Here is a 58,125-nt window from a genome sequence, read left to right on the forward strand (position 1 = left end):
CCTCCTTTCCTCCCTCGCTCCCTCCCCTCCCTGGGCGGACCGGAGGCGGCTGCGGGAGCCGCTCCGTCCCCGCTCCGCCGGCGCTCTGTGGTTTAAGATGGCGGCGGGGGCTGCGGGGGCGAGCCCGTGAGCCGCAGCCCGGAGCTCCGCGGGAGCCGCCGGGACCGGCCGCGGGAGGGCCGGGACGCGCCTGCCGGGCCGGCAGCGGCGGAGCGGCGGGATGTGAGCGCGGCCCGCCATGGGGCAGCAGGTGGGCCGCGTCGGGGAGCCGGGCGCGGGGCTCCAGCACCAGCCGCCGCCGCAGCAGCAGCAGCAGCAGCCGCGGGGACTGCGGGGGAGCAGCGCGGCCAGGCCGGCGGGCCGCCGGCGGGAGGCGGCGGGGCGCTCCGCAGAGGGAGGATTCAATGTCTTCACCCAGCACGGTGAGTGGCCGGGGCGAGTGGAAAGGGGCGCGATCGGCCTTCCTCCCCTCCCTCTTTTGTTGTGGTGGGTTTACTGGGGGAGGGGAGGGGCAGACGGGAGGAGCGGGGCGGCCACGGCCCGGGGGATGCTCGCCCCGGCCGCCGCGTCCCGGGGGATGCTCGCCCTCGGAGGAGCTTTTCCCCACCCGCCCGCTGGAGTTGGGGATCGGGACCGCCCGCCAGCCGCAGCTGGAGCGAGGTGGCACCGCCGGGGATCAGGACTTGCGGGGTTCGGTCGCTGTCACCGCGGCGATTCCGAGCTCTGGTTTTGTTTACAAAGGTAAAGGTAACATGTGCCTTGTCTGACTGCCGAGACGTTTGTGACTTGCTGTTCTAAATCTGTGAGACTCTGTATAGCTGCTGACAGAGCAAACAATTTGGTTTTGAAGGGGGAATTAGAGCTGCCATCTGATTCTCAGATGAAGTTTTTGCCTGTCCACTTCTGTTCTTATTGCTGTAAACCGATACCGGAAATGTTTCACGTACATGTTTCTATAACCTCTCTTAGAAGGACCCCCCACAACTTCAAATCTCCCTTTTGTAACTATGTTTCTTTTTTTTTGTTTTTGTACCTCTTCGTGCATTATGTTAAGATGTTGCCAAGTTTTGGAAGGTAAAATCAACTGAAACGTGTCTGCCTTGACAAGCATGTTGAAAGTAGATGTGCGGATGCATCTCAATTCCTAAAGACCTGAATCAGCTCTGGAGAGCTTGACTGGCTTGGCTTTAGGTGGAGAGAGAGATGAGAGTGTTTGTAAAGCCAGGCTGCTTCTGACAATGCACATTTTCTTTTGCTCAATAGAATGAGCTCAGGCAAAAAGATTAGGGAACGTGCAACCAGCAGTCTAAAAGCAAATATCACCTGCTGTGATGTGATGCTGACATGTAAGTATCTATCAAAATAAGAGCACAACACTAAATTTGGTTCTTAAAATTCTCAGCATTATCACAGCTTTTGAGTTCAGGGAGCGGTATCAGCTTTAAAACCAAAACAAAACATGCTTGCTGAGTGCCTGACCCAAAATTAAAACTAAGAATTATTTTATTGCACCTTCACGTTTTGCTCTGTATTTTTGTATGTTAAAAGGCACTTTGGCTTAAACATTCCTATCATAGACTGCACATTCACAGTGTTAGGGAGATCTCAGAAGTTATGCACATACCCCACTTCTTTCAGTGGGGTGTGTCTAAGTCTTTAGTAGCAGAGCAAGAATGCTGTAGAGACTGCTACATACACTCCTGCTAATGTCAAAATGTGTTTTCATGTTTTGGTACCAAGATGACTCTTTGGTTCCTGCTCTCACAAGGCAAGGACAGCAAGGACGTTTGTGGGAAGTGCAGTACAGCATGTGGGAATGTGTAGTGACTTCCCAACAACGCAGTTGACACTGACTCAAGTGCTTCTTTTCGTTATTGCTGCATGTTTTGGTAGTAATTTAGTTCAGCATCCTGAACAAATCCTTCTAGCTCCTCCCCCCACCGTACTAAATTTCAGAGGTAGAAGGTAGGGAGAATTATTTACATGTAGTGGCAGGGAAATGGAGAGGAAAAGCTTTCTGAAGCATGCATGCAGACCAAGAAGACAAATTCTATGCCCTGCCAGCCCTTCTGCTCTGTCTTCCGTAGAACTAGAAACAAGAATGAGCCTGGAAGGCCAACGCACTGAATAAAACTGTTCAGTGCCACATAAAAAGAACATTGCTCTGGGATAAGAGCGATGGTATCTTTCAAAATAATTTCTCTACTGTTTATATTGCTTAGGTTATCTCAGTGGTAAGGTAATGGATGTAGCTTTACTTAGGGTCTTGTTTCTGTTATTTTCTTTGCAGACTGTAAAGGAGGGCGTGTCTTAAAAAACAAGATACAGCTTTTTATTGTTAGATTATGTAGAAAGGGCGGGACTTTTTGGCAACCCAGTTTTTGAGAGTTTCAGAGCAGGCTTCAAACTCCTCTTCCGTCTTGGTGAATGCCTCAGCTGTGTTAAATTGTTCTCCAATTCCATTCACATTTTAGTAGGAATGAGTGAACAAGTCAGTATTAATAATCTGTAGCAAATGCTGGTAAAAGTTGGGTACCTTTTAAAATACTTGTCTTGGGCAAAAACTAAAATGTGTGTAGTGTTCCTGAATCTGGAATTCACTTCCTTTGTCAGAGAAACTGTTTCCTGTGATCCCGACTCTCCTTGTCCAAGGGAATTTTTTACCATCAACTTGTATTCTTATTTTTCATTTAATGACCTTACTCTCCTGTTTTACTTAGCCAGCAGCAAGCCAAGTTTTCTTTAAGTGAGTCATATGCTTCTGCTACTGAGATGCTCTGGTTGCTGGTGGTATTACTTGATCCAGATTCCTCTTTTCTAGTAATTTCTTTCTGAGCTCGACCTTCCATCCTGTTTCTGGGACATGTATTCACAGTGTATGGAAAGTGATGGCAAAAGCACAGGATTGTGGGTTAGCGCTCTTGCACTAGTGGCTAAACCAGCCAGTCACAGGATGAGGCTGGATTATCTCCCTTCCTTGGCTTTCCTTGATGCAGTCATGGATGTGAAGAAGACAGCCTGCTGACTGTGTGAGAGCCTTGCAGGTATAAATCCCTACCTCGTGTTGGCAGCTTTCCTACCACATTTTGCCAGCAGCAAACCTTGCTGAGTACTCATGCCAAAGTTAATTTTGAGGGGTTGCTTCTTCTGTATTTTTTATGAAAAGAGTGGAAATAAACAATGTTTTTGGCCTCAGACCCATTTTGCTGCAGGATTTTGAAGAGCAGTTTGAGTCAAATCGATGAAGTGTAAAACCCTTTTCGCTAAGCTACCAGAAATCTGAGACAAACATTTTCACCCAGCTAACTTGAACCATAGATGTCCTTGAAAAATCCAGAGATTGAGTAGAGCCGGTTTGTCCCATGCTTTGTTCGCACAAAAACCAAGCTTCTGTGGCAGAAGCTCTACAGGAGAAGCATTACGTCAGGATGTACTTTTGGAACAAGCAAGGAATTTGAAGATGTTTTCTGTTTTATGGAAAGAACAAGGAGATCTGTATCGTGGGACCCCAGTATTCCACCATGAGAGCAGACACCCAGACTGCTGGGGCTTTCAGCTCACTGTGGTATTGAGTTCTGTGAGCACTGCTGTGACGTTGAGCAGAGAAGGCTTAAGCAAGCTGATACACTGGTGTGATCCATTAGTTGTGGAGCAGAGTTCTCCAGGATGCAAAAAGATAATAGCGGAATTTGCAGTCTTCTGCAATTAGCCCTCCAAAACGCCCCGTTGTGAGCATCCCTGGCATGTAGTCAGTGACTTCTAAAAGCAGGCAGTGGATCATAAGCATGTTGGTTGCTGTTAGTGTAGTAGAAAGGACGAGTGTGAACACAAGGATTGTTCAAATGCTGGTGTTCCCACGTGTGCTCCATTGGAATTTGCCAGTACCCCAGGGACAACAACTTGACAGGCAAGAGCTGCAGTGAGCGGTAGTTACAGTCAAATTCTTACGGATCAGTGCAACCAGAAAACACAAGAAGTACTTGGAGCCATTCCAGGATGAGCATTCCCTTCCAGAGGAGGAACAGGGGAGAGAAGAGGGAAGTGGGTTATCTCCTGATCCTTTCAGAGATTTGTTTGAGGAAAGGGGCACAAGCAACAACAACCAACAAGTTCCAAGTTGCACAAACTCTACTCGGCTCCTTGTATGACCTTTGAACAGAGGCACTTCTAATTTTCTTTCAGAAGAGCACTGATAACAGCCTACTGTACCAAGATACTCTTTGGAATGGTGTTAGCATGCTTTTCATCTCCAAAAAGACTTGCTGAGTGTTGTAGAGCACATACTGCAGGAAAATCAGATTATTTAAATCCTGGCTGGGAAGCCTTTGCAATACCTGTTTGCAATACTGCTACAGTTGCCTTGGTGATATATTTTGGGGTAGTGGAAGGCTCTGCCACACTTGAGCTTTTGATCCAGCAGGCGCAGGACATTTGTTCCCTGTTTTGTTTTCTAGAGGAGGAGTTTAGCAACCTTTTACTATGTGCATCAAGGTCAGGCAAGATAAGCCTATACTTTTAAAAATAAAATTATCATTAAAGCTCCCCTAAGGCAGTCAGAGTGCTATGACACATGATAAAAACATTCTAAAATAGGAAGAAGCATAAATAACACTGTCCCTTTGAAATTCAGTGAAACTGAAGGGCTGGATGCAGGAAAATGGAAAGAAGGAGAGAAAATAGGGTCAGTTTAACAACTGCACTTTGTGGGCTGTCTAAAATGTTCTTTATTTTTCATCCCAGTGAAATGCAGCAAGCTCGGGCCAGAGCTACTTGCCCACAGACTTTCCTGTCAGTAAATGCCCCGTGCAGATGGAATATAATCACTGTATTCAGTGCGTGGCTTTTTGTACTGTAAATCAGAAATCTTGTGGGGCCACAATGTATAAATAACTCTTAACTAATTATTTGGGGAATAAAGGATAGTTCAGCTGAGTGTCTAGAGGAACATCCCATGTAGAACATGAATTTATAGGCGTGTTCTCTGTTGCATCCTTTTCCATCATACCTAAATTATTCCTGCAGATTCACTGCATTAAATACTGATTTTTATACCTTGTGTTAAGCTGGGATTTTTGCATAATGAATTTTGCAAATGAGAGGAGACTACCAGCTCGATGGAAGGGACAATATAATACTGACTACTGATCTAATTCTTTTCACATAGTCAGGGAACACAGTTTCAAGAAGGTAAGACTGAAATGAAGTTACTTCAAAAGGTTTTACTCGGAACTGACTTAAAAATCAAATTTCAAAGCCCAGACATATCTCCAACTTCTCAGTTCTTCCCATGTAGCAGATGGTGTGGTACAAGTTGTTCTAGCAATATTTCACAAACTTGCTATTGCTTGCAAGTGCAATGTTTTGCGAAAAAAAATTGTGGGATTTTTTTTTGGAATTAAGGACATGGCCAAGTGAACAAATCATTGGGAAATGAACGTGGACATACAAGCAAATTATTACAAGTGGCTTAAACCGTCTTTTTTTAATCTAGCAGGATCAACATAATTAGAGTGGGGAGACCTGGACTATCTCCTGGAGATGCTCTAGCATCTTGGTTGGCTTCAGGAGTGTTTTATGGCTGGTACTGATTACGGATTCTGGGACAGTAAGCTTGAAATCATGTTTTCTCTGGCGTTCAGGAGGAGTGACCTGCTCGGTGACCCACTTCAGCATATATCATGTTTGTTTGTTCCTAAAGCAGGCCAGTCCTTGCTGAAGTCAAACTGTACTTTCTAGATCTTTGTTTTATGGCTAAAGCCAGACGATCGTTAGCATGATTTATTCTAGCTCATTTCTCTTAGTTGTCACAACTTAATGTTTCCAGGATACTTACTATCCATAAACTGCCTTCTAAGTACTGCTGACAGCTGACTAATTTACAGTCTTAAGAAACGATCAAAATCCAGCAAATACAAACCAAGAAACAGCAGTTCGTACTTACTCCAGTGCGGATGCACGTGGAAGTTGTTAAAAGTAATACAGTTGGGTTTTGCTTGGTGACTTGCAGAGCTCGGTTTCACCTGGTTATGTTTCAGAAAGCCAGGCCTGGATGACCACAGACCAAAGCCTCAGGTGCATTCTGTTTCCAGCCTGATCTCCCAAATCGCTGTTTGCCAAACCGTTAGCAGTGCTTTTAACAGCGTGTAATTACGAGTGAGGCAAGGCTTGTCATGCATATGGCCCCAGGACTGGCTTTGCAGGTGATTCTGCAGTGTAGGCAGAAAGTTTCCTTCCTAACAGCATTCAGAGCAGTATTTATCGGTAAAGAAATGTTTCTCGTAGTTGTTTGGGCCACTAGCAGCCTCTTTGCGTCCCCACAGCAGGAAGGAAAAGCTTGTGCTGCGGGGTAACAGCATTGACTTGCTGGGTCTGAGGTCATGGTTTTCTCACCGTTACTGCATCCATCATCCTTCACATTTCTCTGGCTTTGTGGTTACGAAATACTTTATTTTAAAGGCTGATCTTGGTATTACCCATAGAGATTATTCTCTCTAGAATAAGCGACACTTACAAAACCATTGAGGCTTCCTGTTGGTAACGCTGTAAACCACAACAACAAAGCTTAGTTGTATTACCCGTATCTGCTTCGGAAGTTGCCTGTGCTTTGAGGGCTCTCTGTAGAGACATGTGCATCTCCCTGTATGATTGCTTGTCTGCAGCTGGGTATAAATGAACTTCTTAATAGGTGGCTTTCAGTACCAGCTAATTCAGCAGAGGAATTAAAAAAAAAAAAGCCCTAAAATAACTTTGCCTTTTTTGAGGGGCAGACAAAGATGTACAGAAATACTTCACTAAAAATTAAGTTAGTTTTATTTCAATCTTCTGGTGCTCTTTAGAGGTCAGTTAAACATACTTCTTTTAAGACTCACATTTTCAAGAAATTCCCTTCCTCTTCTTTGTCCTTAGGATCTTAATATTACTGAAATACCTCAATTAAAAATAACTACATGTATTAATAAAATTGGAGCTTCACTTACATTAATTTGGAAGTTTTCTATGACAATAGTGATGTAAGAATTGGGACTACAATTATGTAAGAAAAGTAGCCATTAAATGAAGGAACACTCATTTTTCTATAGGACAGCATGCCTCATCCTTTAATTTATAATGCTGCTGGGTTGGATTTTGGTCTCTTTCCTGGTTTGTTTGGTGTTTTCTTGTTTTTATCATTTACTGTTGAAGTGAAATGGAAGTAGCTTCTTGTTATAAGCTATATATGGCAAAAGCATAGGAACCATCTCCTGCTGCTTTGGGTCAAATTAGCAATTGAATTACAGGATAAGAGGATGAGAACATTCTGGATTTGTGACCCTGTACACTTCCCTGTCCACTTCTCCTTTGTTTCTTTTATGATAATCCCAACAACAAAGCATCAGGCATGTCTTGGCTATTCCTATTTGTTGTCATCTCAGCTAAGATCAGCACCATGGCTAATTTGGCAACAGGTATCAGCATGTTTCTGATTGAAAGAATTGTGTGAATAGTGGCTAAATTATATGAATATTATACATATTGTAGCATGTAGCATAGATCATGAAGTGTTCCTGTTTTTCAGATTCTGTGTTCAATTAGACTCATATTTTTTCCAAAAGTTAGCTGCAGAGAGTAGTGTGCCTCAGTAAACACACCAAAACATACAGGAATTGCAAAGTGAAGAGACATTCCCCCATCACAAATCTGTGTACGCTCCAACATGGCCTGGGGTAGGACCTTGTTTAAATATTGTCATTTCCAAGTAGATTGGTATTACCTCCCACATTAACCCTGAATATCAGGGGTCTAAAAGGTGTCTGTGGAGCACAGATCTGTTTTCTAAGACAAAACCCCAAAATATTTGTATGTTCTAATTTCATAGCCCCTGCATTGTGAAGGTAGCCCTTCAAACCCAAGCTGGAGTGTAAATTGATACAATGAGGCCTTCCTTAGCTTGCAGGGTCAGCTCAGTTTGTCGAGATTCTTTCCAAGCCTTTGCTGCTCAGGGTTGGTTTTGCTAACCAGCAGTGTCACAGAGTTAACAAGACTGTTCAGTTCTGCTGCTGCTATTCAAAACCCCGTGGGAGGCTGCAGGGCTGATGAGAATATCAATTTTGTGTTGCTGCTTAGGAAAGCCAAGAGCAGAAGTAGAGACAAGGTACAGCTACACTGGTATTTCTGAAAATTGCTTAATAATAGGAGGAAGCTGGAAAAATTATTTAGATTACCCTTGAAGGGTTTTAAAAAGAAGAAATTTTAAAGTGTTGTTTCCCACCCAGCAATCTGTCAAAACTGGCCAATTAATGAAAGTATAGTGACTGTTTAGCAGTAAAAAAGCCTGTTTATGCAAATCCTTTAAAAACTGATACAAATTGGGTCATCTAGGAAGAAGGAAATGGACTCTAAGAAATCTGAATAACCTTGAAGATGTTCTGAATAGTGACATAGCTTCCTTCCTCCATTAGGTCACTGGGTGCAGCAGAACTCAAGGTTATAACAGGCCTGAGCTGGTTTGCATAAACATAGACTTAATGCTTGTGTTTAATGCAGTTTTTTCTTAAAAGACAGGTTTGAATTGTAAGGCTTTTTCTGTGTTCACCATTCCCTTCAGCACAAGTGAAAAAGAAACCAGCATCCATTGTCTGAGAGCTGATTTGTGGTTCATTTTCTCTTGTAAATTAAGTTTTTTCACCTATAAACTGACAAAAAAATTCAGTCTAATAGGTGGCAGCTCTCAGGCTCAGTTCCTAGATACTAAAGTTAAAATAGCAAGTTTTTAAAACTTGAACTGTAAATTGCTGAGTGTCCTGTGTGTGCTCTTTGGAATACTGTTGATTTTAATAAGTGGGGTTTTGGTAAAGTTGCTCTCACAGTGGCAACCTGATCAAGGCATAAAGGCTGGGGCAGAGGTGAGACCTTGAACAGGTGCTCTGAAAGTGATCTCTTTGATCATTTTGTGATGGTATCACTCAATTTTGGTTTGTTTTCAAGCCTGCTTTTCACTGACTTGGATGGCCATCGAGTACGCCTGATGAGCTTTATCATTTGTGGCAGTAACATATCTAAATAGTGAGAGCCACCTCTCTGCAGGCCCCAGAGGATCCCTGTGCTCTCTCCTGCCTCGGAAGATGAGGGGGGTTTGGGGAGGTTTTGTTATCTCTTTCTGAGGCAGGGAGATGCCTAAGCTTGGGGAGGGATGAACAGAGCTCATGTAATCAATACCAGTGTGAAACCTGTGCTCTGGCCTAATTACTCAGTGAAGCACAGCAAAATACTCTTTCACTAGTCATCAATTGTATGCTCATTGTTTGGGGTTATGTTTGTTGGGTTTACATAATTTTGATTTATGTTGGGTTTTTTGGTTTGTTTTTATTTTTAATCCCAAGAACAAACAGAGAAAGCAGAGGTACTTTATGAGATTAAAAAGGCTTTATCTACAGAAGATCCTTAGAATAAATAGGAAAATGGTAGTGTTTTGTAGTGCTGGTGTTTCAAGTTATATTTAGTCTTTTTTAAAAATTCAAGATCTTAAAAAACCCTGTGGATATAAGGTTTGTAACATAGATGTGGGGAAGGAGCTGATTTTTCATGTTAGAAGAAACTAGGATTTTTTTTTTTTACTAATCTAATAAATTGGATTCTGATATCAAACTACAGAAGAACATCAAGCCCATTTTTCATATTTTTTTTTCTTACAGAGGTGCATTACATGCCTTGGGATTGGTTTGCAAACTCAGTATGTGCACAGATGATGACTGGAGTGGCCTGGTTTGCCATAGCTATCCTGTGAGACAGAAATCTAGCAGGTTTAACCCTTGTTACATCCATTTAGTTAGAGAATGTTCTCACTTCTAGGTCATCACAAATAAATATATTTGAATTCTTTAGGGGTAAAATATATGTAAAGAAGGCATTGTCCTCTAAATCAGACTCACTGTATGTGTGGAAATTCTTGCATTCAGTTAAAAATACAGATGTGCTTTGAAAGGGTGAAATAGGCCACAGGGCTTACATCTGTCAAAGCTGAGGTGGTCTGTAGTCTCGTGCAGAAATTCGAATTCTTATTTTGGTGTGACTATGTCTGTATAGCTTCCATCTACCTTGTTGTCAAAGGGTTAAGCTAAATTTGAACAAGACTCTAGGTAGGTGTCTTTCCATCCACACACAAGCTTGCACCGTGACAGCAGAGGTGCAGTGACTTTTCTGTGTGCCATGTAAGCATTTCTGCTAAATAAAACACCTTTTTCTCATCGAGTGGTTGGTGGCAAAGCCTAGAACTGCTCCTAGGTGCAGCCTGGCTCTGGAATAATGCCCAGCTGGGCTCCCAGTGCCTGCTCCACCCCAGGTGGGGACTCAGCCCTGCGCTTACACTCCCTGTGGGGCTGTGGCACGTGGAATGCTCAAGGCAACATAATAACTGCAGGCTGTGGGGGCTCAGGTGCTGGCCGTGTCCCACCTGAGGGAATGGTGTCCCCAGGCACTGGTCTGGCTGTGTCCCACCTGAGGGAATGGTGTCCCCAGGTGCTGGTCTGGCCGTGTCCCACCTGAGGGAATGGTGTCCCCAGGTGCTGGTCTGACTGTGTCCCACCTGAGGGAATGGTGTCCCCAGGTGCTGGTCTGGCCGTGTCCCACCTGAGGGAATGGTGTCCCCAGGTGCTGGTCTGACTGTGTCCCACCTGAGGGAATGGTGTCCCCAGGTGCTGGCTGTGTCCCACCTGAGGGAATGGGGTCCCCAGGTGCTGGCTGTGTCCCACCTGAGGGAATGGTGTCCCCAGGTGCTGGTCTGGCCGTGTCCCACCTGAGGGAATGATGTCCCCAGGTGCTGGTCTGGCCGTGTCCCACCTGAGGGAATGGTGTCCCCAGGTGCTGGCCGTGTCCCACCTGAGGGAATGGTGTCCCCAGGTGCTGGTCTGGCCGTGTCCCACCTGAGGGAATGGTGTCCCCAGGTGCTGGTCTGGCCGTGTCCCACCTGAGGGAATGGTGTCCCCAGGTGCTGGTCTGACTGTGTCCCACCTGAGGGAATGGTGTCCCCAGGTGCTGGCTGTGTCCCACCTGAGGGAATGGTGTCCCCAGGTGCTGGTCTGACTGTGTCCCACCTGAGGGAATGGTGTCCCCAGGTGCTGGTCTGACTGTGTCCCACCTGAGGGAATGGTGTCCCCAGGTGCTGGCTGTGTCCCACCTGAGGGAATGGTGTCCCCAGGTGCTGGTCTGACTGTGTCCCACCTGAGGGAATGGTGTCCCCAGGTGCTGGTCTGGCTGTGTCCCACCTGAGGGAATGGGGTCCCCAGGTGCTGGCTGTGTCCCACCTGAGGGAATGGTGTCCCCAGGTGCTGGTCTGGCCGTGTCCCACCTGAGGGAATGGTGTCCCCAGGTGCTGGTCTGACTGTGTCCCACCTGAGGGAATGGTGTCCCCAGGTGCTGGCCGTGTCCCACCTGAGGGAATGGTGTCCCCAGGTGCTGGCCGTGTCCCACCTGAGGGAATGGTGTCCCCAGGTGCTGGTCTGACTGTGTCCCACCTGAGGGAATGGTGTCCCCAGGTGCTGGCCGTGTCCCACCTGAGGGAATGGTGTCCCCAGGTGCTGGCCGTGTCCCACCTGAGGGAATGGTGTCCCCAGGTGCTGGTCTGGCCGTGTCCCACCTGAGGGAATGGTGTCCCCAGGTGCTGGTCTGACTGTGTCCCACCTGAGGGAATGGTGTCCCCAGGTGCTGGCTGTGTCCCACCTGAGGGAATGGTGTCCCCAGGTGCTGGCTGTGTCCCACCTGAGGGAATGGTGTCCCCAGGTGCTGGTCTGGCTGTGTCCCACCTGAGGGAATGGTGTCCCCAGGTGCTGGCCGTGTCCCACCTGAGGGAATGGTGTCCCCAGGTGCTGGCCGTGTCCCACCTGAGGGAATGGTGTCCCCAGGTGCTGGTCTGGCCGTGTCCCACCTGAGGGAATGGTGTCCCCAGGTGCTGGTCATTGGGCTGCTTTCTGCTGTGCATCAGCTGCTTCTCAGCTGCGCTGAGGCTGTGCGTGCCACGAGGGCTTTGTTCCTGAGCAGGGGCAGCCCTTGGCCATGAGGAGCCTCTCTCGGCTGCCTTTCCGCTTCGTGCAGCTGCCGCTCTCCGCACAAAGCCCACCTTGTTCTGCTGGGGAGGCCAGCGGGCTCCGCACCCTGCGTGCCCAGCTGGAGAGGGCACCGGTGCTGCCGTGCCTCCGGAGCCTGGGCACTCACGGCCTTCAGCTCATACTTGTAAATAATTTTCAGCTAACAAGGTAAAAGGATCGATTGCAGCTGCTCATGCCGAACACTTGTTTCCAGCCTGCCGCGAGAGGGTGCTCCAATGCCTTCATTTATCCATTGCTAAAAGGTTTTTCCGCTGGGAAAAGTGCCGTGTGTTATTTAACATTACTGTGTTACAGGGCAGTGTTTTAAGTAAGTGTTGGGTTATGAAAGCAGGCAGGAACTACACAGCAAAAGGCAGATGTGGCTGTATTAAGATGTAACAATAGATGTTTATTTTGCTTTTGCCATTAAGAGCTGGACTGCTTCCCTTTTAGTTGTTTTGTTTCTGTTGGGCTTTATCCTAGTTAACTTCATCTGCCAGCAAGGGAAGTTTCCCAACTTGTTTATGTGCAAGTACGCTGACAGCCTTCGTGCATGGAAGGACATTAAATCTGATACTTTTGCTAGGTAATCTGAGCACTCAAATTAAGAGTCACTTCTCATTGCTTCTGTGCACTCCTCATCTGTAAAATTGCAATAATGCTTGCTTGGTTTATGGAGCTATTTAGATTTGATTTTGGCATAAACAAACACAGGAAAGCTGTCTGCAGGCTAAATTAAATGTTCAGTCATACACTCTTGTCTCATCCTGTAGGCTTTGGAGAAATGTGTTTGTTGTGGCTCTAGCCTGTATTTCAAAACACTTGTGGCATGGTAATAGGTCCAAGGGAAGGGTAATGTTTGTGTTAATTGTTGGACTTGAAAAGGAAGCTCAAAGCACTGCTCTTTGCTCAATGTTATCTCTCAAAAATCCATAAAGAGACTGAAGCTACGGTGAATTAACAACAGAGAGAGAACTGTAGAGTAGTGTCTTTGGCTGTTTAGCAGTAGAGCAATACAAAGGGAATTGCAGTAAGCATTCATGCACTTGGGCTGTTGTCTGGGAGACAGGATCTCTGCAGAGAGATCCCAAACCTGGTGTTAAGGGCATGTAATTACCAAAAAATAAGATCACCTGACACTCACACAGTGGAGTTAGCCATTGACTGCTGAGCCGTGGGGTAATTGTTACACTAAATTGGGCTGCATTTGTATTTTTCTAAAAGTCACTTATCATTCCCTTATATACAAGCCAGTGAAAGGCCATGTTGAAAGAAACACATTAATCAGTCCTAAAACAGACTCCTAGAAAGGAGATACGAAAACCTGTTTAAAATACAACCAAGGCAGACTTCTGTCTTGCCTGCTGTCATGCCAAAGCAAAGGGCATGGTGTCTGGTGTGCTGTAGACGTCCTTTTATTCTCCCACAAACTTTCCTGACTTGCTACAGAGTTGAGATCGTAGGTCTCGGTATCTGGTTTGTTACATCCCCCCATCTGTTTCTCCTCTCACAGAAAAACACTCTTCATCACACGGCTACCCCCTGAGCTGCAGGGAGGTGGGCTTGTGATTTTTGAAACCTAATAAAAGTTGTTACACAAACATCATCTCTCTCTGTTTGTTACTAGAGAAGTAGGCTTTAGTACATAGAATTAACTGTTATGGCACTCCAAAGTGAAGGTTGCAACTCCAAGGATTGCTCAGGTGCTTTTAGAAATTAGATAATGGTCCTGTGTGTTGGGAACAATTGTCATTCCGTGGACAATACTGTGTGAAATGAGGGTGTCTGAGGCTTAAGGGGAAACAGAATTGAATGTCAAGGAGTTGGTGCTGGTGACTAAGCAGGAAGAACAATTTCCTTTCCTCAGCTCATTTAGCATTCTCACTCAGCTGGTGTCTTATTTGTCTACATTTGGAGCCATATCTGTTCTGAAAATGAGACAGGTGATGCACAATGTCTTTCCCGCTGACTGTTTGCTCTTAGTTTGTTCCCAAATTCTTTGCCTTTGCTGACAAAGGATGCCAGCTCTAGAACCAGGAATACAGACATGCAGGAATTGGGGAAAACAGTTTTTCCCTGTGGAGGAACCATCTCACATATATATTTTTATATATATATATATAGGCATGAGTAAAAATCCCTGCAGTTAGGAAAACTACTATTTTCCATGGTAGTTAGCTATTTAATCTGATTTTTTTTCTGCACTGGCAGAGTAATAAGTTTATAAAAGGAAGACTGTTTTGTCATACAAATAAGTGAGGCATGAGCACACAAGAGGGTTTATGCTACAGGACTCTAGCAGAGCTGTGGATGAAGCACCCTGTCCACAGGCCCATGCTCTCTTTTCCAAGTTGGACTGTAGAGACTTTCTAGTATGCTTTGCCCTATGAGAGGTGGTTTTTGCCTTTTTTGATGCTTGAACTCAAAGCTGTTTATTTTAATCCTACTTCATTAGCGTAAGAGTAGGAGTTTTTATTCAGAGAGCATCAGTAGTTGGGACAGTAGCTGTTTTCAGAGTCTTGTATGACTTTGATTGAAAGTGTCATTTATTAGATGCTGTGAGAGTTTTGTAATGAAAGCTCTGAGTATTGCGCTTTAGGCAGGATCACTGATCAACACCAGTTTGAGTCCTGTTCTGCCCTAGCTTCCAAATATTTAGGAAATGACTTTTGCTTTTCTTTAGACCTTCTTCATAGCACAAGTTTATCCTACTACTCTGTAGGGCTGTCAAATGAATAAAATACCAAAACTGCAAGACACTCGATACATCAAGTACTACAAAAATATCCTGTGTAGTATCAAGTCATAATATTAGCATGCCCTGACTGAGAATGTTGTGTAGGCTGTGAAATTAATGTGTCTGAGAATAGGCATTTACTGCTGGGTAGAGCATGGTTAGCAGCAGTGAGGGGAGTCACCCACAAGGCAGGTACGTCCTCAGCAGAAGTCTGGGATTTGATACGTCCTCTTGCTCTTCCATCCTTTAATTGCTAATAAAAATTGTGGATCTCACTGTTTAGTTACCTGAGCAGGGGAGATGGTTACCTACTAGAGGGCTTAGAAATAAATCTTACTAGAATTCATATCCTCAGTGGAAAAACATCATTGCCTCTTGTCACGGATCTGGAAAGCAATGATCCAGATTTAGGAAGACCTCACAGTTTGGGACGAAATACTCATGCTGCTGTTTCCTGACTGCCTCTTGACGAAAAGAACAGGCACATCACCGGGTGGCATGTGTGCCATCTCAGCTTTGTATGGTAGCTCTCATGCAACTTTGAATCTGAAAAAAATGTGTCTGCACACCTCATTCCAAAGAGGCAGGCCGAGTCCTTGGAGCGTGCCTCCAGAGACAGCTGCACAGTCAGCACGTGTGTCTGCCAGGGTCTGTGATCCCCACAGTGATCCCCACCCCAGAGCTCCAGACAAAAGCAGGAGATGAATCTCAACAGCTGCAGAGGGTTCCGTTTATGAATCTTAACTAGGGTTAGGAGTTGTTGGAGGTGTTTCTTGTCATAATTCTCTAGTGGTGGTTGTAAGGGCTCCATATCCCAGCTCAGGTTCGCAGGGTAATGCTAATGTCTTTATAGGGGAGGAGTTCTGGTGGTCTGAGCCTGTGTGAGTGCCATATCCCACATCCCTCTAAAAATAAGTAATGCTTATATGGACCATAGTGTTTTTCTGTGCCCTACCAGGGTGCTCTTAGTTCTCTTTCCTCTTTTCCCCTGCCCAAGTTACACGTTTTTGCACACGCTGATTTTTCCAGTTGTATTTTTTCTTTGAGAGGAGGGTACCACCCTTACATAATATACTGCTCTTACAACATTGGCAAAGCTCCCACTAAAACTGGTTTGAGACCTCTACACCCCAACCTGATTATTTTTCCTCGCCAGTTTAAAGGAACAACCTGTATTTTATGTGTTTGTCTTAGATTACAGCAGCCACCTTCACGCACTAAAAACAAAGCCAAGACTGTCGGTGTCCCTGTTATTCTATTTTACCTGTTGTTATGTAGGATGCCCTACCCTTGTTTTTGAAACAGAATCATTAGACTCCATATATTTTGAGTCATTTAGTTTCAGCCCTGCTTCTGCAGCACATATCTCTTGTGTCTAAAGTGATTTCCCCTCAACAAGGCCAACAGTAGCAATACCAGTGGTATGAAATCTGTTATAAATAATCTGCCTGCAGTATTCACAATACATAATTTCCAAAAGATTCACCAGGAGTTTTCAAAGTAAGAATAGTAGCTTTTGGTTTTTGTTGGTTTTTTTTTTTTTTTTTTTTTTTTTGTTTTTGTTTTTGTTTTTGTTTTTTTTTTGTTTTCCCTGTGATGGGGGACAGTTATAAGTTGATCTAGGAAATACCTGATCTTGAAGTAAGCTTTTAGAGGATATAGCCCACTTGTATCCTGGTCATGTGAATGGCAATGCAATAAGGCTGAAGGGATGGAAATTTGTCAAAAGAGGCCCAAAGAGTCTAGTTCTGCCAGTGAATCTCTTAGTCTGTTTTTTTAGTAACTAAGAATGAAGTTCTTACCCTGGTAATCTTTCACTGCATTTTCATTAGACCCAGTTCAGATGTAGAAGTTTTACTGAACAGTCACGTTTGATGTTGTCGGGAAGAGGACAGGCCATCCCAGATTAGTCAGTGCTTCTGAGGGCTGATTCCACTTGCTGTGTTTGATCACAACAATCTGATGTTTGCCATTACTCAGTCTCTGGCGTCAGAACCCGAGGTGTAACCCTGCATGTTTAATTTACTGATCTTTTTAATGGAAAAAAAAAAAAAAATTAAAATCTTGTTCTATGCAGGTTCCTGCTGGATGTTCTCCAGGCTCTCATTTTTTGCATATCAGTCATTGATTTGGGTGCTGTTCAGAGGTTTTCCCTTTTTGGGGCACTATTCATGATGAAGGCATGACCTTAAGGGGTGTTGGTCCCACAACCTCTGCTGATGCATCATGCTGGAACTTCAGCATCCTTGCAGGAGGAACTTAGTGTGCTGGGTGCTTCCAGATTTCAGCTCTTGGGTCAGTTTTTCGGGGACTGACCATACAGGCTTTTAAAAAATTTAACATGGTTATGCATGTGCGGTTTATTTTGGACTTAAAGAGACTTGGGTCTCAAAGCTATAACATGTCCATATTTCCTTGTGTCGCTGTTTTGATGGTTTTGGCACTTGCTCAGTTCTATAACCTATCCAGGAGGTTGTTATTTCTAAGCAGCAGCTCTGGTATATTGACTTTTAAGTGCTTAAAGTAGCTTGAAAGTAGTGAGGAGACTGTTTCTGGCAGTGATTCGGATGAGCAGGAAACATGTCATTAATTCTAAAGACCCTTCAAATAACTTTCAAATATTAATTAGCTCCTGATTCTGTTAAGTCTTTCTAAGCTGAAAACCCATCTGAAACCTCAAGCAGAGCAGCTTTCAGTCAGGAGTTAATGGGATCTGCCTCTGGATGCTCCATGGCTTGCCAAGGAGCAGCTCTTGGGCTGAGGTGTAGTTTGCCTCAAGGGTACTTTTTCCAAAGAAATTTGCAGGTTAACTAACACGTCACAGCAGGATGGAATTCCAAAAGAGAAATGCCCTGAAAGGCAGGTTTAGTTTAGCTTCTCCAGAAGCTGGCAGCAACTGACTGTCTTGTAATAGTGCTAAATAAGAGGTGTCCATAAGGATGGGACAGAGGAGCCCGTGGCTGGAAACAGGATCTACATGGGATGGTAAGTGTTCTGCTTTCTAACTTCTCTACTGAGGAGAACTGTGGTCATTTAAATGTCTTCAAAATACAGGATTGCCATAGGTGACTGCTGTTAATAGTAGAAATGCAACTGAAAGATCTCCCAAGTTGCCAAAAGCTCTGGAGTGCCTTTAATTTCCAGTACCTGGACAAAAGACAGAAGACAGGATCCCTTTGCTGCAAGAGGCTAAGTCAGAACTGAGTACAAGATCACCACGAGTTTTGGTTGCTTGGGTAGCTGGAGTAGGTTTGTACTCTGAGAGGCTCAAGAGAGAGTGTTTTGAGAGGAGCATATGGAGGACTGCCTGTTGTCTTGGGATTTCCAACTCCAAGACAGCACCTGGTGTGCTGCTACAGCCCAGTAGTGAGCCCTGATCCCAAAGGAAGCACTTTGTGTGGCTGGTTCCTGCAGGGATACAATACAGCCCTGTGTAATCCAAGCAGTCAGCTGTCTGACAGCCAATATAGGCCAGCAACAACTGGGAATGTTTTTCTGTGGAGTGGGAGGAAGAAGGAATGAGGTGGAACTCTGTCAAATTAGAAAAAATGAAGTATCTTAATTGAACAAGAGAAAGGGACCTTTCTTGCCCTTTCAGACCAGAAGATGTGGGGATGCTGCAAGCTGGCACAGCCAGACTTGGGTCCCAATTTCAGCTCAAAATTCACATTTCATAAAACAGCACTCCTAGATGAAGCAGTCTTACATAGCTCCCTGGAGCCAGCTGTATGGCACAACTGGCAAAAGTCTTGCCATGAAACAGAATGTAGCAATGTCCTTTTGTCAGAGACCTTACTGGCACTGTGGAAAAGCATCTTGCTGTCCCCAGCAAAATCCACACAAAATGATGTTGCATGCAATTTAGGAACTAACCAGTGCTTTCCAGAGCAAGAGGAAACGAACTGCTGAGTGAGCCGCAATGTTACACCTCCCACTGGGAATTTCCAGCCCTTTCCCTCTTCCTTCCTCCCTCAGAATATATATATATAGTAAATACACTAAATTAAGCACTGGGGGAGGTGGCACCCAAAGGCAGAAGCTGTAGCAGAGGCTGAGTGGCCCTAGTTAAAAGCAGCTGACAATACCCTGACCAATCCTCTGAGCATCCCAGTCATGCCACCCGTACTCGCAGCAGGGAGATGTCTCAGACAGCTATGCTGGTATTGAGTGGGAGGAAGGCTCCTTAAATAGCTACCAGTGGGTCCTATTCCCTGAGTGTGTCAACACTGAGTTGTTGTTTTATTCTCTGAACAGGAAAAATTAGTCAAGTAATTGTGTGGCAAGCAAGTGACAGAAATGAAATAATGTTTTTTGCTTTTTCTAGTTGCTGCATCTGTTTTAGCACACAGCAGATACTTCCCTTGCCATTTTGCATTTCTATTCAAAAACCTCCAAGCAGCAGATGAAAACCAGAACAAAAGAGGAATCGATTTGGCTAAAATCAGGGGAGTAGCATTCTACTGAACTTCATCACTGACTACTCCAAAAGAATACTTACCGAGGTTTTGTGTTTGGAGAACCTTCATTTTGAAGGGGTTAAGGCAGCACTGGTCCCTTCCCCATCACTGTTAATCTTTGCATGTGGTTAAATTACAGTTCATAATCCAGTCTTGAAAAGCCTTGCTCTTAATGTACCTTACACTGTCTGCCTCTTCTTATTCCAGGTGAATAGCAGGTGTTGCGGTGCCAAATCAATAAAATAAGATTTCATTTAGTTAGCATTGCCTCACAGCCCTTTATGATCCTAGATAAATCCAAACAACTGTTTTCCTCTTTCATATTTCCCCAGCACAAGGAGGGGATGTTGGCAGTGGTATGGAAAAACAAACCATTAATATTCAGGTTAGCATTGTATATTGGCAACAGATCTCAGCTCTTTTGGGGATTTGTCTTTTGACAAGTAGTTAGATAAATCTGAAATTGTAACTACCTCCCTTATGATGTATGTTTGTCTATAGACCAGATTCTGTCCTTGCTAGTCAGATCTTTCTAGCCAAATTGAAGGTTAGTCTAAGCATTTTCCATGCTATTTCTGCTTTTTGAAATGGCAATCATGAACCCAGGCAAAAGATGTGGCCTAATGTTTCTGGGGAATTAAGTCACTCATTTCCACACTGCTGTACTTTGTTTGCTTTTCTTTACTGCTCTGAAAACAAATTAGTAGAAAAAACATCATCTGCAGGATGTTTTTGCTCTGTTGGCATCCAGGCAAAGTCAAGTTTTCCTTCTCCTGGGTTATTTCTCCCTAGAGCAAATTCTGCTTTCTTTGACTAGTCTTCTAGTTCAGCAGTCTTCTAGTTTCCTTTGCAAGGTAATTTTTGTCTTTAAGTGCTCCTCACCTTAGGATAGCAATATCTGCTGATTTAACCACACCATACACGACTAACCACTGGTTGTAGTATGTAACTTGTTAGAGGACCTCAATTATTTTTAGTGAATAGGGTCTAGAAATGAAGCAACTCTCAAGCAGGAGTAAAGTTATTTACTCAGCTTTCTAACTTCCCTTCAATTAAACCGTTTGTTTGGGGTTTTTTTTTTAATTAAAAGCAGCTATGACAAATGACGTGAACAAGAAAGTAACTGGCAAGTGGTAAACTTGCTTGCAGGTTGAAGAAGCAGTGCAGGATTCAATGTGAACATGTAGAAGGTGGGACACAGAGGAAAATGGTTCTGCCTTTGCATGTCAGATGTTAAGTTCTGAGCTGCCCCCTGTAACAGTAGGAATCAATCTCTGAGCTGTAATAAGATACATCATGACAACATTTATAGTTACAGTCCAAAAACCAGAGCATTAGGAATAGAAAAATCTGTAGTTCTGCCGCTGTACAAAGCTGTGGTTTGAATCCTGCATGTAATTCTGATCTGCTTGTGGGAAGGGGTGTGTGGTAGAGCTGGAAAAACCCAAAGGAGGAATGTTTAAAGGTGCCCAAAGGCAACAACATCAGACCTGAGAGAAACTCTTCAGCTTGGAGGAGAGGTGGCTGAGGTAGAATGAGATAAGGGCTGATAAAAATCACAAGTAGCAGAGAAAGCACCTACAGGTACTGATCATTTGGGATTTGCCCTGTAGAGACTGAGGACCATCAAGTGAAACTAGGAGGTGTCCTGTCCAGAACCAGCCAGAGCCCGCTCTTTGTTCTGCAAGGTGCTGTGAGCTCTTGGTGCCGTGGCAGCAGGATTTTGTTTATGTCTGAGGTTAGTTTGCAATACTTCGGACAGCAACTGGACAAAATAAGGCCTGTCAGGAAGTTTAACTGCAACAACACGAGCTCTGGCTCAGAAACACCTCAAGCTACAATATGTTGGAGGCTTGGACAGTATTCTGGAATAATATGATGACCCTTTCCCCAGGCAAGATGCTGGGCTGTAAGTGACCCAGGACTGTTGTTGTGTGCCTGAAGAATACCAGTTGTCAGTTGGCTGACTTGCTTTTGACATTCTTAAGTGTTCTGCTAAATCCAAGGGGCAGGACTTGTTTTTCCTATCATACATCCTTTAAATATTCTATAGTTTTGATGTTAATGATCAAAAAGTACTGTACTTCTAAAAGATAATCCCCAACTTTGCTGTAGATGTAAAGCATCTTTAGCAGCAGACAGATGAAATGCACGTTTGTATCTTAGCTGCATAAAATTCCATCAAGTTTAATACATTGGCTAGTCTTACCTCTCTTCAAGTAATTAAAAAAATATATGGTTTCTTCTATTATTCTGTCTTAAAATATCTGATCTACTGAATAATATCCATTACAAACCTACTAAATTATATAAACATTTTCAATCCAGCTCAACTTATTCACAATTTGTCCATTCGCTTGCCATTATATTTCTTTGTAACAAAACTGATTTTATTTCTACATCAGCAAGTCAAACAGTGACCCTTTTGTAGCTTTAAGTACTTTTAGGAGTATTGAACATGCTCGGTTTTAAAGTAGCTTCTTTTCCTTCAAAGCTGTATTAATTCTGCCATAACCCAGAAAGGATTTTCCACAGACATTATTTCAGCGAATACATTCTTGACTTAATACTGAATTCAGACACGCGAGGGCTAAACACTGCAGTTAGATTTGGAAAAGCAAATGTGGTGACACAGCCTGAAAATGCTCCCTCTGGAGAGGCTGGGGCTCGAGTTACCCTGCTCCTGGGCAGCTGTTGGCCGGCGCTGGTGAATGGAGCCCCTTGTCTGCTCACTGGAGCCAATGACAAGGGGCTGCCTTTCGCCAACAGGAAGTGGCTCCGCAACCGGAGCTAAGTTTAGTGCCATGGATTCGTTCCTCTGACTTCACGTTCCCGCTGCCCCCCAAAGGGAATCAGCCCAGAGGGCTGAGAAGGCATAAGACAACTAAACAGGGCTCAGCTGGATGGCAGGGGCTTTCCGCGTTAGGAGTGTTCCCTGGTTCTGAACTTAACAGCACGGCATGCAATTTTGGGGCAAGTATTCATGCTAAAGCTCGGCTTTTCTTGAAGGAAAGGAAACGCTTGTTTGTTTTCTAAGACAAATGTATTTCAAAGGAGGCAAGATCACAAGGGTATTTTAGTCAAATGAAGTAAATATTCTAAAAAGGAGCCCCCTTCTTGAAGAAAATGGCTGTGGATGATGGTTTGAACAGCATATTGGTTGCTGACAAATGAGGTTGACAGTTTTGTGATTTATTTTTAGCTGGAGAATTTTTTTTAAAACAGAAGTACTGTGTAGCCTTGGCAGTTGCTGCATATTCGGTGTGGGTGGATGGAACTGAGAAATCGCGTCTGTGCTAACAAGCGTTTTGGGATTCCATTAAAAAATTAAACTCATGTACTGGAAACTGAAGCTGTATCAGCTCACCTGGGGAGCTCTGCCCTCCGAATATCCTCCACAAGGTAAGCAGTGCTGCCTGTCCAAGGCACTTGCAAAAATGTTTGGGCCTCAAGATGTGACACCAACTCAGATTTGGGCTATTAGATTGCCATTTTCTTTCTCTCCTGAGGTTACTAGTCAGTGAGTTAATCTCTACCCTCTCCTTCCATGTCTTCCCTCTAACTAAAAAGGCTAAAAATAAATTTCAGAAAGGCAGCTGAGAAACAGTTCAATGTAGTCATTGATCCAGGTGCTGGGTCTAAGGAGAGTACCTAGTACTGTAAGGCTTCTAAGAAGATGTAATTATGTCACTGGGAAAGCAGCTTGGACATTTGTATCACGTTAGCTCAAAGGTCTGATCAGTTAGTGCTTTACATCTGCAAAATAAACCTCTCTCCAGCTAGACTTCGTGAGTGTGGGCATTTCTGGCTTCTTCAGGGATGGGCTGAGCCATGATTTCTCAAGTAGCCTTTTTGCGGAAGAGCTCTTACTTCAAATGTTTGTGTTAACACTGTGAGTAAATACCTACCCATGTGATTTGCTTAGAAGTAGATAATATCTGGCTTTGATGTGGCCATTAGTAACGACTCCTCCGGAATTCTGTTGAAGTGTAATCCCCATTAAGCAACTTCTCTCCTAAAGTACCGATTTAAAAAAGTGCTAAATGACTTGCTGTAAGCTGTCATATGTTTGGCCATCCCACCTTTCCTGGAGCAGGACTGGGTGACCTAATCCTCCTCACCCTTCACACTGTGGAGAGGTTTACTGGAACTTGCCAGGACAGAAGAAGAATGTCAAACAGACTTTTGATCTACAGTTTCCCAGTTACCTTCGAAATCTGTGTCCCTTCATAGCCCTCCTTTCCCTAAGGCTGGCATTGTGGGAGTAGTTGCTGTCCACTGTAGGCAGCATTCAGAGGAAGAGAGATTGGAGCTTCAGTACTCAATGGAAAGAGGTATGTGATACAGAGCATTTACAGCTGCTGCTCTCTGCTTGATTCTACACAGTTGCATTTGCAAAGCTGACTGGCTCTGTAGGAGCTGAGCAAATCTTTGGGAATTAAGGGAACAGACTCTTTGATACAGTATTGAGGATTTAGCAAGAGGGTTACATTTGTAATTTTTTTGTTCTAAAAACCTTTTTGTGTTTAATTTTAATTCCATTAAAACCTCTCTTCAGGAAAGTGGTTTTTTCCTTATCTGTTGTGCTGTTGGGTTTTGGTTCCTCACCCAGAGGGCACATTTAAAGAAGTCAGACTTGAGCTGTGACTGGTCCTGTGCTTCTGACCATTCCCAGTACATGTGACGAGATACATCTGTTGTACCTTTTAACAGCTCTTGGGTCCAGCTCTCTTGTGCTCACATGGGTTCCTCACCCTAAAGTGTATTTTAAATGCATTTAAAACCCTGCAGCATTTTGCTGCCTGCACTTGCCAGAATTGCCTTCCTGACAGAGTTCTGTGAAAATCTTAGAGGTAATGAGAGCCAGACTGTTAGGTTAACAGTATTGTACTGAACATGATCAATACTTCATCTACTTGGAAATTCTCTCTTAAAACAGCAAATGCTTCTGTAGATGGCTCAGTCACAGTCTACACTTTGATCTATGAAGAGATTTATGCATCTTGCTTTCAAGGAACGAATGAAGATTTTCAAAGGAAGGCTTGGGAGTTTAAGCTTCATTTATTTCAGACTGGATTCACCAGAAATTAGTTGAGGAAGAAATAGAGAAGCACTGCATTATGTTGACAATGGGAGAAATGTGTCACTGACATCTGAGCAAAGAAATGGGCTGAAGGACACCTCTGTTTGATTGCATTAATAACAAAGGGAGGGGACAACTGGTACCAGGGAAACAGAAGACAGGCAATTTGTCTAAAATCTTAGCACAGCTATCTCCTTGTAATGTTCAGGTAGACAGACAATGTCTTGAATTCTTCATACATTGGTGGAACTGAATCAATTGAGATCAATTTGTCTCTCTCCTTTTACCAGTTAGAATTCAGTGACACCAAAACCCCAAACCTTGTCTTCCCTTGGATTTTTATATCGAGCTAGCCAAGAAGCACCTCTTCTAGGCAAAGACCCACCACTTCAACCCCTGTATCATATCAGCACTTAATCTTGTTGCAAAGTGAATCTGTTTGCGAGAGATGAAGTGTGTGGAGAGCTCTTCCTCCATATGTTTCTCACTCTGAAACCAAAGATCACATTTATCTATGTCCAGTATGTTTTGATAATTGAGGCATGACAGTGCTGCCAGCTTGGCTTGAAGTATTTCCTTTTATGTGATGGGAGCTGTTCATGATGCAATTTTGTCACTGACTGTGAAGTCTCCTCCCTTTTTGTCTCTCCCAGCCTGGTACCATAAATAGAAACCTACTCCTTGCCCATCCCAAGTTCTTGGCTCAGAGCTGTATTTCTTGGCTTTCCTCAGTGGGTTGTTTACAATACTTAAACCTTGCCCCACTCTGTGGGAGGCCCAAGGACTAACTATGGGTCTGTGCTTCTCTCTAGCAAACCACGTTATTAAGAGTCTGGTTGCTTGCAGGAGAGGAACACCTAGGAATGGCATTTAGTTAGTGCCTGCACTTTACCAAAGCCATATGTGAGCTGTCTGACCCCTTTAAACTGGTGCTTTTCATGGCCACATGGATGTCAGCAGAAAGACTAGGTGGTCCATTTAGGTAAAGGCTGCAGTCTGTTACAGGGTAAAGGAAGTTCATAGGTCTGCTTCAATACTGCCACATTATTAGACAGCAGAAACTTGGCCTGTTCACTGGTTGCTTTTTAGTGTGTAGCCTGTCTCGAGTATTTTTGGTTAGCCGGAAGCACTGAGACTTGGCTTCAGAAGCAAAGCTGCTGTAGGACTTGATACTGTTCCAATGGTGTCAGCAAAATAGGAAACCCACTTGCTGCTGTGTTATCAGTTTTGTTTCCTTGTATTCATTAAGGCAGAAATCCTCCCACTAACAAGCCAGTTAGAGATCTGAAGGTCCAGTGGTGTAATATATGTTTTGAAGGTGCAGTGGAAAATACCAATTATACCAGCACTCATTAGGTACTTGATGGTCTACTTTCCATGAGTTAATGACCAATGCCTGTTATTTGTTGGTCTTAAAAGCAAGCAAATAAAATGAGTCTGTCTGTAAAAAAGCGTCATAGTTTAAAGACAGCATATTTAGTTTAATGACTCAAGAGTGAAAATAAAGTGAGATATGTGACATATGCAGGGATCTTGGTGGCCTTGTGTTTGAGTTGTCCCTATGTGAAAAAATACACACAAGTCTACACCCTGTGGGTTTTGTTGTAAAACACCAATATATCAGATTGAGACTGTATGCAATAACCAGTATTTACCCTCTAAACCTTTCCTTGTCTCTCTCCCTTCCATTGACAAACCAGTCACTTTGGCCTGTGGCCAACAACACCAAATCCATTTCAGGGCTGTATTTTCATTAATACATTATTTTCTTTGATTAAGAGACATTAAGAGGCATTGAAATTCAGAGTAGAGCAAATTTTTTAGAAGCTCCCTGACCTACACATTACAAAGTAGCATAGTCAGCAAGATTTCCTTTTATTCAACTTTTCCCCACTGCTGGAAGAACTAGAAAAATGCTTCTAAATGGATGACTTAAGTTGTACAGGAAGGGTAACCACTCTCAGGAAACAGCTTTGAAGGCACCACAGGGAATAGGGTAAAGAGCTGGGAAGAACTGCTGTGCCTGAAAGGTGGATTCTTCCACCGAGGAAGCTGAGTGTACCAGAATTAAGATTTTATGTTGTGCACTTACTGTGAAGGGCACAGGAACAGGATGCAGATGTGGTGGATGCAGATGTCAAGGCCTGCAGTGTAAAATAACTGTCTAGGAAAATAAGTTTTAAGAGAGATAATGCTCATCTAGAAGCCAGAAAGATGCTTGATTTTATTCTGCCTGGGTGCATTTGACAGGACCTTATGAACTGCTGTGCACTCTGGGTCCTTCCCACTGGAGAACACCTTCAGGAGGGTGTCTGGAAAGGGTGCAGGCACAGAATTACTCTGTTGCAGGAGACTTACAGCCAAAATGTTTCTCACCCATAGTGCCAGTGCTGGCAACTACATGATTCCCATCAGGAGCTCTTAACACACCAGCCAGCCATTAGGCTTTGGCTACAGACTGCTGACAGAGGCTAAAATTGATGGGGTAAGGAGGGATATGTGCACGATACATTATTAATCCGACTTAACTTTCTGCTAATCCTTTGTTCCAAATACCAATTATTCATCCATTGTACTTTAACTAAGAAGTAAATGTGTTACTGTAGCTGATATACTGATATATGTAGTAAATATCACAGCTGAGACTAATCTAGCCACAAATCCATACATAGCTTGCCCTTTCCTGGTACCATTTTAGGTAAGGGTGATTGTCAGAAAGCTCATCCAAGTGTGTTTCTGAAGTTGTGCTGTCTTTCACCACAAGTTCTGATTGTTCTTTGTGTATTAACAGATATGCTTAGTACAGAGGGCAGTGTAATTCACAGTACTTAGAGCAAATGCAAGCTGAGAAAACAGTAAACTGCAAGAAGTAAAGAAGGAGGAAAAGAGAGAAAGCCCAGGAGCTCTCAAGTAAAGGTGTCTCAACCTCTGACCACTGGGTAGTATACCGCAGGATTCACTGAGCTTGGTTTTGGAAGAGGAAGAAAAGAGGTCACCCACTTGTCAGAACTTTAAGAACAGCAGTATTCAGGTGTCCTAAGTTAGTTTTCCACAGATGTTAGGTGTTGATCTCAGAGGAAGTAACTCTTGTCAGAAGCCATATGGGAAAGGTGACTCCTCATCATCACAGCATATCCACAGTTCTGTAAACTTTTTGTACATCCACAGCCTTGCAAATCACAAACATTTGGAATAAGCCGGGTTGGCTACCTTCAGTCTGGTTTGAGTCATCATCATCACACAGTGCAGCTGCCCCTCTCAGAATGGTGAAGTTCACAGATTATAGAAGTGCTGCTTTCTTGCCTCACTGGGCTGCAGCAGCTTCTCTCACCCTGCAAAGGCCTTAACCACTGCCTTCCCTTTCCCTGCTCCCTTTTATACCCCTCTGTAGGCCCACCACCCTCCTAGGTGTGAGACTGCCATGGTGAGTGCTGGTTTGTTAACCCTTCCTTGGCCACCTGGCAGGAGGAGCCTGTCCTGTACAAGGCAACTCTACTAGAAAACTAGGGCTTCTAAAGAATTCATCAAACAAATCTGGGGGTTTTGAGAGGTGATTTGATGGGGCCCTTGTGGAAAGCTGTCCTGAGTGTTGCTAAATCAGCAAGTATGCAGCTCAGACTGGGTGCACCGTGCTGGTCTTGCTTTCTGTGTCTTTCTGAATTCCTGACATGTCCAGGAGCGTTCACGTGCTCAGTGTTTGTACCTCTCTGAGATGTGTGTTTTCACTAACATCCTTTCCTGTTGATTCACGTAAGTAGTGCTCCAGCAGTGGTTATGTGGAGTGGAAAAGTGAATCAATCTGGGCGGTCCCCTTAATGGGTGATCTGTTTTGTAATTTGCAGAGGAATTTCTCCAAGGAAACTGTTTGCTTTCTTCCCAAACACTGTGTTACCTAACTCTTAGTGGAACAAAACTCTGTCTCTATAGCTCATCTCAAAGTTGTTTCAACTTGCAGTCCAGTCCCCACATCCTCCGTGTGTTCAGCAGTCCCTGCAAAGCTCCACCCTCCCATCCAGTTAATAACCACGTTAACCCAGGGCCTGATTTTCCCAGTCTCTCCTTCGACCGCCCAGCAGCGCTTCCTTTCCCCTTGGCCCCCGGCCTCGCGAGCAGCGATTGCTGTGTGTGGAGCCTTTGTGCTCAGCCCAGGACTTGTGGTGCCAAGCAGCCTCTTTGCTTGCTGGAAGCACAGCATGAGTGTGGGGACAGTCCTCTTCCAGTCCAGCAGCTATGGCAAGGAGGGCAAACTGCTCTGCTGCCTCGGCGAGGGCACCTCCGAGCCCGGCACGCACTTCACAGGTAGGATGCTCGGGGGTGTAATCCTGTCCTATCCCTTTCCTGGCTTTCTCCAAGTGCTTCAAGGAGGATGGGGTCCTTTCAAGTCTGTCTTTGTCTTGTGGTATGAGACCAGCCACAAGAAGGTGTGAGATTGCCAGCTTTTATTGGGATTTTAGGATTATTGAAATGCTTCTTTTCTACGAGCAGTTACACAGTATTTCATAAATAGAGACCACTTCAGCACTTAATGTGAGTCTAAAATTTAAAATTTAGCATATTCTACCTCCTGCTCTGAGACCAAAGAGATTGGTAATTGGAGTGTTGGCAGCAAGGGTGAGGGACAAAACACCCCTTGCGTGTTGGCTGGATAGGAAAGCATTCGTATCCGGAGAGAAGCAAATTGTATTGTGGGAATAAAGTAAGGAAGGAGATGGATAAAGCGTAACCTCCTTGTGTGACTGTGTATTACTTGTTCACTAAGTGATGATGTGAGTTTTCCATTGCATAGGAAATGAAAGTGATAATATAAGATTTATGGTTAGCCTTGAGAAGGAGCTGATATAAAACATAATTTCCCCGCTCATTTCCTGACTTTTGGTGTGGACAGAGCTTGCAAACTATTCAGCTGGAGGGGCATCATTGGTGACATGCTTTGGCTATCTCTGTGATGATCCTGTTTCACTTACATGATGGTTGGTGTAGATCCCACACCTTATGGAACAGCATGGGCTGTTACGGAAATACAACCTGCAAGAAATACTTTTATATCCTGGTAAAAACCCCTTTAGGTGTTGGGTAACCTTTACAGTTATTTAAGCATTCAAGTCACTCTAACATGAAAGTAAAGGAAGTTAGTGAGACATGAACTCTTAAAAGCATTTGATTTTTAGGTAATGTGATTTTTAGGTAAGCACTGTAGCTAAGTGATTGAAGCTTCTCATCAAACATTAACTTCTGCTGGCTTTTTTGTACATCAAGTGGGTGTTAAGAACATGTGCCAGCCTCCCAGGCGTTCCCAAGAAAGTGGTAGGAGTCCCACATCTGCTTTGCCAGTCCAGCACAGCCCCACACGTGTTTCCATGTGGGCAGAACTCCTGGTGCTGATCAGGTGGCATTTCTGCTGGCTTTGCCTTGCCTGCAGTGGGCTCAGCTGGGCTCAGTGAGACCCAATAGCTTACACTGTGCTTATTTTGGGGGTTTCTTTTTGGTGGCAGGTGAGAACTGCTTGCTGCAGCAGCTCTGGAGCTGGGCTGGCACTGGGCTGCTTCAGGCTGTCTGTGGGTGCATGGATAAACACTTAACCTTGAGCTGTCTGTGGAGCAGGGCTAGGGTGCTCAGTGCATGAGCTTTTCTGGCTGGAGAAAGAAACTTAAAGGATGTTTTGATTTAGAATAATTGTTATCATTTTGTTTAAAGCCTTTCACTGGTTGGCAGATACATAATTGAAAGTAAGAAGGTAGTGAACATCATTAAGGTATTTTGGAGCTGAGAGGTTGGGTATTTTTTGGAAACTGGCTACCTTTGTGTTTGCTCTCTAGCAGAGATGTGAAAGTCAGGGTTCTTGTACAGCACATTTGACTTTGCTTAAGGCATTGAAACACTCATAACACAAGTCACTGTAGGAGCATAAAGAATGTGTTATTTAATTAAGTATGTATTTTTAGTCCATAAAGAGAGCTGGGTTTAGGAACTGGTGTTCTCTCCTGGAGCTTAACAACCGGACATACGTATGCACACATCCAGCCCTAAGAAAATACAGTGGGATGTTGGCAGTAATGTAGGTGGCTGAGCACTGGGATTTCTTATTTTCCACGATAGCATCCAGTCTGATGGGTTAACATCTTGTAAAACTAATTGCAGTTGAGAGTTAGGAATAAGAAGCGTATGTAAATATTGCATCTGCAGGCAGTGCAATCAAGGAACTGACATTTTGGTGGCTTAGTCTGTAGTCTCTTCTTTTTGTGTTAGGAGAACCTTGACAGAAGGCTACTTTTAGGTTATTAAGTAATAGCAAGATGAACAGGTTATGCAAGCAGTAGAACTCTGAAATGCAGTCAAAAGCCACTTAGCTACATGTTTAAAATGGAAACAGAACAAACCTCTACTACTTCCTTTCTCATATGCCTACAATACAGTTAAAAATCATGTTATAGGCTGGAAACGCCCCTTAGTTCTCATTTTCCAGGCTTGAGCTCTGTCCTATGACACAGATTTGGCATATTACTGTGCCTGTTACTTGGCACAGGCTTCTTCCTGTTTTGTGTCTCGCTGACTTCCCAGTTTTCCTGTCCTGTGTTTCATTTGAGCTCTTTGTTCCTTTTTCAAGTGCCTTACAGACCACCTCTTACTAATGAGTGTAAATCTCAGGGTCCTGTGGGGAAGAGGGGAGGTGTAGCCACACACATGTTCTCTGGCAGTGTCTGCTTAAAAACATCCCAAGCCTGACTTCTCAGCCCCTGAGAAATGGGCCAAACCAATGACTGTAAAGCAAAGAAAGCCTCAGATTTTTTAGAGAGAACTTTTTATGTTTAGTGCATTTAATGAAATCTCTTTACAGTGTACATTTCCCTAAGTTCAACAAGAGAATTCAGAAATAGATATTGGGACAGAGATGTAGATCTGTGCCATCAGAGAAAAAGTATATACTGTTACACCTTCATATGTTTTTGCTCCCTTGAGCAGCCCCCATGTATGAAACCACACCATCGCTCTTTTTCTTGTCTTAATATTGAAATTTACTCTACTGCATGTTCCTGGAAAACTTCTCTGTGAATTAGAAAGCCAGCGACGGTCTTGACATAGCACTAGCATGAAATGTTCATACAGTTTTGCGTCTTACTGCAGTTCTTCCTAAAACCCTATGGATTTAGATTGGTTTTAATCATCACAGGAACTGTAGGGACTTCTTTCTTTTGTTTAGAAAACACATCTGATTCCTCCCCCCACTCCCTTGTAGTGACAAGTTTGCATCAGTTGTCTGTTGGAACAGCAAAACAGAAATGCTGCTGCTAAATACCCAGCATCACCTGTACTACCTTCTGTCCCTGTCAGTTTTTCACCTCTGTTTACACAGTCTTGAAATGTATTACAAATCACTGTCATTCCTGTTAATACTAAACAAGTTACCATCCCAACTTACACGTTTCATAATTCAGTCTCACTGAATTATGTAATGCTGGTTTCAGATCCAGGCTGTCTATGTCCACCACAGAAACCATGAGGACAAAACGTAACATTTTGTGATTGAAAGGTTTCCTTCACTACTTCATGTAATTAAAAAAGTTCTTTAATTTTGCACCTATTTTTTTATCTATGAATGCTTAAATAATTTCAAGTAGAGGTGTAGATAAATAAAAGTATATATAATATAATAAATATTAAATAGAAATTTTATATACATAGCTTGCTACTTGGCGTATAGGTAGTTAATCACCTTCTCCAGGAGTTGCACTCGGTGATCCTTGTGGGTTCCTTCCAACTCAGGATATTCCCCGCCTCTATAATTTACAGCTGTACACAAAGTAATTGCCTCTCCTGTCCTTTCCTCAGAGGCCCTGCACCGCCCCTACGGTTGCGAAGTCGAGCCCCAGGCACTGAACGAAGCCATCAGATGGAGCTCCAAGGAGAACCTGCTTGGAGCCACTGAGAGCGATCCCAATCTCTTTGTTGCACTTTACGATTTTGTAGCAAGTGGTGACAACACACTCAGCATCACCAAAGGTAAGGCTGGGAGTGCAGAGCAGCTGTGAGCTTGAAAACTCAGCAGCAGAAATCAGGAAGTGGAATCCTTCCCCGGACAGGAATGGGAACAGTGTCCTTAGGGAAGGTGATTCCCTGCAGTGATGGTGGGAAGCGGATGGTCCGTCCCTGTGGTGCTGGAGGGACACCTGCCGGGCAGTTCTGCTGGGACAGGCACAGTCCAGCCCACTCCTGTGCCAGGCTCCCCGCAGCACTGGCCCTCTGAGACACCTGCTGTAGGAAGGGCGGAGGGAAATGGGTACATCATAGATGGTAAGAGAACTCGGCAGTTTCAGCCGGGGGCAGAACCAAGAATTAAGCATGGCACAGACACTTTCTGATTCTGGTCAGTACATACGTCAGAACTGTTAAATCATGTGCCATTTAAGGCTTCAAGGAAACAAAACTCATCCCTCCAAGAAAATAAAGTCTTCCTAGTCTAATAAACAGGAGTACCAGAAGCTTTTTGAGTTCATCACTCTCACTGCACTAAATCAGTGAACAGTGTCCTAGGTATTCTGTCTGAGCCTTTGCTTCATAAGTACTTTATATGTAGCAGTTTAATTTTAAGATGATTTTAATGTTAAGCTACAAACTCGGGCTCGGCTGATGCTGAGTTTCTCCCTCAGTGAGTCCCAACAGCTTGCACTGTGCTCATTTTGTTTCTTTCTTTCTGGCGACAGGTGAGAAGTTGCGCGTCCTGGGCTACAACCAGAATGGCGAATGGAGCGAGGTACGTTCGAAGAATGGGCAGGGCTGGGTACCAAGCAACTACATCACTCCAGTGAACAGCCTGGAGAAGCACTCGTGGTACCACGGGCCGGTGTCCCGCAGTGCAGCCGAGTACCTGCTGAGCAGCCTCATCAACGGCAGCTTCCTGGTGCGGGAGAGCGAGAGCAGCCCAGGGCAGTTGTCCATCTCGCTCAGGTACGAAGGACGCGTTTACCACTACAGGATCAACACCACCTCGGATGGCAAGGTAAGGACCTCTGGAGAACGCTGTGGGGAGAGGAGGTGAAGATACTCATTAAGAGGTGGTGCAGAATCTCCAGTTGCAGACTGTTAAGGGCGGGGGGGGGGGGGGGGTGTGACTAAACAGGTCCAGTATTTATATAAAAGAGCACGTGTGCCAAGGGTTTGGTGGTAACTCCCCAAACAGCACTTTGGAAGAAGTGCAGACAGTTCTTGTCTGGGCTGAAAGTAGCTGGGTAGCAAGGCAGCTGTGGTTGGAGGTGGTGATAGCCTTCCACTGATCCTCTTAGAATCAGCAGAGCTTTGGTAAGTCAGCATTTTTAACCAAGATCAAGTAGTGGTATGTTGTGTTGAGAGATGCAGAAACAGGCCTTGTGCTTGACTGAGAATTCCAGTTTCTAGTCCTGTAAAGCATGAGGCAGGAGACAGCAGAGCTCTTAAGTGATGGCTTATATGTAGTTGCCTTCTGCAGGTAAAAATCCCACAGATTAATAGTTATTTGCCCAACAGGAAGAGAACACATATTCTAAAGTCCCTGGGTTTTGGTTTTTTAAAAAAACCATTAAAGTGTTTGCACTGTATCTGTTTTCCAATGTTACTGAAAACTTCCAGCTGCCTTCATTTAAGCAGATTCCTGTTCCATGCTGAACAGGTCTATGTGACGGCAGAAAGCCGTTTCAGCACCCTGGCAGAGCTCGTGCACCATCACTCGACGGTGGCAGACGGGCTGGTGACAACTCTGCACTACCCAGCACCCAAGTGCAATAAGCCCACGGTGTACGGAGTGTCCCCCATCCATGACAAGTGGGAGATGGAGCGCACCGACATCACCATGAAGCACAAGCTCGGGGGAGGGCAGTATGGAGAGGTCTACGTGGGGGTCTGGAAGAAATACAATCTCACAGTGGCTGTGAAAACGTTAAAGGTGAGGTTTCAGATTGCAGGCACTGTTGGTTTGGTCACCGTTTATGACACGAGTAAGGAAACTGTAACATTCTCAGCTACACCTAGTGATACGAACATCAGAAAATGGAGTGTGCTGATCTGCATAAAACCCGTGCTTGGGAGCAGCCTTGACCCTATCAAACCTACACCAGTGCACGTGGCTTGGAAACAAATTGAAATTTTGGCCCAGCAGGAGCTGCATGTCCAAGCCAGACCAGTAGAAATGGTTACAAACACAACTTCCCTTCCTCCAAATGAGCTGCGGAGGCTTTAAGAAATCAAAGGTCAGAAAAAACCTTCTATAAGCTGTCCTCCACTCCTGGAAAAATTCAGCTTCTCAGTTTCTCTTTCTTTTCAAAACCTTGGGTTTGTTTCAGCATTAACAGCTGCAATTCTAAGTGTCCCCTGAGTAACTTAATTTTTATAGCTATACAGGGGAACTCAGTCAGTGATCCTGAGAGTCTTCCTCTCACCAGCCACAACAGCTACCAAACGAGCAAGCCTGGCACTGCAGATCAGTCCCTGCAGGACATCCAGGCAGCTGTTCAGGGCTGCTACAGTTTGCTTTGGTAAAAGCCAAAACAGCAGAATGGAGACAAAGATGCCATCATTTATATTCAGCCTGGATGTGTGGTGTTAACCAGACCTTGGTCATGAAGATAAATGTTCTCTTCTTTTGTCTCTCTCTCTATCTAGGAAGATACCATGGAGGTGGAGGAGTTCTTGAAAGAAGCAGCTGTGATGAAAGAGATCAAGCACCCCAATCTAGTGCAGTTGTTAGGTCAGTGAAATGCCTTGTTCTTTCTGTTCTTACTTAGTCATCATTTTGGCAGAAACTTGCCTGGTTTAAATGCAGTGGCAGCTTTTCTGTATTTATATAACTTTATGAATCAGGTCAGGTTATGGGGTGGTATTTTTGACAGCTTTATGTAATATTGGAGCTAAGGGACACTAATTTTAAATAAAACATCAAATACAGTCACTTACATTAGTAGACAACATTGCAGTGGAGGCACGACTGTTACATAAAAGTTTGCAACATCATCCTCCTGCTGGTTTGTGTCCTTGGCCTTAGAAATGCTCCAGGGTTCAGTCATCAGGTTCAGATTCCTTCTCTGCTGTGTTAAATTGGATTTACAAAATCATTTTCCATGACTTATTTTTCTGAGAGAACAGAACAAAATTGTAAGAGAATTCTAAGTGAAAGGAAAAAACTTTTGGAAGCACAACAAATACCATTCTCCAAACTTCTCAAATCAGAGACATTTACAGAAAAGGCTGCACTGAAGAGAACAAATTAGTCTATAATTGAGCAGAAGATACCAGATGGCTGCTGCTGTGAGGGGACTCTGTGTATCACCAAATAAGTACATGAGATCAAACAACTCAGGACTGAAAGAAATCCACAGGCTTTACATCTTGGCTCTGCCCTGTTGTCTCACTGGCAGGTGCATGATATGATGATCATTATTAAATAGTTTGCATAGCTGTTAAATCTACAAGCACAAGGATTCTTAAGGAGACACCCTAAACCTTTACTAGTGTTTAATTGCCTCTGGATTTCTGGTGCTTTCAGGAGCAGAGCTGGCAAGCCAAGCCTAGGATGAAAGAAGAAATGTGAAGAATGTGAAGGCTTTTGCTAATGGCAACTGTTACGTATCCATTTAAAAAAAGGGCACAGATAAAAGTGTGTGCCAGCCCTGTCTGGTTCCAGGAGCCCAGACTTAGAGATTTGTCATCAGAGAGCTGCACTTTTGCTCTTTCTGATGCACAGTGCAGTTGTGCTTTACTCCTGTGTGTGTGTAAGGCCCTCAGCAGAGCTGCAGGGGGGATCCCAGAGCTGTGACAAGAGTATCCTGTTGCTCTCCTCCTCCGCCTTTACATGCTTTGCACGGCGACTGCAGCAAGCAGTCATCCCAGGAATGTGTGAGAATGCTGCTCCAGGAGCAGGTCCCACCGTGCTGATTCCTTACCCAGCACATGGGAGTGCTTCACATGGCTCTGTAGTGACATTTCAGTCTGGAAATCTTGCCAGCTGACAGGTACCTGCTTCCAGTTGGCCACTCTTCAGCTTTATGAAGGCAGGGAGGGGAAGAAAAGCAAATTGTGTGTTCAAAGTTCTCTTCTTTCATTCTGTAACCTTTCAAAGAACAGAACTACTGCTTCATGTATATTATATAGGAACAGTAGTGCTTTCATAGAGGTGTTTCTCTCTACATGAAGTGGATGGACAGAAAAACAGACAGAAGCCCTGAATTTTAAGTTGTGCTGCACTGACCTGGGTCTTGTACATGGAAGTCTTCATTTTCCCAGAGAAACACTCACTGGTACAAAATGCACTAAATGGCTGTTAACTCAGGAATGGAGGTGAGAAAGGAAAGCTTTATTCACATGCTGCCTTTTTGCCTGGCAGGTGTGTGCACCCTGGAGCCCCCCTTCTACATTGTGACGGAGTACATGCCCTACGGGAACCTGCTCGACTACCTGCGGGAGTGCAACCGCGAGGAGGTCAGTGCTGTCGTGCTGCTCTACATGGCCACCCAGATCTCCTCTGCCATGGAATACCTGGAGAAGAAGAACTTCATTCACAGGTGGGTGAAGTCATGTGGAGTTGGTACAATTTCAGATTGCAGTGATAAACAGGCCACCAGCATGGTGGGCCAGGAATTCCAGCTTTTGGGGAGGTTTCTTCCGGAGTTAGATTCACGCTGGCTTACCCATTGGCTGTGTTGGCTTCAGTACTGTCTTGCAATACCTTCTCCCAAGGACTTTAATAGCAATCTTGTGCCCAACTGCCTGGCAACAGCTGGTGTTGACCTGTACCCCCTGTGTGCAGACAGTGTCCACCCAAAGTCCTGTTTAAATCCAGATAAAGCCGTGCCATAAACCTGTTACCAGTGTGTGATGAGCTGCTGATCCCATCCTCAAGAAACATAAACTTGGTGCTGTAACAGCCATCATTGCTGAAAACTTAATAGAATTTAAAGAGTTAGTCCTAATCCTGATTTACCTCATTGCTCCTAAGAATAAGTCCACTCAGTTTCTGTTCAGGGCAAAGCTCACCTTGCCTTTACCTGCTGCATACAGAGAGCGCTTCCCGGTCCAGGAGAGTGGGGCCGCAAAACTGCATTCAAAAGCCCTGCTCCTGCTGCAGTGGTGTCCTTTTTTCCTGTGTACAGGGACCTGGCAGCACGGAACTGCTTAGTTGGAGAAAACCATGTGGTGAAGGTGGCTGACTTTGGCTTAAGTCGACTCATGACGGGTGATACCTACACAGCCCATGCTGGGGCCAAGTTCCCAATCAAATGGACAGCTCCCGAGAGCCTGGCCTACAACACCTTTTCAATCAAATCAGATGTGTGGGGTAAGAAAACTCACCTTCAGTGTCCTTTTCTTGTTCATTTTGGTTTTTTCTGCCAGTCCACACAATAACTTGCTTTCTGGCCTGGGCAGAAACCTTTGTGAAGACGGTCCATGCCAGGTCACAGCTTCATGAACCAATAGCATTTCTAGCATGAAATAGACTGGCCTGAAATATCTGCAAGGAAACAATGCTGCCTCAAGCTGCAGTGAAGGCCACAGAGGAATGAACAACACAAGGGCAGACTTATGACAGGAGTTTTGTTTCCCTGCTTTTGCAGCCTTTGGGGTGCTGTTATGGGAAATTGCTACCTATGGGATGTCACCGTACCCAGGCATTGACCTCTCTCAGGTGTATGATCTGCTGGAAAAGGGCTATCGGATGGAGCAGCCAGAGGGGTGCCCTCCCAAGGTGTATGAACTGATGAGGGCATGTGAGTATCTTCTTCCAGTTTCGGGGACAAAGCCTGGGAAGGTGGGAGGAATCTGTGATAAGAGCCCATCAGTCTCCAGCAATACCTGATCCCCAGCACGTCAAAGTCAGGGCGGGCTTCGGTTATGAAACGAAGAAGGTGGGGAATGATGAGGGATATTACTGCTTAAAAAACCTTCAGGAAGCTGACAAAAGCCCAAAAGCTGGGAATTCATGTGATCCTGATGCAAAACAAAGAGACTGCCAGTCACTTTCCAGACCCTGTGGTGATACCAGCAGACAGTGCTTCCAGAATACATTCCTCTAGTGCAGATTTCTAACTACAGAAATTACACTTTCCATCATGATACTCTTCTGTAACTTTCCAAGCTCCATCTAGGATCAAGGCACTCTCCTCATCTTTCCCCCACAGCGTACACACATCCTTCTTTTGGAAGGGTCTGCCTGAATTTCAATGTTAAGAGCATGTGAGCAGGATGTTGCCTGGAGCTTTACATGCCCAGTTATTTCTGACTGGGCTAGATGTGTTCAGTCCAAGCAGCCAGGGTAGCAAATAGGGAATTGTCCTTTGTCCAAAAAAATCAGAAAGGGGGGGATAGGGAGATCAGAAAAAGCTGTAGAGTTGGCAGAGAGCGAGGATTTTCAGAATTGGTTCCTTCTTCTCAAGATTTGTTTGCTAGGATACAGTAGGGTGACTGACTGCTGCCATGAATCAGTACCTGTGAATGATTCTAAAGCCTGTTTAACAGTAGGTCAGAGTCTGACTACTTTCTGTCTTCTTGGACAGCAGAAAAATGAATCTCCTCGTTTCAGGTACTGAGACTTAACTCTGCTTTCTGACATTGCAGGCTGGAAGTGGAACCCACCAGACCGACCTTCCTTTGCTGAGACCCACCAGGCTTTTGAAACCATGTTCCATGACTCGAGCATCTCAGAGGGTGAGAGCTGCTGTTGTTTTGTTCCTGAAACAGCACTGGAGGTTATCCCCAGAGTGCTGTGGCTCATGGATGGGCCCTTAGGGCTCATCTGCTGGCAGTGGGGTTGAGATGGAGCTCCATCCCTTACTTATTCTTTTAGCCATAATTGGGGTAAATACGTTCTCTTACTTGCTGCACAAATACTGAATAAACTTCAGACACATTCCAGTGCAGGGGACAGTGTCATTTCATTTGACACTAAGATGCCCAAGAGCCGATTTAAAGAATATTGTCTCTTCTATCAGAGGAAAACTCATGTTTTCCAGGCTGAGGAGTGAGGAATAATGAGTGATGGAGAGAGAGAAAGATGTATGCTTATCACAGTCCCTTGCTGACTGCAGCAATTAGGTCATGAAATATTATTCTACCAGCCTTCACTTTTTAAAAAGCGTGCTTTAATCTCTGGATTTTCTGCTTAGCTCCTTCTAGGAGCAAATCTGTGCAGCTCAAGTCTGAAATATAATCTACCAGGAGGTAAATACTGGTGAGGAATGTGACACTATTCATCAGACAAGCAGAAATGTCAGAGCATTCTGCTCAGTTTTTAAATTAAATATGCAACTGATCCACCAACTTCCCTACTACAGAAAAGACACACCAGATGGAATTTTATCAGTGAGGATCTATAACAGGCACATCCAGCGGCCACACAGATGCCAAGCTGGGTGTGGCCAGGAGCTTGTGGGGTTTTTCTGTGTTTTCTTTTTCCTTCTGGTGACCTATCGTTGACATGCAGTCTTCATTTCTAATAGGGGGACGCAGTACTTTGCATCAAGCAAAGCAGCTTAGATCCAGATAGGAACCAACTTTGGGGGTGCATCAGTAGGAGGCACCTTGATTAAAAACAGGCAAATGCATCCAGTGCTGCCTTTAGCTCTTGAGCAGCCCTTAACAGACCCCCCTGCACAGATCATCCTACCACTGGTTTTTTTTTTTTTTTTTTGGCTGAATTTATAAAGATGTAAATGAGTTTGAAATCATTATGAAAAACATCTGACCCTGAATACCTCTAGACTTGAACAAAGACTAAATCCATAAATTATGTATTTCTCAGTCATGGATCTCTTCCTGCCAGTCTGTGTTTGCAGTAAAGACCCAGGTTTTTTTTCCCCTCTTCCTTTGCTGGTCTCTGTTCCAACTGTTCCCTTTTTTTCCTTACAGAGGTAGCAGAGGAGCTTGGAAGAACAGCCTCATCCTCATCCATAGTTCCTTACCTGCCCCGCTTACCCATGCTTCCCTCCAAGACGAGAACCCTGAAGAAACAGGCAGAGAACAAGGAGAACATTGAAGGAACACAGGACACTGTGGAGCACTCGGCATCCAGCTCAGCACCAGGTGTGGGCACTGGGACAGTGGCGGTGCGGCCACGTGCTCTGGGTGTAAATTCCCCGAGAAACAAAGAACAACACGACAGCAGCTTTGTGCTGTTGTGTCATGAGTGCTGTTGGCTCAGTTATTTACTAGCAAATAGAAGACATTTTAGCTTTTTCAATGTTCTTTTAGAAAATCCCATTATGTTTTTTCTTTCAAATTTGGTTTTCCTGCTCTTTTTTAAACGACAGCTTCAAAACTGAAGTTAACAGTGCAGCAAGAGATTTTCTTCTATGCTTAGGGTATTTGGAAAGGAGCAAAAAATAACAGGAAGGGAGTAATAAACTAAAAGAAAAGAGCAACTCTTTTCTGATCTCTCTCCAAAGTGGCCTCCTCAGTGTAGAAAACAGACAAGAAACGGAAAAAAAGTAGAGAAAAAATAATAAAATACAAGTTCTCTCTGCTTTTCACTCTGTCTCTGCAGCACCTGGGCAGGTAAATACACCAGTGCAGGACAGGGAGGTGGAAATGGAAATGGATTGTGCACATTGACACCTGTTTCTTCCACCCAGGTTTCATCAGAAGCACACAGCCGACAGGCGGGTCCCCCGCACTGCCCCGCAAGCAGAGGGACAAGTCCCCCAGCAGCCTCCTGGAGGATGCCAAAGAGACCACGTTCACCAGGGACAGGAAAGGGGGCTTCTTCAGCTCCTTTATGAAGAAGAGGAATGCTCCCACGCCTCCCAAGCGCAGCAGTTCCTTCCGGGAGATGGAGAATCAGCCCCACAAGAAATACGAGCTGACGGGTAACTTTTCCTCTGTTGCCTCCTTGCAGCACGTGGACGGGTTCTCCTTTGCTCCCGCGCAGCAGGACACGAGCCTGGCACCCCCCAAGTGCTACGGAGGGGGCTTTGTGCAGAGGACCTTCTACAGCGAGGATGGCACTGGGCCCAGCAGTGCTGGGGGTGTGAGCACTGGCGGAGGGTGGTCGGGCATCACTGGCTTCTTTACGCCACGCTTGATTAAAAAGACACTGGGTTTACGAGCAGGAAAACCCACTGGCAATGAAGAAGCTTCAAAGCCTTTTCCAAGGTCAAACTCTACATCTTCCATGTCCTCAGGGCTTCCAGAGCAGGATAGGATGGCAATGACCCTTCCCAGAAATTCCCAGAGGTCAAAAATTCAGCTGGAACGGACTGTGTCCACCTCCTCTCAGCCCGATGAGAGCACGGCGAGGGCCAGTGACCTGATTCCCAAAAGGTTTGAAGAAGGCCCTGCTTTGACCAGAGAGAGACCAAAAGCAAAACTCTTGCCAAGGGGTGCCACAGCACTCCCTTTCCGAACTCCCTCCGCAGCGGAAGAAAAGGAGGGTCCAGGGCTAGCGGCAGCTCCTAAGGGCAAAGAAAAAAACAGTGGCCCACGACAAGGGGCCCTTGAGGATGGCGAGAGGACAGGGTGGTCATCTCCGGTAAAGGCTGCAGCAATACTTCCAACCACTCATAACCACAAAGTGCCAGTCCTAATCTCACCCACTCTAAAACACACTCCAGCAGACGTGCAGCTCATTGGCACAGACTCTCAGGGTAATAAATTTAAGCTCTTATCTGAGCATCAGGTCACTTCTTCCGGCGACAGGGACCGGCCCAGACGGGTAAAACCAAAGTGTGCTCCACCTCCACCACCAGTGATGCGGCTCCTGCAACAGCCAGCTGCCTGCTCGGATGCAGCAGAAGAGCTGAGCAGCGCGGCAGGAGCGCAGCACGGACTGGAACCGAGCGAAGGGAGTAAGAAGGCAGCAGCAGCAGCAGCACCTGTTGGTGGAAAATCTGGGAGGCCCGTGATGCCTCCGCCTCAAGTGCCTCTGTCATCGTCTTCCACCTCCCCAGTGAAAATGGCCAACGGCACGGCTGGCACCAAGGTAGCGCTGAGAAAGACCAAGCAGGTGGCCGAGAAAATCTCCGCAGACAAGATCAGCAAGGAGGCGCTGCTGGAGTGCGCGGATCTGCTCTCGAGCGCCATCGCCGAGCCCACGCCCAACAGCCAGCTGGTGGACACGGGGCACCAGCTGCTGGATTACTGCTCAGGCTACGTGGACTGCATCCCGCACACGCGCAACAAATTTGCCTTCCGGGAAGCCGTGAGCAAACTGGAACTCAGCCTGCAGGAGCTGCAGGTGTCCTCGACAGCTGCTGGCGTCCCTGGGGCAAACCCCGTCCTTAATAACTTATTGTCATGTGTCCAAGAAATCAGTGATGTGGTGCAAAGGTAGCTACTGTCGATCTGGGTAAGAGAAACACACACGGGGAGGGGGGGACTGTTTTTCTGTACTGATGCTTTCAAAAGGAAAGACTGATACTTGAGTATGTGAAGTACCTCAGATCACTGAGTTCTCCTCACGTTTACAGGTTCATCTCAAAAAATTGGGGATGGAGAGGGTAGATTAAAGCTGTAAGGCACAGAACATCAAGGATCTGTCCCTACCTAGTCAGGCTGATCTGCTTGGTATGGCAAGGGAAGGAAGTTCCTTCTCATCCCTCGGAGAGGCAGGAGAACCAATGGCAGGTTCTCCCTCTGGGCAGGACGTGGTGGCAGCCGGAGCCCTGGGGTGGCTGCAGCTGCCCGGCTCTACAGACCCTGCCCTGGCTGCACTCACGTGTGCTTTGCTGTCCTGACGAGGCCCAGGAAAGGCACTGGGGCTCTGCTGGTACCAGCAGCAGAGCAGTTGGAGCCGGAGGGGCTCCGCAGGGGGGTCGTGTGCAGCTAGGGGGGAAGGTCTAATGCACTGACAGTATTCAGAGCTGCTGGAGGTGGATGCACTGGGCTGGATGGCTTAACTTCCATAGCGCTGTTGCTGCTGTAATGAGAACTGCAAGATTAGTTAATATATGGAACTGTCCCTTTTCCCTCCTGTCCACCCCATCTGCCACGTTCTCATCGTCATTGTGTTGGAAGCGTCAGGGATGCTGGGCAGACTGACCACTGGAATTCCCCCTTCCCACCACGCAGCCTTCACTCAGCTGATACCTATTTCTAGTGGTCTAGCACAGGTGCTGCTTGATGGTCATTTTTGAGTAGTTTGGGGCTCTTGCACAACTTGCCAGTGTTGTTGTTGGAGTGGGTGGGTTCTTTCTTTCTTTAAGCTCTAGATTGTTTTTAACTTGTTACCAGGTTGACTCCCCAGTTCCGTTTGATCACCGTGAGGACCCATGGTAGGTAAGGCAGAGCCTCCGCTCCCCTGGCTGTTCTCCACATTCTTTTAGCAGTCACAGCATTGCAGGGCCAGCTGGAGAGCCAGAAAGTACAGCCCAGCCTGCCCACCACATGTCCTAACTGCTGCAGGGTTCCCTGGACCTGTCCCTGACCCTTCACACTGCCAAAATACTGGGATTTGTTCTGGTGCTTACCTGTCTCACAGGCTTCCAGCTTCCCTGCATCCCAAGGTGATAAAGTATGGCAGCACACAGGGAAACACCACAGGCATGCCCATGTACTTATTCCTGTATTTTAAAGGCTAGACCAGAATCCTACGCTGTGGTGGAGGGAACGTGCACATACCCTGTGCACTCCTCTGCCTGAGGCGCGGCAACAAAAGCTGTGGCTCTACCTTGAAGGGCTTCCACTGGGTCTCTGATGCCTTCTAACAATCCCAGAATGAGAGCAGCTGAGTGGTTGACGTTGTCATCCTTGGTCCTGGTGCTGTTTGCAGACTGCTGGGGCCTCAAAAAGCTGGTCTGTGTCTATGTGCAACTCCCCAAGGTGTAAATGTACTGGCGAGTAGGAAGAGCTCAGTTGCTGGTTTGTGAGGAAAGGAAACAGGCCTGAAACCTGGCTCCAAATACACATTACCTGCATGCTGCTGCTCAATTCACACTGCTGGTGATAGAGGATCTCGCTTGCTTTGCACCTTAAATCTTTTATTTTTGGCTAAAACACTTTTAAAACTTGTTTTTCAAGTGTGACTGTGCTGCTTTTAGTCTGAGCATTTAGAGTGGAGCTGTGGCACAGGTGTGACTTCAGAAGCACATGTTGGTGCTTGGAAGCAGGCTGGGGGTGTCAGCAAGTGTTGCTGTTTTTTCCACAGAGCAAGACAGGCCTGGAAAAATCTTTAGAAATGGGCTGGTGTCTGAGAATCCTCATTTCATTCTGGTCTGAGCTAAGCAAAGTTGTGTCAGGGTGTGTGGAGGCACAGCAGGGAGGTACAAGGGACCAGTGGGCTTCCATGGCCCAGTAAGTGAAAGGGTAGGGGGGAAAAAAGAACGAAGCAGCCCCTTGTGCTGGCAAGTCCTGATCCCCTGCAGCCCTCGGGGCTGTCTCAAGGCTCCTCCCCCCACAGCCACATCAGGCAGAGTACCAACTCCTTATCTGGTAGACTTTACTGAGGGCTTTTGTGGTTTACCTTATCTCTTTCAGTCATCTTTATGGAAGGTGTGCATCCAAACTAACTGCCTTTGGAAAGGTGACCTGCAAAGGGAAGGTGGCTTGTGGCATTGCTTCACATGGCCTGCCAAACAATCAGAAGGGTTTAGAAGGTGGGGGCTCTCTTTTCTTTGGGGCAGAAGGGCAGGTCTTGCTTGCCCTGGCAGACAATCACATGGTTCCATCCTTGGACTGCTGCTCAGCCTGGGACAAACAGGCTGGAACTGAAGGGATTCCCAGGGGAATTCTAACCACAACATTTTAAAGCTTAGCCCAATTCTGATGAAATTTTGAAAGAAGCCTTTTTATTTTCTCCCCTGAATGCCAGTCTTCCAGAAAAGCTCCAGCAAAAGTGACAAAATAGCAGTATGGAATTTCTAACTGCTAGAACTCCCCCCTTCCAGCCCTTTCTGAAGAAAGCAGCTGTGTCCCAAAGAACACTGGCCATCCCCACTTCCTTTCAGATGCCCCGTGGTTTCTCCTGGGCCCTGCAGCAGAGATGGGCAGTGGGACAGGACAGAGTCACAGAATGGCTGAGGTTGGAGGGGCCATTGGAGGCCACCTGGTCCAAACGCTTTACCCAAGCAGGGCCACCTAGAGCCACCTCTGAGGATCATGTCCAGGCAGCTTTTGGGCATTGCCAAGCACAGAGACTCTACAACCTCTGTGCCCAACACAGGAGCCCATTTAGTTCTGAGCCCTCCTGTGGTGGAAAAACAAAGGCACTGGAATTTGGGGATTCGCCTGTTGTCACTCCCGTGCAAAGTGTTTTCTCTGCTCTTACCTATCATCTAACATCAGGGAGGGAGATTGTGGCAGAGGTAGTGCTGACTTGACAGGCTTTTTTCCCCCCTAAATTGAATGCTGCAGAATTGCTGGGACTTCTGCTGCCCTACAGTGTTTTATTCCCAAACTGCAATGCCCCCTGCCCTGTGGCAGGATAGCAAAAGGATGCTATCCAGGAAAGCTGCTTCTGCTGTAAATCACCATCCAGTTGTTCTTCCTTCCACAGCTACTCCTAAAACTTTGACCATTCCCTCTCCCTTTAGCTCGGTCTGGCTTTCTCTTCAGCCTTAAAGGTCTCCACTGTGGCCAATTCTCTGCTTTCAGCCTGGCACCGTATGTGCAAAGGAACATGTATGGGGTGACACCCATTACTTGTCCCAGCAAAGAGCACTTCATGCTCCATGGTTTGGGGCAGGGGACAAGGCATAAATCCTGTTCTTTCTGCTCCTCAGCACTGTCAGGCAGCCGTGAGGGCATGGCTGGAGCTGGGCTCTCTCACTTGCACTACTATGGGCCAGAATTTAAAGCATTTAAAGTCATCTTTGCCACGGGGATGGCACCCTCGGGCCTGGTAGCGCCAAGCACAAAGCACGTGCTCACAGAGTGAGCTCAGTGGGGCACTTTCTCTTCCTACCACTGTGGGAATTCGCTGACTCACAGGTGCAATTCTCTCTTCTTCCTGCACTGTACACCCTTCTTAACCCCCACGTGGTGCACTCAATTCAGTCACGTTCTTCATTAGTGTGGACAGGGGTGACGCTGAGCTAAGAGTCTGCGTCTTGGGTCTGCACCAAATTTAGCCACTGGGAAAGGGGAATTGAAGGGAGCAGCGTTGCTGATGCAGAACACAGCAGGGAGGGAGGGAGGGCTGTGCCTGTCCTCCTCGGGCCGTTTCTCCTGGGTGCCACTGGCCTTGTGTCTGAGAGACGGCCAAACACAAGGCTGACATCTGTCAGGGTGCTTTTTGCAGGAGTTGTGGGGCACAGGGACCCAACCCCCACAGTGGAGCCAGAGCAGCCCCCCCAGCAGGCGGAGGTGGGGGGTGGGTTACACTGTGCAGCCACAGAGCAATCCCGACCCTCGTGTGCTACCGCTTACCTGAGGCAGCCTTTTCCTCTGGGCACCCGCAGCGCTGACAGGCACGAGTGACTCCAGAAGGACTCCAGAAGGGGGTGGTTACAAAGCCATCAGGCTGCTGCCTCCTCGGGTAACACACTCAGCTCAGCCCTGCTGCCCATCAGGAGCGGGCAGGGAGACTGAAAGGCAGAGACTGCAGCATGTGTGGAAAGCTCCCAGGGCACTGGCCAGCACTGCTGCGTGCTGGGGTTGTGCTGCAGATCTCTGGATCTGGAACAAAGCCCTCAGCCCATTCTCTGGTGGCAGGTAACGAGAGGTTCTGGGACTCTGCCTTGTTTCTCACACTCAGCAATGTCTGTACCAAAGGAGGTCGTTCTTCCCCATGTCTGTTGTGCACGGGAGGTGGAGCCCGCCCGGCTCACATGGCACTGTTTGTGTATTGGTAGTGAACTCGTTGAGGGCAGGAATGGATTGAAATGAAACACGTTAATCACCGATCACTCTTAGCAGTGTTGTCAACTGTTTTTGTTTTTTAATTGTTATTGTAATATATTTTGGTTGTTTTTCTAATTTAATTCTCTCACTATCGTCTGACTGTGAACTGCGAACAGTGTTAAACTTGATGTAAATAAGGCCCTTGGAAGGGCCTCTTTGCCTGTCGTTCCACAAAGTTTTGCCAATTTGCATTTTGTTTTAAATAAAGGTTGCAATATTTTATTGGCAAAAACTACTTGAGTAGGTGCTGCTTTTTTTTTTCTTAATGAATATTTGAAGCTGCTCAGTCCTAACCAGAAGCTCATTCGTTTGGGTAGAAAAACCTGTTATAAACCTGTTTTAAAAAGAGAAATAATTTAGTCCCAGCAGGTTGCAAAAAAAAAGCAGTATCTTTATTTATGTGGTATCTGTTTAGAACCAAATTGTTGCCCCAACATGGTCAGAGAGCAGCTCTTGCTGTCGTGGGGCTGATCAAAGCTCACCCCAGTGAGACACACACCCTTGGGACCTGGCAGAGCGCAGCTCTTGCCTCACCGTTGTTGGTGCCACCCCAGCCTGTGTCAGCCTAACCCAAACAGCTCAACACTTTCTTACACTTAGAAAAAAATCCCAGTTTATCCAGGCTTACACACAACCTTCAACAAACAGCTTGCTGAACTTTCTGCCCGAGTGGCCAAACACAACCCGAGTTGTGTCCTGTGGGGCAGCAGCCTCTTCCCCGACTGCCATCCCTGGGTCCCTCGCCCCCGATGTTTCCCAGGCTTCTGACACCCGAGATTAACCATAAACCAAGTCTCAGAAATGCCTGCTCACACAGGCTGGCAGAGCCCGAAGGTCCACCCCACGCAGCAGCCAAGTTGGCTGAGCAGCAGGAAAGCAGCTGGCTCACCTCTGCCCGGGACTATCTGTTAGATAACGGAGCCAGCGTGCCCGCAGGGACTCAAAGCCTGCAGGGCCAGGACGTGTCTGGTCAATCTTTCCCAGAGGCCGCTGCTCATCGCTGGCACTGCAAAATGGGTCAAAGCTTAAAATAGGTCAAAGGTCCCCTGTGGGGGTGGCCGGGAAGCCAGGCCCTGTCCTTGGCATGTGCTGTTCACCCCTCGGCAGCACAGCCCTGTTGGAAGGGAGTTTTGACCCAGAGGTCACAAAGTCATTCCCGTAACACTGTTGACATTTTTTGGAGCTGCTGTAACACACTTATCACCTGGCGAGTACCCAGACAGCAAACAGCCCCTTGGAATAATAATAATAATGCTGATACCAGCCGAAAAACCACAGCATGAAATGTACTGAGGAGAAAAACAAAAAAAAAAAAGGAAAAAACCAAGCTTTTACTGCATCCATGAAAACTCACATTTACCTGCAGCCTGGTGCTTCAGCCACCATCGTCCTCAGCTGCCCTTTGCCCTTGGCAGAAGGATTCTCTCCCCTTTTTGGTTTTGCAGTGAAGGAAACGGGCTCTTCACCAACCCACTCAGAAAAACAATGGCAGCAGAAGTTCCCCTCACCCCGGCAGCAGCTTCCATACAACGGAAGACTCCAGAGAGATGGGCACTCCGAAGTGAGAGCTATGGATCTGGCATCTCCAGAGGAGATTATTCAGTCATTTTCTCCCTGTGCAGACTATGATCCTGGCCCATGTGTCCCTGAGCAGCAGACACCTTAGAAAGGCATGAGAGCAAGAGGGGAAAAACTCAACTCCAGCAGAACAGTTCTGGGTGATCTTGTAAAGTGACAGAGAAAACTGGGGACGGGGACATGGCTCTGGCCACAGTGTCAACAGGACCAGCCTGCCCAAGGCCTCCCTTCACCACACAGCAACAAACCAAGGACTTGGACATTGCCAGTCCTCGCCCCCATGGAACAGCATCTGTCAGCAGAACCGCATCAGGCTACTGCCAGCTCAAAGAAGGGACTTGAAACACCAGACAGACTCCAAACACAGCCAAGCACAGGCTGTCCCCACATCCCAGGTGTAAGGGATGCACCTCCTTCCCTGTAACAGCTCTGGGAGTAACAGGAGGTTCAGTCTCTGTTAAGTCCTTGTGCAAGTGCCTGGCTGGGTCATCTGCTTGCCTGACGCTGAGCAAAGAGAGCAGCTCCCAGAGTGCAGCACCACCTTCAGCACATGTGTGGTCCCACCTGGTGTTCAAGGAAGGAAGTAATTGATGCGCTGGGGCACGGATTTGCAGCCCTGTGCAGAGAAAAGCTTCTCCTCTTTGGGGACAAACACCATCATCTGGGCCACCTCGTCGAGCATTGCCTCGGTGTAGGGAAGCCCGCGGGCCAGGAAGGCGTCGCGCGCGCAGAGCTTCACGTGGTGGTACTCCAGAGGCAGGAAGGGCACCACGAAATCAATGAGGTTCTCCTGGAGGAGGTGGCTGTGGGCATAACTGCTCTCTGGAGAGAAACACAAGGCAAGGCAAACTCAGCAGCTTCCCCTGAGAGCACTGCCCCTCTGCGAGGCCAGGCCTGGCTGCGAGGGGCTCGTCCAGCCGTGTGTGGTGGGACCCACTTGTGCAGAGCTGCTCAGCACTGAGCCCGAGCACAGAGCATCTCCAGGAATCACGCCAAGAGATGCCTGGAGCCCCAGAGAAGCCTCAGTACTGCCCTATGGCACTGGGCTGCCTCTTGCCCCCGGCCATTTGCAGGGCTGAAGGGGGCCAGAAGGACTCCTGGCTCCCTCCCCACATGCCTTGGCTCACAGGGACCAGGGATGGGGCTCTCATCTTTGACCAGCCCGGCCTGGAGTGGGGTGAGGGCTCATTCCCCCATGCACAGGCCTGCGTGGCACGCAGGGCGAGATGGTGCAGAGGGGCAGCTTTGCAGGCAGCTGCCCACAGCCCCCCAGGAGCGAGCCCAGCTCTTACCTGCAGCCTCCTGCAGCTCCAGCCGCAGCCGCTGCTCCAGGAGCTCCATGGAGATCTCCTCCCGTGCCCGGCCGGCTCGCCAGAAGTCCAGGGCGACCTCATTGATGGTGTTGCCACCAAGATTGCTGAGGACACAGAGGGAAGTCACTCAAGATTTCCCCCAGAGCTGAGCTGCTGAGAGCTGCCAGCAGCTTCCCTGCAGACACGCCCCAGCAGTTCTGTTGGCAACAGAGGATTTGCTGTCTAGGATCAGCACGTGGAGAGCCAGCCTTCTTCCCAAAGAGCCCCTTTCCATAGGCATTGATCCAGCTGTGTTTGCCATCCTGCCAGCTCAGACCCAGAGGCAGCAGATTCCTTCACCTCCCTCAGTCCCCTGTCCTGGCTTGGGAAGCCCTCGACCTCGCAGGTGACACTTGGCTCCACACCACATGTTGAATAAGCCACCACAAAGTCCAAGCTAAAGGGCAGAGCACACAGGAGTCCTACTGGAAGTAAAGGTCCAGGGCAGGGATTCAAGTGGCAGCCCAGCACTTGGCAAAGCATCCTCTGCCCATGGGACAAAGCTGCAGCACAGTTCCCACCTAAGGACTCCTCTGGACACCCACAGTGGTGAGGATTGCAAGGTCCTGGCAGCTGTTGAGGGTCCAAGGACAGCCCTTCACCCTGGAAAAGTAGCCCCCCCAAGTGCTGGTGAGGGGTTTGCCCCCAGCCCTGAATGCCCCAGTGAACTGGGAACCAGCTGGATGCAGAGCTCAGGGTGGGAGGCAGAGAGGCAGTGGGAGACATAGACTTTGCACCCTGTCCCCATGTCAGTGGCTCTGGACCCCAAATGGAAGGCAGCAAAAATCAAAAAGCCACCACTGATTGCCACCACCACCCCACCTGCCCCTTGTTAGGGGAAAACAGCTTGTACTGATCCTGCTCCCAACCCAAACTACGGGACAAGCAGCCCCTTCTGACCCGGGACAGGCAGCCAGCCCCGGCTCCCACACCTGGGCAGAGCTGCACCACCGTGCCCATGTCCCCAGGAGCCCTGGAGCAGAGCTGTCCCTCCTGAAGCAGGTCAGTGTCACACTGCCACCAGCAATGATGAAACCCCTGGGATTACACACTGCTGCAGTTCAAGGCACCCTGCTCCCCTCTGCTTGGTGGCACAAGGTGGGGCAACACGGTGTCCATTGCTGACCTTGCTGGCTTTCCAGGCAGGACACGAGGTCAGCCCAGTGCAGCTGGCAGCACGTCCACCCCGTGCTGAGCAACAGGGCAGGACCTGCCCCTTCTGCCACGGCTCTGCTGGAGGCCCACGCAGGTGGGACCAGACTGTGGTCAGTTCCACAGGCCCTGGGCACACAGACAGGTCCTCCACAGGCAGGGAGACCTCTCTGAGGGAACCACCAAGCTTGGAGGGTACAACACTTGCCTGGATGGTGGGAGGTGGAGGAGGAATGCTCTGCTCACCCGCAACCAGTGGGAACAGCTCCTGCCAGAGCCAAGCTGAAGGCTGCAATTCCTACACTGAAAGGGGCCCAAGGGTCTCTCATTCTTTAGGAGCTACTTCAGACAGGTGCCTGCCTCCCATCTTGGTTTTGAGATGTCCCATTTCTCCCTCCAGCTGCATCCCACCCAGAGACAGTGCTGGGGTGCACATGTGCCCATCTCCTGGGAGAGGAACCAACTAAACCGGGCTGTGCTGATGCCGGGATCAGCCTCACAGTGCCTCAGTCTGCACAGTGGAAACTCCCCAGCTCCTAACAGTGCACAGCAACTTCCCACCAAGGCCTTCAGCCCCAGCTTTGCTCCCTGGAGTGTGACATCTGCTCAGCTGGGCAGGGTGACACCACGTTAACTGACTCTGCTTCCTTGCCTCAAAGTCTAGACACTGGCTCAGGTGTCCCACATTAGCTCCTGCAAATGCCCTGTTCCCAGGGAGGATGCCCAGCATCCATAGGTAAAACTGAACAGGGAGGCAACCACCACGAGGGAAGGAGGTATCTGTGCCCTCCCCTGCAGCCTGAGCCCCTGGTACCACACACCTCAGGGGATAAATACCATCACCTGGTTCCTCCCCATCCCTTCAGGGACCCAGAAATCACCTGAGGAAGAGGAAGATGGATCTCTGGTGATCCACCTGGCCCTTGCTGTCGTGGTGAGCCATGAAGGGCCTGATGGCATCCAGAAGGCTGGAATGCAGCTTCTCGGCCTCGTCGAAGATGAACAGGGCCTGCCTGCAGCGCTGCAGGGTCTCGCTGATCTGCCTCTGCAGCTGGGCCTGCAGCAGGGAGGAACGTCAGGAGCCTGGGGATGCCCTGGGATAACCCAGCCAAGCACCGCAGCTCCCACCCAGCAGGACAGGGCAGAGAACAGGGAGAGCAAAGGCAGGAAAACGAGTGAGGCGAGATAAAATAGTTTAGTAAGTGAAGGAAAGAGGAAAGAAAGAAATCAAGTGGTGCAAAGGCAGCCACCCACCCTGCCACAAACAGGCTGATGCCCAGCCAGTCTCTGAGCAATGGCTTCCTGCCCACAAACCCCCTCCCTGCAGCTTTTATTCCCGAGCATGGCAGTAAATGGCACGGAACATCCCTTGGGTCACCAGGACTCAGCTCTTTGGTGTGTCCCAAACTTCCTGTACACCGCCAGCCTGTGACCTCAGGGGCAGAGTGGGAGAGGGAGGAAGCCTCGAGGCCATGCAAGCCCTGCTCAGCAGTGACCAGGACAGCGCTGTGTGAGCCACAGTGTCACTCATAAACACCAACCACAGCCCCACGTGGGCTGCTGGGAAGGATATGAACTCCAGCCCAGCACACTGCACCATCCCGTGTTGGTGGCTCTCACCTTGTAGGAGTCCATGTAGTTGTGGTGTGGGAAGTGGAGCAGGGAGATGAACACCCGGACACACTCACTCTTCAGCCCGTCCCGGTACAGGTGGCTGGCCACCAGCCGAGCCACAAAGTTCTTCCCCGTGCCGGACCAGCCGTGGAAGGACAGGACCAGCGCCTGCTGGGGCCCTGGGCTCTGCAGGAACCCCTGCAGTGCCCGGACCACCACTTCCTTGGCCAAGTGCTGCCCGTGGAGCTGCCCACTGAGGTCTGCCTCCAGCCCTGCACAGAGAGAGCAGGAGCTCAGCCTTAAACTGCCAGCACAGCTACTGCAGGCTGCCTGGCCAAGAGGACTCTGAAGTGACATTAAAGCCACAGGCTGCCTGTGCCCTGCCTACATCAGCCTCTGGCTCCAAGAAGACACAAATCTTTCACTGACTCCTTTTTTCCTTTAGGAAGAGGTGGAAGTGTTTGGCAGCTGCAGAGAGCGTGGATGCCCAAAGGCCCTCCCAAGCTGCCAGCACAGGGTTTGCAAACCAGGAGTCTCAGGGACAGCAAAACACAAATACACTGACTCCTGGCTTACACACAGGTCTCAGTGTCCCCTCCCGACCTAGGGCAGGGTCCTGGGCCAGTCTGGATCCCACTGCATGTGCCTGGAAGCTATGAGATGCAGGCAGGGCTCATGGCAGGCTGGAGCAGACATGCTGCGCAGTAAGGAACAAACTCTCCTTGGTCTCAGAACTCCGGCTGGGACACAGGCCTCAGCTCAGCCTCTCTCCCTCCCACAGCTCAGCACCCTGCACAGAAAAGCCCTTTACTCACATCACTTTCTAGAATACACTTTAACAGGAAAAACCCCTTGAAACAAGCCAATAAGCAGCACAGCCCCTACCTGTGATGTTGTTGATTATCCTGCAGTCTCCTGTCTCGCAGCACTTGCCGAAGCTGCAGTACCAGGCAGAGAGGATCTCCAGGTAATCTTGGCCCACCAGAGGAAAGCTCCAGCCTGGAAAGGGCAGCAGTCTGAGCAGAGAGGTTCCAGGAAAGTGGCTTTTTTGCATTCTGAGCAGACGCTCAGCTGATCCCTGTTACGGGCAGCCCTCTCCCAGGTGCACGGACTCAGCCGTGCCCCTGAGGGCAGCCCTGCCTGTGGGGAGGGACAGGGAGCTCGGAACTGGCAGCAGCTGCTTCCAGATGGCTCCGAGTGCCCAAGAAGTGCAAGCGCACTGCCCTCATCCCCGGCTATGCCAAGGAAGGAGGTGCCTGGGGCAGCGACCCTCGGGAAGGGAAGGCAGCTCCAGAGGAGCCGGGAGCACAGCAGCGTGTCCGGCCCTGCTGCTCCTTCCCGGGCAGGCACAGGGACAGAACAGAGCAAGGCTCTTACTTGGGATGGGACTGGACTGTCGCTCCTTCTCCTCCTCCTCGCAGCCCTCCTGCCACACCTTGCACGCCACGTACTGCCAATACTGCTTGGAGAGGGCACTCACAGTTCCCAAATGCTTCTTCACGGCTTCGTACCTCGCCCTGCCCCACGGTTTCCCCTCCGGGACGGCTCCCTGCTCCTCTGCCCAGTGCCGCCGGGGCGGTGGCGGTGTCCCGGGGCTGCCCGAGCCCTCCAGGAGCAGCAGCAGCACCAGGACGCAGCAGCCGAGGCCCCGGCGGGCCGGCAGCCTGCCCGGGCCCATGGCGGCGGGGGTCCGGCAGGGCAGCGGGCCCGGCTGCGCTGGGCCCCGGCCCGAGCTGAGCTCACTTCCCGGCGCGACGGGCGTGGCTGGGGGACAGCTGCGGGCGGTGCCGGGCCCGGACAGACGCGGCTTTCCCGTCGCCGGCCCAGCCGCGGGGACACGGCAAAATCCAACCCCGCGCCCGGGCGGAGGCACCCGGCACCCTCCGGCCCCGCCCCGGGCCCGGCCAGTCGTGTCTGGGAGCCGGGGGAGCTGGAGAGATGCCAGGGAGCGCCGTGTTCCCACAGAGCTGCAGCACCAGCGACGAGTGCCCGGGGAAGGCAAATAATCTGTTTTTAAGTAGCCCAGCGGCTCGGCTGAGGTTTTGCAGCCACAAACGCAAGAGGAACTAGCAGCTGTTCCTCAGGGCCCGTTCCAAGGGAGCGGCGCGGGGGTCAGCCCGGGGAGCAGCGCGGCTGTCCCGGCTGTGCGCGGCTCCCAGCTCAGCTGTGCCGTCAGAGCTCCGGCACGCACGGCTGCGCTGCTGGCAGCGGGACAGGCGTGCTGCGCTGGGTGACGCTGCCTGTGCCGTTCCTCAGCGACCCGAGACGGGCATCTCCTCACGCCAGGACACCCAAACACGGGGACACGCAGGGAGGGCTCTGCTCAAGCAGCCTGCAACAGAAATACCCGGATTGGCACAGAACCACCCCAAAATCGCCCATGAGAACTGAGGGACAGCTCACTGCCATCACTTAAGGTCATCACCGACATCCACTTTCTCCAACCAGTTGTAAACCTTGTAAACCCCTGCCAGGACAGGGAAGCAGCAACTGCAGCCCTTAGGGCTGGTTCAGGATCCGAGAATCCCACGCAATCCCTGGCTTTCATGTTGGAAAGGGGTACACATACGCTCGGCTGTAGGGGGGGAAATTTAAAGAGTGGGTAATTCCCATATAACTTGCATTTTACCTTAAGCTGTGCCCACTGGTGGCTTACTGTAAGAGTGTGACACCTCTACAATTACTGAGCAGCAGGACAAGTCCACCCACAGCATATCCTAACTGAGACCAAGGCCAAAACGCTTTGGAAATTGAAAGGTTTTCAAGGTTTTTCCACATGCTCAGAAAACAAGAAGGATCATAAATGCAATTAATCCAGCCTGGCAATTCCCTGGTCCAGGTGGATGGGGGGGGAATGCAGCCCAGGCACGGAGCAGAGTGCATCACCATCTACAGGTGCCTGCAAATATTACACGGCAGCATTACAAGTACTGGGACTAACAAAACGGCCCCTTCCAGCTACAAAAACAGTGAGGCTGAAACCTGAACACCAGCTGCAACAACTTAAACAGAACTAAAAACAGTGCATCAAAGAAATAAATTAAACATCAAACTTTCTGTAGCCATAGCAAATTAAACTGCTGTCAGCCTTTCTGAAAACTAGTTGAGGCACTTGAAGCATTTATACAGATTTATAAAAACATTAATAGCTGTAACATTCGAACTTCACCCACCTGGGATAACTGCTCTAGCTGAAAAGGGCTTATTAAAAGGGACAGGTGCCATAAAAAATAGATGCTTGTGTGTTCCAAAGGAAGAAAATTCTGAAGGATAAACTGACTGTCCAACACTGCACCAGCTCATGGCATAGTTCCTGGGATGCCAGCCCTGCCCAAGTGCAGCCCATGGTAAGAGCCAGAAGGAAAAACAGAACGAGTTCTTTAGGAGGCCCTGGCACAGGGTGCCCAGAGAAGCTGTGGCTGCCCCTGGATCCCTGGAAGTGTCCAAGGCCAGGTTGGATGAGGCTTGGAGCAGCCTGGTCTGGTGGAAGGTGTCCCTGAACATGGCAGGGGTTGAAAGAAGATGATTGTTAAGGTCCCTTCCAACCCAAATAATTCTGGGATTCGGTGATGCTAACCCTGTCTGACCTGGCCCTGCAGGTACCAAGGCATTGGAGTGCTTCGAGTACAGGTATTACCTTCCTTGAGTAATTCAATTCCCTGTGTGGGCCCTCAGGGAGGAAATTACCCTCATGATTAGAAGGGAACTTGCAGGGGACTGGAAGAGATCCCAGTGCGTTATGCTGAGTAGACCTTGCTCATACCTGCCGCAGGTTAGGAAGCACATGGGTTTTTTCCTTCCTCTGCTGAAGCCCTAACTACAGTTTGCTAATCTTGAGGTGAGTCTGGCAGCAGAGGCAGCTGCAGGGACCTGCACAGCCCCCGAGATGATGGGAGGATGCTCAGCTTGCCACTCATGGCTGCTTACTCCAAACAGTCAGTCCTGGTGTGCAGCAACCACCTGGTTAAAAGTCCACCACCACAGCTCAGCTGCTGTCTGAAGAAAAAACAGCACCACAAGAAACGGTTATGCCTGGCTTATTCCACACCCCAATGCAGCTCGGGACAAGCAAACACTCAGAGGGAACCTCACAACCCAGAATTTCATTTACAGGCTGTCCAGGGAAATGCCACGCACCCATCTTTTCGTTTTTATCCCCATTTCCATACAGCAATTCCTTCTGCACATCCATCCCTGCACTCTGACAGAAGGCAGGGGGAGAACAGCCTCTCTCCAGAGCTCAGTATAATACAGCTATGGATTAGATCACCAAATAAAAGAAAGATCTAGAATAAAGGGTAAGAGAGGAGTCCTGTCCCCTCCTTCCTTCATTTTTTTCCCCACAAAGTCCTATCTATCCCCAGTCTCTTGAAAATATTGAGATTCTACAAAGAACAAATCACCAGTCCCACACTTGGGATATATGAACTAAGGACTTATTTTCATCTCTCAGTTTTAGATTCAGTAAAAAAATTGTAGGGAAAGGATTGGAGGACTTTAGGGGAAGTGCTTATTTCGCACCCCTTTTGGTTCTCCATTGGCTCAAAGTTGCGTTCATTCTCTTGTAAAAGTACATTCATTACATAATCAGAAACACTAAAATCTCCCAGTTATACGAATTCTCACTCTGTTACTATGGCCAACCACTCCAAAAATACACAGCAGCAGCACAACAAAGTGCTTGGAACAGCTCTCCAAACTGCCACCTTCTGCCTGTCAGAATCTGTAGCTCTTGAACTGCTCATACACAAGCAGGAATCCTGTCCCACTACCTGAGCAAACTGGCACCTCAAAAATAGAGATGGAGGAAAGAAAAAGTTACTGTCACTACACAGTGCTAAGAAACAAAAAAACCCCAGAACGTCCTCCCCCACAAACCCCTCAAAATAACCCCCAGAAAGCGGTTCTTACAGAATTCAACAACGCTGAAACCCAAAGTTTCAAGTGAGAAACTCTAGCTTGAAGAAAAGCAGGTTTCACAGCACCAGCTGATGCTACAGAGCAGGTCAAAGATCCCTGAATTCAGAACTGCTTCACCTCCTGCCTCTGAAACACTCACTGCTGGAGCATCAAGAAAAACACTGCTACAGCCTGAGTAAAGCTCTGCTCTCAGGGGGAGCAGAGTGACCTGTCCCATCTCAGTAAAAGCTTAGCAAAGGCAGCCACAAACACCTGGCAGCTCTACAGACACCTCCTGCAACCCGGTATCCATCCCTCGCTCCTGGGAACCGGCTCCGGGGACACTGCCAAGGGCTCAGCCCATGCAGGGCCGTGGGGTGCACAGGCAGGAGCCCACTTCAGTCTG

At 47.5% G+C, this 58,125-nt stretch overlaps 2 protein-coding genes across 7 annotated transcripts; one reads left to right on the top strand and one right to left on the bottom strand.

Moving 5' to 3' along the window:
• The first annotated feature begins 222 nt into the window (after nucleotides 1-222).
• ABL2 (ABL proto-oncogene 2, non-receptor tyrosine kinase) lies at nucleotides 223-47,357 on the top strand. Of its 6 annotated transcripts, none has more exons than XM_032118631.1 (12): nucleotides 223-422; nucleotides 32,164-32,334; nucleotides 33,036-33,331; nucleotides 33,977-34,249; nucleotides 34,966-35,050; nucleotides 36,683-36,860; nucleotides 37,449-37,633; nucleotides 37,911-38,063; nucleotides 38,911-39,000; nucleotides 40,201-40,374; nucleotides 40,923-41,156; nucleotides 41,472-47,357. In XM_032118631.1, the coding sequence occupies exons 1-12, from the start codon at nucleotides 239-241 to the stop codon at nucleotides 42,617-42,619; spliced, it is 3,171 nt and encodes a 1,056-aa protein (XP_031974522.1). In that variant the 5' UTR covers nucleotides 223-238; the 3' UTR covers nucleotides 42,620-47,357. The 6 variants fall into 6 exon arrangements, with proteins under 6 accessions (XP_031974522.1, XP_031974518.1, XP_031974520.1 ...); XM_032118632.1 differs by lacking the exon at nucleotides 223-422 and adding an exon at nucleotides 28,394-28,635; XM_032118627.1 differs by having other exon boundaries at nucleotides 224-422; nucleotides 40,923-47,357.
• On the bottom strand, nucleotides 47,127-55,013 carry TOR3A (torsin family 3 member A). The gene is made up of 6 exons (XM_032118633.1): nucleotides 54,198-55,013; nucleotides 53,706-53,819; nucleotides 52,827-53,092; nucleotides 52,088-52,263; nucleotides 49,995-50,119; nucleotides 47,127-49,524 (listed from the first exon to the last, which is right to left on the bottom strand). The coding sequence occupies exons 1-6, from the start codon at nucleotides 54,496-54,498 to the stop codon at nucleotides 49,274-49,276; spliced, it is 1,233 nt and encodes a 410-aa protein (XP_031974524.1). The 5' UTR covers nucleotides 54,499-55,013; the 3' UTR covers nucleotides 47,127-49,273.
• Nucleotides 55,014-58,125: the final 3,112 nt, after the last annotated feature.

This window comes from Corvus moneduloides, chromosome 9 (assembly GCF_009650955.1).
Source record: "Corvus moneduloides isolate bCorMon1 chromosome 9, bCorMon1.pri, whole genome shotgun sequence".
In the NCBI taxonomy this organism is placed as follows: domain Eukaryota; kingdom Metazoa; phylum Chordata; class Aves; order Passeriformes; family Corvidae; genus Corvus; species Corvus moneduloides.

Coding starts and splice junctions, on each gene's coding strand:
- ABL2 (XM_032118627.1), top strand. CDS start 239: ATGGGGCAGCAGGTGGGCCGCGTCGGGGAGCCGGGCGCGGGGCTCCAG. Junction 32,335..33,035: donor CACACTCAGCATCACCAAAG/GTAAGGCTGGGA, acceptor TTCTGGCGACAG/GTGAGAAGTTGCGCGTCCTG. Junction 39,001..40,200: donor TGACTCGAGCATCTCAGAGG/GTGAGAGCTGCT, acceptor TTTTCCTTACAG/AGGTAGCAGAGGAGCTTGGA.
- TOR3A (XM_032118633.1), bottom strand. CDS start 54,498: ATGGGCCCGGGCAGGCTGCCGGCCCGCCGGGGCCTCGGCTGCTGCGTC. Junction 53,093..53,705: donor GATAATCAACAACATCACAG/GTAGGGGCTGTG, acceptor CTCTCTGTGCAG/GGCTGGAGGCAGACCTCAGT. Junction 50,120..52,087: donor TCCATCTTCCTCTTCCTCAG/GTGATTTCTGGG, acceptor CTGTGTCCTCAG/CAATCTTGGTGGCAACACCA.